This window comes from Pteropus medius, unplaced genomic scaffold, assembly GCF_902729225.1.
Source record: "Pteropus medius unplaced genomic scaffold, Ma_sr-lr_union100, whole genome shotgun sequence".
Taxonomy (NCBI): Eukaryota; Metazoa; Chordata; class Mammalia; order Chiroptera; family Pteropodidae; genus Pteropus; species Pteropus medius.
This window is the reverse complement of record NW_024349519.1, coordinates 1677339-1749427: the sequence shown is the minus strand read 5'-3', so window position 1 is coordinate 1749427 and position 72089 is coordinate 1677339. Positions and strand designations below refer to the sequence as shown.

General features: G+C 36.9%; 2 protein-coding genes and 1 pseudogene across 2 annotated transcripts; 1 reads left to right on the top strand and 2 right to left on the bottom strand.

The window, feature by feature from the left end:
* Positions 1-4606: 4606 nt before the first annotated feature.
* On the bottom strand, positions 4607-5614 carry LOC120618587 (olfactory receptor 8S1-like). The gene has a single exon (XM_039882855.1). The coding sequence runs from the start codon at positions 5534-5536 to the stop codon at positions 4607-4609; it is 930 nt and encodes a 309-aa protein (XP_039738789.1). The 5' UTR covers positions 5537-5614.
* A 14755-nt stretch (positions 5615-20369) lies between these two features.
* On the bottom strand, positions 20370-21287 carry LOC120618563 (olfactory receptor 8S1-like). Its single transcript, XM_039882841.1, has one exon. The coding sequence runs from the start codon at positions 21285-21287 to the stop codon at positions 20370-20372; it is 918 nt and encodes a 305-aa protein (XP_039738775.1).
* Positions 21288-63767: 42480 nt separating this feature from the next.
* Positions 63768-65687, top strand: LOC120618586 (glutamate dehydrogenase 1, mitochondrial-like; annotated as a pseudogene).
* The last annotated feature ends 6402 nt before the right edge of the window (positions 65688-72089 follow it).

The window sequence follows — 72089 nt, the reverse complement described above, 5'->3', positions numbered from 1 at the left end:
TCTAATCCTCATAGGCCTCCAAGGGTCCTTGGGTTAAGGTCGCAGTTTTCTAGACCTCATCTCTGTTTAGCAAAAACTTAGAATATGAGGCAATAGTTTGTGGAGGAATAGATTGCAATCATAATCACCCAAACTTGGTTTTCCATTTTTGCAACATCGAAAAATGGTATTTGCATTTTTGGCAAAATATAAAAGAACTTCAGCATGTTACAGGTACAAGGAGATATAGGAGTTCTAATTTGAACGCATGCCTTGGAGATGCAGGATATTGGAGAAAATAAAAAGGTCAGAGGTGAAGCAAAAAAATCACTTCAGGCTGCAGTAGAGTTCATCACATTTGGTCACATCCAGGGTTGAGAAGGCTAATTCTGTGTCATCGGACCATGCTCTTTAGAGGCACATGAGTCTCAAGATAAAGAAGGGATCTTGTCTCTGAAAAAGTGCAAGGCTACAAAGCTTAGCTCATTGACTACCATTGTGCCAAGGTGCATTCAAAGACAGCTGAGCCTTCAGAAGCAGTAGGACCTTCACTAGCGCAACAAATGTACCAGTAGGAAATAAGGAAAGTGGCCTGCTAAGGAGGCCTAATCCTGGTTAGAAGGGAGAAGGAAAAGGACAACTTCAAAATGATTCACAGCTAAACGTCAGGATGCCTTTTAGGTGTGAAAGGTGAAGGAGACCTGTCCTGGCCACTCAAGGAGGCTTCCAGCAGGATCACTTCAAGAAGCTGGTCAGCCAAGCGGACTGGGAAAAATAGATCAATAAAATTGGTAACAAGAATCAAAGCAATGATGCAGATACAAGCTTTAAAGCTGGGGAAAAGTACTTAAAGGTGACAAGGCTGTGTGCTTTGATAACTTATGGACAAGACTGTCTGACCCCAAGACTCATGTACCAAACCAAGGCTTATACACTTAGCCAGCCACACACTCACTAAAGCAGCAATGCTGTCCTCTTTTTTGTGATTGCTGAATTATATATAGGTCCTTTTAAAGCGCAGGTTGAAAAGTAGAGTTAGATAGAGAAAATGACATTACAGAGAAACTTTAGATGTTCTTTCCTAGGCAAGAGCTGACTTAATCTAGGCCAGTTGGACCCTTTTACCCAGGAATTTAAATCAGCAAAGGCTATGGTTGTGTAACAGGGGTGATTTGAAGAGATTATCTGTTCGTTTCCATGGCTTAGATCTCCACAGGCACTATGGTCCTGACCTTCCCATACCCTGGGTCTTTAGCTTTCTCTGATTTTGTGAGACTCTCAAAATCCTTCAAACAGATTCTATTATTATTATTTTTTTTACTTAGGTCGGCCACATGGTATGTCTTTCCATTTATTCAGATCTCGTTTTATCTATTCAATATAGTTTTATTCATATAAATTTGGTACTTTTTTGTTAAATTTATTATTTTATGATTTTCTTGGTAATGTGAATGGAATTTTCTCCCATTTCCAGGTCAAATTGGTTATTGATAGGATAGTGAAACTCTACTTTTGTGTATTATTTTGTATTTTGCCAACTTAATCTTTCATTAATTTTCATAGTTGCCCCTAGCCTATTGAGTTATCTAAGAATATAATCATATTATCTGCACAGAAAATAAGCAATTTATTTTTTATAATTATTCTAAGTATTTCATCCTCATGTCTTATTATCTTAGCTATAATCTTCAAAGTAATATAATGAAACAGTGGAGAAAACAGGCATCTCTCCCCAATTTCTGGTTTTAATAGAAATTACTTCAGTATTTCACTATTTAGTTTGATGTTTACAGTTTTTTAAATTTTTGAAATATGCCATATATACAAAAAAGTACATGCGACATTTATGTACCATTTAATAAAAAATTATAAAGCAAAGATCTATGTGACCACTATAAAAGAAAAAAATTTAAAGATTAAGAAATAGTACATTTTGAGCCCTGGGAATGAACACCACTCTTCTCCCTCCTCTCTTAATTACCATCCAGGCTGCTCTGACATTCTTATTGATTTCCTTCCTTTCTTTACAGTTTTACCATTGATATATGCATCCCTCAGTAATATAGTACTGTTTACCTTTATTTGAACTTTATATAAATGAAATAATGTTTTACATATCATTTTGTTCAATATTGTATCTGAGATTCATCCATACTATTTCATGTGACTATGGTTTCTTCATTTTCATTGATTGTATTGACTTCACAGTATGAATATATCAAAATTTATCTTTCTATTTTTATTGTAGATGGCCATTGAGTTATTTCCTGGATTTGGTTGTTACAAACCATGCTACTATAAACATTCTTAGACACTTATTTTGGTGCAGTGGGTAAAATTTTCTCTAGGATAAATACCTAGTAGTGGAATTCTGAGTTGAATTAACTTTACCACATAGTGGGTAACCAAAACTCTTTCCAAAATGAGAATTCTCATTGTGCTACTTTATTGCCAATACTTCATTATATTTGGCTTCTTAATTTTTTCTATTATGATATATATTTAATGGTAATTTTTGTTGTGGTTTTACTTTTAAAGCTGAAAACTGTAAGGATTTGGATTTCATCTTTTGTCAGGCTCCTGTTCTAGTCTTTTGCCCATTTTCCTATCGGAATAATTTTTTTTTCTTTTGACAATGCAAGGCACTAGGATTTTGATGTTTGTATATGTGGCAAATATTTTTTCCCACTTCGTGGCTTGTCTTTTCATTTTTATGAAAATCAAAGTTCTTAATTTTGATAAATCAAAGTTCTTAATTTTAATATAATTTTATTTATCAACTTTTTTGCAGTTTGTGCTTTTCACCTTGTTTTATAAAATCTTTCTCTAGCATGAATACATTGTCTATACTGTTTTATAAAAGATTTATAGTTTTGCCTTTCACACTTAGTACTTCAGTCTAATGGGAATTGATTTTTGCATATGATGGCTGAGGATAAAATTTCATTAATTTTCTACATGGATAGCTAATCATCCCTGTATTAAGTATTATTGATTGAAAAGTTCACCCTAAACAAATTGATCTGCCTTGCCATCTCAGTGCCTAATTCTGTATTTGCAGTCCACCTCTGAGTTCTCGCTCCTTTTCCATTGGTGCATTTGTCTCTCTCTGTGTCAGTAATAGAAAATCTTAATTACATAGTTTTATAATAAGTCTTGATATCTGGTAGAGCAAGAGAGTCTACCTTGTTCTTAGCTTCAAGAGTAGGTTGGCATTTGTTGGACCATTTACTTCTATATGAATTTTAGAATCAACTTTTTTAAATTTATAAAGTATTCTGGAATTTTGATTGAAATCACACTGAACATATACATTGATTTGGGAAAAACTGACATCTTTACAATGGTTTGTCTACCAACCCAAATAAGCATAATATATTTTTCTCTGTTTACTTAGGTCTTCTTTAAAGTTTCTCAATAGGCTGCTATTATACATTTATGTTTATTAATTAAGTAAATGCAAAGGGATACTTTATTGATCTTTTAATTTTGCATCTATAATTATTCCTGTCTATCCCCCACTCCATATTCTGGTATGCAAAATATACATGGATCAAATGCACATGCTATATTTTCAAATGTAAGGCCTTAGGTAGGAGAGTTTAGGAAAAATGAAATAGGCACAATATACTGATTTCCAATCTGACGATCTATTTTTTTTCTTTCCTGCCATATTGGTCATGGTTCTCCAAAAAAAAAAAAAAGAACCAACAGACTATCTCTAGATAGTTAGACAGATAGATGATGATAGATAGATAATTTATTATGAGGAATTGGTTCACACAATTATCGAGGCAAAGAAATCCCATGATCTGCTGTCTGCAAGCTGGAGGCCCAGGAAAATCATGGTGTAAGTCTCAATTTGAGTCTGAAGGCCTGAGAACCAGGAGCACCAATATCTGAGGGCAGGAGAAAATGGATGTTCCAGCTCAAGCAGAGAAAGTAAATTCACCCTACCTTCACCATTTTGTTATATTTGGGCCTGCAACAAACTGGATGGTACCCATTCCATTGGTGAGGGCAATCTTCTTACTCCGTCTACTGATGCACATGCTAATCTCTTCTGGAAACAACCTCATAGACACACCTAGAAATAATCATTTTACTAACTGCCTGGGCATCCCTCAGCCCAGTCAAGTTGACACATAAAATTAACCATCACACCAACCTATATGCAGTCGCACTGGCCACTTAATGCCAGTGGATACCATTGGGTCATGTGAATGAATGACTCCAACTGTCTGCATTCTGGAGCACTGTCTATAACATTCCTTCCATTATTGTAGGCCCCTTTCTTTATTGTGTACCTTTGTGAAAATCACAAGAAAAAGTCAGCAGTTTGACCAAAGAGCCTGTTCTGCTCCAACATATTTCATCTGTGTCAGCCCTGTTGTCTCCTCTGATGGAGCCAAGATGTTGCTATCAGATTATTTTGCAAAGGGCTCCTGTACATCAAACTCCTTTTCCCTAGCCTCTGTTTTTGTGGAACTTTATTTACTTCGAAGTCCAAACAAATACTTGAATTTAATTGAAATGCAATTTCCCCCAAGTGCTCTGTGCCTATAAAAATCTTTCTCCTTTTTAGAGATAATTTTATATTTCCTGAACAGAAACACACAGCTTCTTCTTACCCTAAGGCACACTTTTGTTGCCTCAGCATCCTCTGCAGAGCTGCTTTCACCTCCTGGTTCTTGAGGCTGTAGATAAGGGGGTTCAGCAAGGACGTGATCACACTGTACTGAACGGAGACCACTCGCTCCAACACTGAGCCGGAAGCGGGGCTGATGTACCTGAATAGAGCCGTCCCATAGAACAAGAGCACCACGGTGAGGTGGGAGGAGCAGGTAGAGAAGGCTTTGCCTTGGCCCTCCGAATTGCGGATGCTCAGAATGGCAGAAATGATTCTGGAGTAGGAGAAGAGGATCAGGGGAAGCGTCAGCAGCCCCAGAAACGCACTGGACCCTGACAGAAGGAACTCATTGGCTGTGGGATCAGTACAGGACAGAGGGAATAGTGAAGGCAGCTCACAGCAGAAATGGGCGATGATGTTGGACCCACAGAAATGTAATTTGTGGATGAAAAGATTATTCACTAGTGAGTTCAGAAACCCCATCACCCAAGCTGCACCAACCATTGCAGTGCAGAGAGGCCTGTTCATGACCACAGTGTAAAGTAGAGGGTGGCAGACAGCAGCATAGCGGTCATAGGCCATGGCAGAGAGAAGACTGGCTTCAGCACACCCAGAGAGAAGGAAAAAGAAACTCTGGGTGATGCAGCCCGACACTGAGATGCTTTTCTTCTGAGACAGGAAGTTCTGTAGCATTTTGGGCATGGTAACTGAGGAGAAGCAGATATCCAGGAAGGATAGATGTCCGAGGAAGAAATACATGGGGATGTGTAGGTGAGAATCCCCTCTGATCACCAGGATCATCACCAGATTCCCCATCAGAGTCAGGAGGTAAACCCCCAGGAACAGCACAAAGAGCAGAGTCTGGGCATGGCGGTCTTCAGACAGCCCGAGGAGGATAAACTCAGTGAAGAAAGTGAGGTTGTTCATGGTTGTTTATAAATTCCATTCCTAGAAAGAAATCAACTGTACTACAGAATCTGAGTAATTTCTAGTGATCAGAATATCATCCCCACATCCTAAAACTTTTCAGGTAATACTTATATCAGCTTAAGAATAGAAAAGGAAAGCAATTGAGTAATTCCCATTGTGACTGCTATGGGTTGAATTGTTGAAAATATATTGAAGTCCTAACCCCCAGTACCTCATGATGTGACTTTATTTGGAAATAGGGTCATCACAGATGTAACAAGTTAAGATGAGATTATACTGGAGTAGGGCGGGTTCTTAATCCAACATGACTGGTGTTATTATAAGAGAGACGAGATCATGTGAAGACAGACACACAGAGTGAAGACAGCTGTGTGACAACAGAGGCAGAGACTGGAGTGATGTTCTCGCAAGCCAAAAAATGCTAAGGATTGACAGTCATCACCAGGAGCTAGAAAGAGGCAAGGAAGGATTCTTCCCTACAGGTTTCAGGGGTATCGTGGCTATGCTAACATCTTGATTTCAGACTTATAGCCTATAGAACTGTAAGACAATAAACTTCTATTGTTTTAAGTGCCCCAGTTGCTGGTACTTTGTTACATTAGCCCTAGGCAACTAATACAGTGATTTTCGGGTTTCTGCCCCTTGGTCCTTCCCAGCAGGTCTTACTAATTTTGTCAGTGAATATAGAAAACATTTTTGGAATTTAAATTGGATTATATGCTTTGACCATTAAGAGTATACTTATTAGAACAAAGGATGCTTCAAATGAAACTATTTTTGAAAACAGACATTCATTTGCAATTCTTTTTTTATATTTAGGTTTGGATCTTAAAGCCAAAAGCTGTACAACTTACCATCTTATCGCAGACGTTTTGAGATTTGGATGACAATATAGAAAAGAGATTTGAATGATGCTACCAGAGGTTGCAAGAAGCTTTCCAAACATTTCAAGATCCCTTCGAGGGTACGCTATTCTCCAAACTCATACTAGCAAAGCTGGAAAAGTATTTGTATGAATGGGTGGGAATGCCTCAGGAAGGTCTGCTCTGTCCTCAGATCAATGAGGTCAGGCTCTCAAAGTGGGGAGATGGAGGCCCATAGAGACAAGGTGACTTGCACTCAGCTATCAGTGGGACAGCCAGGAATTAAACAATGCTTTACTCTCAGTCCAGTGCTCTTTCTACCACAGCACACCCAGCAGATGAACGACATATTTTTGAGTCATTTAAATTATGTTTAGAGGACTATATAGCTGTGTCTTAAACATAGCACTGTGCTTAAAATAGAAAAGCTGGATCTGAGAACTGAAAGCTATGTAAACTTGAGCAAGTCACTTAACCGTTTTATAGATGTGAAGGTCAATTTTCACATCTATAAAATGGAGCAGTTATATCTTCTCACATGATTGACATGGACTTACTTAAAAAATGCTTTTTAGTGGTTGAGGACCAATTTCTGGAACTAACTCTGACACTAACTTGCTTATTTGGAGAATGTGATCAAATCACTTTAATCTTACTCTACCTTAGTTTTAGCTCATGACCTGATAATCAAATGCTCATTAAATATTTTATTTCCTTCCCTTCACTTTGCTACTGTTGTTATTGTCTTTACTGACTCAGATATGTCTAGGCCATGACTTTTAACTATGTTTATATTTTTCATCAGGATTTGAACTGGATTATTGTAACTACTTTTCCAACAGTCTTCTCAGAACTCGTCTCCACACCCATATCATCTCTCCCTTGTCAGTCCATTTATCCTTGCTATTTTATAAAGCCTGGTAGTGATGACAAGAATAGAAAAGTTACACTAGAAATCCAAGAGAAAAGCATTTGGGAAAATGTCCAACCTCTCTATTTAAAAAAAGTAAAATAAAATAAGAATACGGACCCAATTTTGTGATTTTTCAAAAAAGCTTACAATAATAATTCTAGGAAGATTATGATGAGGGTGATACTATACACTAGTGCTGGCTTTGTAAACTGCACACGTTGAGTCAGCAATCTATCGTTTCTCAGGTTTTGCTAATACTATAACTCAAAAGACCTAAAATGTGACATGTACGGTGATGCACACTCCATTGCTATATGTAAAAAAAAAACAACAACAACAAACAACCTGCCATATCCTATAATGTCTAAGCACCAACTGGATAGAATATATAGCCAATAAAATAATAATCATAAAGACTATAGGGCAACATGAAAACATAGTAATAATAGCTGCTAAACCTAAATATGAAATTTCTGCTTGGTATAATTAGAACTAGTCTTCAAGACTCTTTATCCTGTGGTCTCCCTCAAACTTCCAGCTTCCTTTGCCCTTCAGAGCACTCCTATAAAATTCTTGCTTTAAACTGCACCTCGTTAACAACAGACCTCTTCTGTTTCTCCTTTCATGAGGCACCCAAACAATGTCTTGCTCCTAAAAAAATTTGCTGGTTTAAGAAGATCCATTTCTTAAAGAAGGAGGTAAAGAAGCTACGCCAATAATGAGGTCTCCTAGATTGGAGTCGGCTTTCTGTCTCTCATGATCACTCTTCCCTGGGAGGTTTAGAAAACTTGGTAGGAGGGAACAGATTGAGCTGACCAGTCATTGGGAGGAATTCCAGGGTAAGGAAAAATGGAGAACCTGTTCTGAGGAAGGAGAGGAGCTTTGATGGAAAGGAACTAACTACCTAAAAGAGAGGATAAGAAGAGAGTAAGAAAGTGTGAGCTGTGCGCCTCTAGCCCTAAGCACGGGGAGATTCTCAGTACTCTTTGGGAATATTTGTGGACATGGCACTGGCTTGTCAGATAAAGAAAACTTCCTGTCTCATTCCCAGTTCTGACAATCAACATGTTAACTAGGGGGCATCTCCGCCTCTGAAACTTTCTAGGAGACTGAACTGCCAGTCTGTCTTCTGCAGATTTACTCTTGCCTGGAGGCAGGGAATATGACTTAATGATCTCTTGCTATCCCTAAAGCCCTAAGTTCTTAGGACTTTTAGTCAAAGTCAGGCAAGAGGAAATGAGGACTCCTTCCATTTCCTCCACTCCCACCACCACAGACATTTGAGGAAGTGAACCTCCAGTCCTCCACTGGATGCCTCCTGGCAGCTCCTCTATGCCAAAAGAAGGCCTGCTCTTTTGTCAGGGACCAGGGACATGAAGGGAGGAGACAGAGAGATCCCAGATGGACAGAAGTGCACATAAATCAATATCCCATGAGATTCTACTCCCAGGAAAAAAAAAAAAAACTTCATCTGCTTGTTTACTTTGGGCAAGATACTTTCCCTATGCCTATTTCTATTTCTTTTTTGATGCTATGGGGAATTTGGGTCAGAATAATATTTCTACTAATTGTGCAAACTTATGAAAGTTTCTTTTTTTACCCCTATTGCTGAGCTTGACTGTTCTAAATCTGGCTCCTGTTCGGGGTTCTGAACCAGGATGCCTACTGCCCTCGCTGTTGAGGAAGTGGGATCAGAGAGGGCTCTACCTAACTCTTAGAAAAAGTTAATTTTATTTCTTGACAGTTTTGGGACCCTATGTGGTTGGTTCTGGCTAAACCTAAAGGGCCAGCATTCTCTGCACTGTGAGTTTCCGGGCCCTGCTAGAAGCCATTGGTTCTTGTCAGTCTTCCTCTGGTAACCTACCTCAGTCCTGAGAAGAGCTCCTGACCAGTTTGTAGGAGTCTTATATTTCTTCTAATATTTCACTCCTATTCTCTTTGGCCATCTCTTTGTCAAGATAGCCCTGGGAGGGGAGACTGAGTAAGGACTCCAGGGAACCTGGGACTACTCATCGCTCGCAGGGGAGGCTGCAATAGTCAGAGTCACCTGGGATCTGGTGCTGACTTTAGAGGACTGGCTGTGATATGCAAGTGAGGATGTGGAAAAATTTCCAGGAAGAGCACAAGAAACGGTGCAAAATCTAATAAATAAAGCTCAGTCTAGGGCTTTTCAACCTCAGACACACAAACATATGCACAGAGAGGCCTGAGTGTTTATGTGTGTGCACATGCGCATGCGTGCGCGCGCGCGCGCGCGCACACACACACACACACACACACACAACCATCCACATACTTATATAAAGTCTAACATTCCTTTTTCTCTTTTGGATATATTCCAAATTCTATGAACTTCAGGTATGCTATATTTTTTCCTCACACTCTCATCACATGGTCCTGTAAGAGAAATTAGAACTACGAGGCAAAAACCCTTTAATTTTCTTGATTCCCTACTTATACATGTATTCTCCTGTCCTTTCTTTAGTTTTAGTGGTAGAGGTACTTATCTACCTTTAATCCAAGACTAACACCTGTACCTGGACTTTAACTCCCATTCCTTCCTGAGCCTCTGGGTTCTCCTTCAACTATTCTAATTATCTGTTTTAGCATCCATTTCTTTCTAACACTCATTTGTACCAAGAATACAAACATGTTAAAATATCTCTCTTATTTAAAATTATCCAACTGAAGCATGTTTCACTGGAGCTACTGATTTTCCATTGCATTACTCTGCTCCTTTCACAGCAACTTTTATTGACAGTCTAACTTAACTATATATTACCTGCCCAGGTTTTCTTACACCTCATGCCACAACATTCTGGGTTCTGCATCCAGTATTCCTTTCCTTCTTGTTGCTAGTGACTTCCACAACCAGTATGAATTTTTCTCCAGTACTGGGATGTAAGAAACATCACATTTCAGTCTTCATCTCCTGGATGCCTGAACATCTATCTAATCTCTGGACTCTACATAGTTAAGAAAAAGTTGGGAAGAGTGAGTCATTATTCATCCTGAGCCATCATGAAAATAGCCCTTATCCAGGCCTAACTTTGGAAGGAGTCTGGAGTTCTTCCCTAAGAGGATAAGGTCAGAAAGAGTAGTGGTTTCCCTTAGCAATGGATGCCTGGGCTTTGTTGCCTCATAGACTGTAGGACACCAACTGGGAATGGATGACTAGAAGTACTTACATTTCACACAGGTAGCATAAAGGTGTATATAATCAATTCACTTTATTTAGAGATCAGGCTTAGGAGTAATACATATAGCATTGCTATTTATTTGTGTATTTATTAATACATACACTATATTTTCACAAAAATAAATTTGATATGGCTATATTAAATTTAGCATTGCTGGATTCAAAAATATAAGTGTTCGAAGGGGAATAACTGGAATTCTAGTTTTGAGCAGGTTTAAGAAGGATCTTTTACACAAGAGGCTGACAAACTATGGTTCATAGGCCAAATCCAGCTTACTTGCCTGTTTTTAGTAAAGTTTTATTGGAACACAGCTATACTAATTCATTCACTTATAGTCTATGGCAGAGTAAGTAGTTTCAACAGAGACTGTACATATGAACCACAAGATCTAAAACATTTACTATCTGGCCCTTTAATAAAAAGTCTGCTTACCCCTGCTATTTGCCGCACTAAGAAGCTCATAGTTTATCCTGAGTCATTACAGAACTAGTAGTTAGACGGGGGAAAACTGAGTCTGTAAGCAGACAAAGCACTAAAATGACTCCTGCAGAGTCTAAGAGATAGAGAAAGATCCTGCTCCTGAGTAAGAGAAAGATGGTTCCATTGTGTTTTCAATATTCACCTAATAATCCAACCCTATCTGCTTTGTTATTGTTTTCTAAAATTTAATATATTAAACACTGGAAATAGCTATTTTAATGATTAATAATTAAATTACAAATTTCTTACCTATTTTTATTACCAATTTTTTCCTTACATTCCACTCCTTCCCTCTGGTACCATTTTATTTCTTGTGGAAGTATATCTTTTAGTAAATTATTTAAGTGAGAGATCATAGGTAATAAATTCCCTTAGTCTTTGATCATTCAAAAATATCTTTAGTTTTTCCACATTCAAAAATATCTTTCAATACGTGTCCATGGTGCAAAGAGTAAGTTGTTCTCCAGTCCTTGTTCTCCAAGAGTTTAATTCCTTTCTCTGATGCAAGGACCATTTACCATTTTACATGTATAAACTTTCAGAGATAGTCTATGAGTATAGCTATATGTATGTTGTTGATAATATTTCCACAAAAATGATAGCATAGTCTATACCCTGTTTTGTAACTTTCTTTTTTTCAATTATCAATTTATTTTGAGGATCATTTCATATTGATATATACAGAGCTGCCTTATTTTTAAATAGCTGTCTAGTAGTCCATTGTAGGAAAGTACTGTAATTTATTTAACATGCCAACTTTATAGATGGTGATAGCCAACATTTCATCATTCATTCATTCATTCATTGAGCATCTCTATGGCCAAGGAACTCTCCTAGGTACTAGAGAAGACATTAGTGAAAAAAAAATTGAGCTCTTGCCTGCATAAAGAAATGTTGCAGTGATGATCTTTGTATGCATCTTCCTTTGCATACTTGTGAAAATATTTGTAAGATCAATTCTCAAGAATGAATACACTTGATCAAACCATTTTTTATGGAGATTGCCAGATTCCATGGAAACTGTACCAGTTTTAAACTTTCATCAGCAATGTACGATAGAGGCTGTTTCCCACACTTTTGCCATCAGTGTCTTACCTTTTAACCTTGTCAAGCCAATAGTTTTTAAAAAATCTCATTGTAGTTTTATTTTTCATTGATCTCTATTTTAAGTTAGTTTAAACATATTTTCATATGTTTAAGAGCATATATTGTGTATATGTATATATATATATAATCTTAAAAGTCTATAGATGTAAGATAGTCTTAATAAAAATAGCAACCAGTTTCTTTTAGAATTAGTTGATTTATTTCTAGAATTAAATTCAATTTAGATAGAAGATAGATAGATAGATAGATAGATAGATAGATAGATAGATAGATAGATAGAGTAAACTTTCTGTTCATGTAATTTGCCCAGTTTTCTTCAGTGTTGGCTTTTTTCTCATTAATTCATAACCAATCACTATATTTTAGAGAACTGAGTAATACAAGTTGCAATTTTTCCCTAGTTTTTGTTGTCTTTTTGTTTAAAGTGTTTCTTCCTTGAATAACTTTTTAAATTTTGATATAATTGAAGCTTCGACTGTTTTATCATACTTAGAAAGGCATATTACTTACAACATATTTTGAAATTCTTCCTTATTTTTATAGTTTCATTATTTATCTGTAATCCATTTGGAATTAATTTGGTGTAAGATAGGAATCCAGTTTCATTTTTAACAAAGAGCTATTAGTTATCCCGTGCCATGTAGTGAATAATTCATCTTTAACCTATTGATCTGAATTAGCATCTCTCCCATATTCTAAATTGCCTGCATACATTTGAATTTATTTATAGGCTGTCTATTCTGTATATTTACGCACAAGTGCTACACTGTTTGAATTATTGAATCCTTACCATATGTTTTCATATTTTGAAGGACCTATCAACCGATTACACTTTTTTTCTGGAAATTTGCTGAGTATTCTTGTTTTGGTATTTTTCCCATTGAGTTCTAGAAACAAATCATCTAATTCTAAAACAACTTTGTTTCTTTTTTCATTGAGACCATGTTAAATCCACAGGATTTTTAGATAGATATGAGATCTTCACTATTTGAGTTCTACCATTCAATAACAAGATCTGCTCGTACATTCGTTTAAATCTTTTAGGTCCCTTGATAGAATCTTAAAGTTTTCTACAAATAGCTCTTATACATTTTTAATTGCTTGTTCCTAAGTATTTTATCTTTTCTATTGCAAGTGTAATGTTAATTTCTTCTATTATGTCTTTTAATTGGTTGTTGTTTGAAGATATGAAGATATTAATTTTATATCCAGTGACTTTACAACATCTCTTATCATTTGTAATGGTTTCCAGGATAAATCTCCCAGATTTTCCAGATAAACAATAACATCTTTTGCAAAAATCCTAATGTTACCTTCTTCTTTCCAGTTTTTGGTCTCATTTCTTTTCTTGTCTAATTACATTCACTAACACCTCCGGAGGTATTCCATGCATATTTAATATTATATTCATTTACATAATAGAAGTTATAAAAGACTCCTTTTCTGGTTCAAGGGAATGTTCTTAGCATTATCCCATTAAGCATGATGTTGGCTTTGGAAATAAACAATACATAAACATATGCATATTATTTATATATATACATATATTCACATATTTATATATAACATATTAAGGAACTTTATATTTATCATATCAATAAGTATAAACAAGGTAAACTCGCTTATTAAAATAAAATGCCTCATTTTAAGTTACAAGCCAAACCTAAATACACATAATTAAAACGAAATTACAAGGATAAGATGAAATTATCCCAGATAAACAAAAACGAACAGAAGGCATGTGATTAAGATCTTAGTAACAGATAAAGTTGGATTGTTGGTAAAAAAATATTACATCAAAGAAGAACATTTTATAATAATAGTAACTTCCTTTATGATAAAGAACTAATCATTGTTAAGTAGCTCTGTTTCAAAATCAGGAAAAAGTAACCTCCAAAATAATCAGAAATACCAGGAATACACTGAAACAAATTAATAAAAGAAGACTTTAATTCGACTATTCAGTTTATCCTAGACCCAGAGACAAAAAAAAAAAAAATAGGATGTAGATGATCTTAGTAATAAAATTTAATCGTATATTTATAATTCTATAATTCATCAAATAGTTTTTAAATGGACTATATATTTTATTTGGCTAGAAAGAAAACCTTACTAAATTTTCCCAAATAGAAAAAATATAGATGACATTTTGTCAAATGTAGTTAAACTAGAAAATCATTCTTTCCATCTGGAACAACTCATAAAAACTTGTGTCAAAGAGGAAATCAAACCCAAAATTTGAGAATATCTAGCAAATGTTTTGAAAAGTACTACATATCAACTGCAATTGAATATTAATAAGCAGATATAGAAAGAAAATTTTATAACCTTAATTACTTAATGATGAAACAAAAATAAGTGTATGAAGTATTTACCTTAAAAGCTACTTAAAAAGCCAACAAAATAAATCAAAGAAAGTAAAAGGAGAGTCAATACAGAGATAAGCTGTAATGAATTGATTAGAAGAAACATCTGAAATTTGTCTTATGAAAAAATTCTGATTGAAATAAACCAATAACTAAGTCAATAAAAAAGAGGGGAAAGTCACTGAAATGAAAAATAATGTGTAAATAACCATAGAAATAGAAAAGACAAATCACAACCAACTAATTACCATATAAATATTAGAAAAAAATTGTTAAATGTTCCTATCCTCAGTGCTCTTTCCTCCTCTCCCGCCACCAATAGCAGCACAGCAAGCCCAGGATATTTCATCGTGATTTCTACTAAATCTTTAAGGAAATTATAATCTTAATTCTATGTGAATTATTCCATGGAGTAGAAAAAGAAGAAAATTTCCAAGTTCTTCTTAAAAAGCAAGAATAACATTGATATTAAAGCTCTATGAAATAGCCCAAAGGGAAAAAAGACTTACTAACATTGATGTAAAAATCCTAAATAAAATATTAGCAAAGAAAATATATCACGGTATTAAAAAATAATAAACCATGATCTAATGTTATCTTTTCAGAGAATGCAAAGATAGTTCAATATGAGGAAATTTATTAATATCCCACATTAACAAAGAAACTGAAAAATGACACATTTCTGCAGATTCATTAAGCATACATTTATTGAATGCTTACCATCTGCAATACACTGTTCTCATTACTGGGGGCGTATTAGTGAACCGAATGGATAAAAATCCCTGCATTTCTGTTTGTTAGGAGTAATAGAGAGGTTTAAAGCTTGAGCTTGAAATGGCATTAGGCCTAATGTAATGCCTATACCACTACCTTGTAGTTTTTCAAAATAAAAACTATAAACTCCATCTTAAGCAGTGACATTGATCTTCTGTGCTTTCTCTTGTACTTTACCACTACACATCCAAGTAATATTTATAACACTCTCTCACATTAATAATGAGTTATTTTATTAATGAAACTGCCAATTTTGAGGTGGCCAAAATTTAGTTCCTGTCATCGCTCTCCTCACCCACATCCCCAACTCCACTCCCAGTTGACCACTACAGAACTATTTCATCAAACATATTGAGAATATCAGTCTTTTAAGAAACCAAATTTAGGATTTTAAAAAAATTGGCAAAGAAACCCAAAAGGCATTTCTCCAAAGAAGATACACAAATGGCCAACAGGTATATGAAAAAAATGCTCAACATCACTAATTATCAGGGAAATGCAAATTAAAACCATGATGAGATATCATCCCACCCTTGTTACATGGCTACTATTAAAAAAAAAAAGATAACAAGTATTAGTGAAGATGTGGAGAAAAGGAAACCCTTGTGCAGTGTTTGTGGGAATGTAAATTGGTGCAGCCACTATAGAAACAGTATGAAGGTTCCTCCAAAAATTAAAATTAAAACTAGAATATGATCCAGCAATTCTACCTCTGGGTATTTATCCAAAGAAAACAAAAACACTAACTCAAAAAGATATATGCACTCCCATGTTCATTGCAGCATTATTTACAATAGCCAACATATGGAAAAACCTGTTTTCATTGATGGATAAATAAAAAAAATGTGATATTTATGTGTGGTGTGTGTGTATGTGTAGTAGAATATTATTCAGCTATAAAAAACTAATGAAATCTTGCCATTTGAGACAAAATGGATAGAACTTATGGGCATTATGGTAAATAAAATAAGTCAGGGAAGACAAACACTGTATGAGCTCACTTATATATGGAATCTTAAAAAAAAAAAATTCACTGATACAGAGAACAGATTGGTGTTTGCCAGAGATGGAGAATGGGACATTACTGGGAAAAATGGGTGAAGGAGGTCAAAAAGTACAAACTTCCAGTGATAAAATAAATAAGCCATAGAACGAAATGCATGGCATGACAGCTATAGTTAATAATACTGTATTGCATATTTGAAAGTTGCCAAGAGAATAGATCTTTTAAGTTCTCATCTCAAGAAAAAAATTGGAACTGTGTGGTGACAGATGTTAATTAGATTTATTGTGATGATTATTATGCAAAATATAAAAATATTGAATTGTTGTGTTGTATACCTGAAACTAATACAATGTTAGATGTCAATTAAATCTCAATTTAAAAAAAAATCTTCTAGAAACAAACATAGGAGAAAATCTCTGTGACCTTGTTTTGAGCAAAGATTTCTTAGGATAGAAAAAGCAGGAAATGTAATAGAAAAAAATAAATTAGACTTCATCAAAATCTTTAAATTTGCACTTAAAAGACACTGTTAATAATGTAAAAAGAGAAATGATGAACTGGAAAAAAAATATCTACAAAACATATTTGACAAGGTCTGGTGCCCAAGATATATATGAACTCCTACTACTTGATTTAAAAAAAATTTTTTTTTTAAATGAGCAAAAGTCTTGAATAAACACTTCATAAAATAAAATATGTGAATGATTAATAAGTATAGAAAATGGCGTTCAATATCATTAGTCATCAGGAAATGCCAACTACATGGATATGTCAGTAGACAGCCATAAAAATGAAAGAAAAATTTAAGATTGACCATACCAAATGTTGGTGAGATGTAGATGAACCAGAATTTGCAAACACTGTTGGTGGAACTATAGAATGATATAATCCTTTTGGAAAAATATCTAGCAGTTTCTTATAAAACTTATATCTACTTATGACCCAATAACTTCAATACTAGATAGTCTCCAAAAGAAATGAAAATAATTATGCACAAAAAGGCTTTTACAAGAATGTTCATAGCAGCTTTATTCATAATAGCCCCAAACTGGAAGCAGGCCAATGGAATGGATAAACAAATAGATAGGCATTTATACAATGGCATATTACTCATCAATAAAAAGAAACAAATTACTGATACATAGAACGACATGGATGAATTTCAAAAACATGACTAATGAAAGAATTTTAACAAAATTATGCATACTGTAAATTCTGTTTATGTTTTGCAACAGGCAAGACTAGTCTATAGTACAGAAAGCAGAACAGTGGTTAACAAGTAGAGAAGTGGGGACAAAACTGACTGGAAAGAGATATGATGTAGTTTGCTTGGGCGGTGGTAATGCTCTATATCTGAATAGGGATTTGAATTACACAGCGGTTTGCATTTCTCAAAATTCACTGACTGACACTTTTAATATTTCGGCACGTATATTTTACCTCAAAAGAAAATGAGAAGGTATGGTAAAACTTTGAACTCTAGTTAGTGATGTATATGCTGAAGTACTTAGGGTGAAGTGTACTGATGACTATAACTTTTTTGAAACGCATTAAAAAAGATGGATTGGTGAACAGGATAGATGATAGGTAGTAGATAAGACATATATACTAAAATGTTAATAAAATTTAGATGTTGCTATATGGATGTTCACTATAGAATTCTTCCAGCTTTGCTGTATATTTGAAGTTTTTTTATTTTAAAATTAAATGAATGTTGAAAAACATGGGAAAAATATTAGAATATTACAAGTAACAAAATATCAATGAAGCTTAAGACATTAAATGAATAACAGGCAAAAATTATGTTACTAAAACTGATTCATGAACAAATATAAAACCTGAATTAAATCACTAATCATAAAAGGAATAAATAGACAATCAAAATTTTTCCTCCATGACTACAAAAAGACAAAAAGTCCTCAAAATTTTATAGATGAGTCTTATAAAACCTTCAAGGAAATGATAACCCCTTTTTTTATGCAAGTATTTTAAGAAAATACAAGGATGAAAGAAAGCATGCTATTGATGCCAAGATCAGATGTGTAGAATAGGCAAATCTATATGGGCAAAAGGTAAATTAGTGATTGCCTAGGAGGAGGGTTTGGACTTAAATGTTTTAAGATTGGGTTGTGGTGATGATTATACAACTCTGTGAATGTGCTAGAGACCATTGCATTATATGCTTTGAATAGGTGAACTTCGTGATGTGTAAAACATAATCTCAATAAAGCTTTTAAAAAGACCAGAGGAATGCAAGAAAAAAATTGTATACTATCTCACTTATGAACATAAACAGGAAATTTTTAAGTTAAATACTAATGAAAGTTAATTCTGTTTTTACTACTCTACCTAAGTAGGGTGATTCCAGGAATGCAACAATTCTTCCACACAAGAGCACCTACTGATACAACTTAATATTTAAAAATAAAATAATAAAAACCATATGACTGTTTCAATAAATTTATTTTTTATGTAACAGATATTTATTGCATGCCTATTATGTGAAAGACACTATACATTAGTAAACAAAAGGGAAAAATTCCTAGTCTTCGATAGAAATAGAAAATGCATTTCATGAAATTTTATACCAATTCTTAGCAAAATATGATTAGAAGAGAACTCTTATAGTAAATCAAAAGTGTTGATCAAGGAGACAATGACAGCTGACAGTTTGTAAATAAGCAAAAACTAATTTCAGAAAGAAATAATAATTAATTTTTGACCATGATCATTTTAATCCACACACCTCTCCCAAATCTCCTCCTCACTAATTCTCCAGTTGTGTTTCATGATCTGAGAGACTTGCTGAAATTCTCTGTTTCATTTTGGAGTTGCCACAGGCCCTGTGCAGCACTTGCTCTGCCACTGACAGTCTCCTGTTCTGCCATTTCTGTAGCACCATTAGGGCTGAGTGGCAGAGCTCTTGTCTAGCAGTGTGCTGGGGAGTCTTCTCTTGTCATGAAGCCCCCTCATGGCTGGGGATAGTTGGCCATTAGGTAAATGGTTTGATGCAGGATATACAAATGTATTATTTGTAGTGGACATGCATTCATCCAATAAATGATTTCAACTATCCCCATTGTCCTTGGATGTCTACACCTGCAATTCCATGGTGGTACCAATATATATCTTTTAGGTCTTTGCCTTGCAAATGACAGAATCTAATCAATACTTAATAATTAATACTTATGCAAAATAAAGTAAGACAACAAGAATAATAAAGCATTTAAAAGGAAATTAGTAAGCTGAGACTGGGGTAGATCCCAGCATCAAGGGGAGAGTCAGTGGGTCAAGGTGGTAAAGAACATAGGCTTTGGGGTAAGTCTATTTGGTTTCAAATTCCATCCCACCACTTAGCACTCTGAGTCAGTTTCCTCTTCTTAAAACAAGGACAACCAAAGCATTTCCCTAAAGCAACTGTTGTGATATTTAAATGCGATAATGTGTGTAAAGTGTTTAGCACAGTGCCTGACATGATGTACATATCTAATCATGTGCTCTTACTATATAACTCATGTTTATAAATTTGCCTTGAAAAGAATCTAGGGTAACACTAGTGATCTTATTAGCAGGGACACTGGAATAGGTTGTCAGAGTGCTGCAGATGGAATGGCTGACCTCTGCCTCTCTGGATCTCTCAAGATTAAAATTCCTTATAGAGTGAATGAATAGTCTGACACTGTCCATGTGTTCATTCCTGTACAAGCCAGTGTGCCAGGAAGAATAGTGAATAATGAGCAAGGGAGGGGAGAGGATTTGGGGGCACCATGATTGACAGTCTCTCTGGAACTCCGCTGAACAAGCGGAGTTTAGCTACTAGAAGGATGGTAAAGATAAACTGAGCAGGCAATAACAGTGTCTTCCATAGTGTGTGTAATAAGTTAAATATTTTTGTAAGAAAAATTGCTAGGTTTATCCACCCACCTTCCTCTGACTAGGACTGAACTGGTATCATTCTAAGAAAATCAACGCCACCTTTTCTTAAGTATTTTTAAGAAAAGCTATAGGGTATGTTGCAGATCCTGACATCAAGAGAATTCTCCTTAATATCTAGGTACTACTTGTTGCCGTTCTACCCAGTTTCCTCATCATTCTGATGTAGTAGTCTATTACTAGGAGCACTAGAAATATTTTCTCAGCAACCTCCTCAAACCTGCCTTCACTTCCTTGTTCTTCAGGCTGTAGATGAGAGGATTCGACATGGGGGTGACCACGCTGTACTGTAAGGAGAAGATTAACTCTTGAGTGGATCCTGAGTTGGGCATGAGATAGCGGAGAAATCCTGAGCCATAAAAGAAGGTCACTGCAGTGAGGTGGGAGGAGCAGGTGGAAAAGGCCTTGCTTCTGCCTGTGGTGGAGCTGATGCTCAGGATGGTGGACAAAATGCAAACATAGGAAAAAAAAATCGCGAGGAAATTTCCAAAGAAATGCAGGAAGCTAGAGCAGAGCAGGGCAGTAAAACTTGCAGTCACATCAGAGCAGGACAAAGGGTAGAGAGAGGGCAGCTCACAGCTGTAGTGGTGGATATTTTGAGCCTCACAAAAGTCTAAATCAAGAGCTACAAGGATATTGATGAGAGCATCCAGAAAAGCCAAACCCCATGAGCCCCACACCAGCCCCATACACAGTCGTCTGTTCATCACCTGGCCATAGAGCAGAGGAGAGCTGATGGCAACATAGCGGTTGTAGGCCATCGCAGCCAGTAGGCAGGATTCAGCGCCTCCTGTGGTAAACACAAAGAAGACCTGAGCCATGCAGCCCTCTAAGGAGATGGTTTTCTTCTCAGACAGGAGGTTCTCCAAAAGCTTGGGCACAGTGACGGAGGAGTGGCAGAGATCCAAGAAGGACAGTTGTCCCAGGAAAAAGTACATGGGGATGTGGAGATGGGAATCCAGCCTGATCACCAGCAGCAGCATCAGGTTCCCCATCAGGGTCAGGAGGTAAATGACAAGGAACAGCACAAAGAGCAGAGCCTGGGTCAGGGGGTCAGCAGACAGCCCGATGAGCATGAACTCGGAGACAACACTGTGGTTTCTCATTGCCTTCAGGGTTTTCTTTGGAATGTCACAATTAATTGGGGGAAGCCTTTTCTTATGCCTAACAGATAGCTCAGTGTTTTAACCCTCTTCTCCATCTACAAAGTTTCATGTCTATTCGAAAATGTATGTTCTGAAATGATAAACTTCCCTAAGTCTCTAGATTTCCTAAAACCTGTAATAATCTTTTCTTCAGGATACTAACCCTAGATCAACTCTTTGTTCACCTTTATTGTTCTTCTTTTAATGTCTTAGATTTGTTACTATTGTTTTATTATTAAATCTACCGAAAGATGTTTGTAAACTGTTGATGTAATCCAGTAGAGAGAGAGAAGTTACAGGACAAATAAGATAAAATGATGTCTCTGAGAGCAGTTAGGTTTCAGAGAAGAAGCAGAGCATGGCCTGAGGTGAGAGTGAGTTTACTTCATCCAACAAACATGCATGGAGTAGTTAGATTTGGTGTTAGGAAAGAAGCAGTTCTCAGCTAATGGCTTTTATTTTTCAAAAAATATTTAACTGAGATTATTAATGGAAGGTGAAAAAGGGTAGTGGCTGGACATTTGCAGATTGAGGAGAAAGGGAGTTAATTAGAGAGAAAGCAGCACAGAGCTATTCCAGATGCTATGCAGTTTATCAAGAAACTGTTGACAGATATGGAAACTTACTCTGGTCATAATCTCCATGGCCAGTTTGTGTGATCTATTCAGATTCAGTTCTGGTCTGTGCCCTCATGCCATTTGTAAATATAGACTACTTACCAACTTTCTGAAGCTTGGCTTTCTTTTTTTCTGATGCTGAACTGATAACCTAGATTACAACCATCGACTCGGGATAACTCTTCAACACTATTAACTACACCATCTCGACCTTCATGTCTTGCTCTCTCTCTTGTGTTCATACTGCAAGATCAGCACATTCAATTTCTCCAATGACTTATGATTTCTCTTCCACTGTTTATCCAAACAACACAGAGCATTAAAGATATTCTTAGGAATCAAATCCACATTATCTGTATTTCTCACCTAGTTGAACAATAACTAGCACAGAATTAAAGAAAAATCTTTTCAAGTCCAGTGGTCCAGAAGATAAATAAGTTTGAATGTCAGTGTGAGAATCTGGTATGAAGGTGGAGTTTGAAAATTCCTTTTGAATATAGGTCTCTTCTTTGATTTCTAAAAGAGGAAAATAAATTGGTAAATTGTGATGTCATTTCTAAAAACTTCCAGTCATGTGGAATTTTCCATTATTATTACTTTCTTTTCTTTTAATTTTACTCATCACTCTAGCTCTAGCTACAGTGACCTGGATCCATCCTGAGAATAGTACATCATTGGCAGAAGATACTGGAAAAGCAAGGAATCAAGCCATGAAATATAGACTGAGAGCCGCCCATTACAATTTTGGAGGGCAGCAAAAAGAAGGTCCCTCCATTCTACTCATCTCCAAATGGAGCCCCACTTACTAGCACTAGAAATTCCTTAAACTTTAGGGAAACTTTCTTTCTTGGACATACAGGCCAAAGTGTGAAAATCTTGCATAGGGCATTTTCATGAAGGACAAACCTAGAAATTGTATCCTGTCAGGGGCCAGACTTTCTCACAGGTAGAGGTATACTGTGTTAATTATCTGAGGGGTCACAGAAATAAATAAAATCTTCACTTTTACCTGGTGCTGCAATTTCACTATTCTTGATATTTCATTTATTCAGACTAGTGAGTCCAAATTCAAGAATGGAAACATTTCTGAGAATGTTACCACTATATGTTTTCAGTTATTATTATCACAGTTAGGTGGAGTTAGCTGATTCCATCATTTCCAAAGAAAAGCTGTCTGAGAGAAGCTCATTTTAGAATGAGACATACAAAAATACCTAGCATTGTAAATCGGCCCAAAGCAGTTGCTCAAAAAAGTGTTGTTTAAAAATAAAAATGAATGCATGAATGAGTGAATGAGTAGATGAATGAATGAGACTCAGGAAGAGAATAGTCTATGGTTTTACACTCACAGAGAAGAGACCTGATTAGGAACCAGTAAAGGATCTGGACACCCTGGGCTCCCATGAAACCAGATGTATAGCAAGGACCCTAGAGAAAAATCTCACCAACTGGAGAAGTTTGCCCCAGTGTAGTGTCTCCTGCACTGTTCTGAACTTCCACATACCTTGAAATACATAATGATGGGGGATACTTATAATTAAAGATATAATTTATTTCTGGGCTCTGTATGTGTTGCGTGCTCAGAGAGTGTTATTTTTGAGTCATGAAATGCCCAAAGTCTATCACCGATATCCTGCTCTCCTCCTACCTATTACAGACAGCTATGAGCCTCCCCAAACTTCCAGGTTTCTGGTAAAATGTGGGCTTTCAGCACCAGAAACAAGGAATATAGCAAAATAGAAGAAAGAAACTTGTCTCGATTGTCCCATATGTAAAATGAAAGGTAAAAATAATTACCTTGGAAAGTTGCGAGGACTTAACTTACTAAGTATAGTGCTGAGGACAATTGAGGTGCTGAAGTCAATTGAGGTGCTGAAGAATCGCTAGATTCTTTTTTCTTCACCCCCAATCCAAATGTTTAATTTTCCCAAAAGGAGGAAGAGAAGTGATTTTGAGAAGCAGACCAGAACATTTCAGGTAACAGAAATGGATACTACATCAGAGAGAAATATTCTCCTACCTCCGGTATGGGAGAACAAAGAAAAAATGAGAGGCCTGAAAGGGAACAGAAGTGCCTGCTGAGAGAATGACAAGAAATGGTGGAAATTGAGGGTAAAAGGATCCTACACGGAGAACACAGGAGCAGAGAAAACCATCAGAGAACAGAGGAAAATCATTACCGTGTTTCTCTTTTCTTTTCGGAATACATACTGTTTTTCTGAGTTGGTGGGCTTGCCTCAGAGCTCAGGAGAACTTTACAAGAGAGAAAACGTACCAAAATGGTTCAATCATGTGAACTGATATTGCTTTTTCTATTTAAGACTTTCTGTGCATAAAGAGAAATATGCACAAAAGTCTCTGCAAATAGTCTTCAGAAAGCCCTTCTGAACTTTGACAGCATTTTTGCTCTTATCTCTTAATAATGCCATAAAATGACAAAGAAAAGAAAAGCACGAAAATTACAAATTTCTAACAAGTAATAAAGCAACTTTTTTCATACTTCCTCTACAATAATTATACAATCATTTCTTCACAAAGCTCTCTCTACAACTATTAATATATTTCTAAGAGTACCTTCCTAACAAAAGAGGCTCTGGTCCAGCCATTCGGAAAAGCTCGTGGGTTAAGGTGGCCAATAGGATGGCAAGGTATGCCCTGAAAGCCCAGAGGATGTCTCGACCACCCTGATTGCCAGAAAGCTCAGCCTGAAGCACACTTTGAACTCATTAGCTAAAAATGGTAAAATCCCTCTGAGATTTCCTGCTGAAGCGAAGTGACTCACAGCTTATCTTTAGATTATCTTGCTAATGATCTCATGTATTTATTATATATAATAAAAACAATTATTCTTATATATAACTTACTGTTATTAGGTCAATGGTAATTTAAATTTACCTACATATTTGACCTCTTTTTGCTCAACTTTTTCTACTATAGTGGATGAATTTAACACAAATTAGACAAAGCTAAAAGGTATTAATGAATCAACAAATAAATCAGAAGAAAATAAGAACTTCCATCTGTGAGCATTTTCTTTCTCCTTGAAAAACTTATTTTAATTTTTTTTTAGTGAAAGTCTTCTAATAATGTATTTATTTCACCTTCATTCTTAAAGGACTTTTACTGGACATAGAATCCTAATGGAGGAGTTATTTTTTTATTCAGTACTTCGAAGATAATACCTCATTGTCTTCTGTCTCCTTGTTAGTCTAATGTTTCTCTTGAGAAGTCAGTTGTTAGTCTAATTGTACTTCTCTGTAGTTAACTTGTATTTTTTCTTGCTGTTTTAAATATTTTCTCTTTTGATTTTTAGTAATTTTTATTATGATGTGACAAAGTATGACTTTCTTTTTATTTATCATACTTGGGATTTACTTATAGGACTTCTAGCATTTGTAGTCGATGTATTTTTTCAGTTTGGAAAACGTTCATCCATTATCTTACATATTGCCTTATTGTTTCATCATTACCTCATTCTTTCTCTCTTTGTGTATGTTGTCCTCATTCTACACATTATATATCTCACACTGTCTTTTTTTTCTTCATTCTTTCTGTGCCTTACTGTGCATATTTTCTTCTTACATATCTTACAAGTAACTAGTACACTCTCAAAACTTTCTAACCTCCTTTACGTATATCCACTAAGATCTTAATTTCAGCCATTGAGTCTTTCATTTCTAGAATTTTCACTTACATTTTTTATAGTTTCTAGAAAATGATGCCAAAATTCTCAATCTTATCTTAAATTTCCATAATAGTTTAAACTTATTTTAAAGTAGTGCATCTGGATCTGTTTCCATTGTCTTTAGTTTTTGTTTCTCCATATTCTTGTTTAATTTTTTCTATTGAGAACAAGATATTATTACGAAAAATTATAGAAATAACTTGAGGCTCTGCATTATATTCTCTTCCTCCAGAGAAAATTTCACTTGCTTTTATCAGACAGCCATGAGCATCGACAATTCTGTATCACTCTGTGTTTCCAGGGCCTAGATAAGGCTGGCCTTCAATCCGTACAAAGCCAGCTTGTTTCCAACCTAACTTTACTTTAGGATGTTACCCTTTGAGGTTCCAACTCACTCCCTTGGTGGTCCTTGAATTCCACTTTTCCCATTAACTTTAAGAAACTCAAAATAATTTTTAACATTCTTAATTTCTTCTTAAAAATGCCCCAGTGAGAAAAAGGGACCCCCAAATGCTGAGCTTGCTTCTCTGGATTTTCTTCTTTGGGAAGATGGCTCCATAATTCTTCAGTGCTTTCTTAGCTCTCAGATATCTTCAGAGCAGATCTTTATAATATGCTGTTCAGGATGTGGTTCCATAGTGTAGTGGTTAGCATGTCTACTTTACAACTTTACACGCAGAAGGTCGTGGGTTCATGCCCCAGTGGAGCCATAGTCCATGGTCTGTGGCCATGCTTCCCTGAACAAGCCTGATGTCTGATCTCGGAAGCTAAGCAGGGTTAGGTCTGGTTAATACTTAGATGGGAGACCGCCTAGGTGCCGTAGGCATAAAAAAATAAAAAAATGCTGTTCAGATTTTTTTGATTTTGAATGTGTTGGTCCAAATTACCTAGTTAGTAGTTACCAGAAGTAATAATTTTATTTTAGTCCATGCCTAATCTATTAGTATAATTAGGTATTGTTAATTTATTATTCGATGATGCTGATTTTGTTAGCCCTGACTTGATTTACTTTATTCTTTTGTCTACATTTTTCTCTAATCCCAATTTTTATCATTTGCTCTTTGCTCTCAACCCCTTTTAAAGAAATGTTCATATTACATATTTCTATCAAAAGATGCATAAGCAATAATTTAGTTTATTTTTCTCATAGATTGGTTCCTTCCATTGCATTGCATGTCAATTAAGATGAATTTGGATGAAAATGAGAGAAAATCTAAATAGCCATAGTTTAACTCATAAGAATATTTCTTTTTACTTAAGTCTGGGGGTATGAGATATTGATTTTGGTTCAGCATTTCCATGATAAGTTATTAGTTCAATATGACTATAATCTTTTGCCCTTTCCCTTTTAGTCTCATTAAGACTTCTGAAGCTCCTAGCATCACATTCTCATAAATTGTGTCCAAATTAGAGGGAAAGGAAAAGCATATTCCACCAAAAGATTCTCTTTAGACCCATTGGCAAATACTGTATCACATGGCTATCCTTAGCTACAAGGAAGACTGGGACACTGAGTGTCTGGAAAAGGAGAGAATGAATGGTTCAGACAATAATGAATTATTCCCTGGTGCTGAGTATCTAAATAAAATTAGAGTTGTTAGTAAGTAAAAAGGTAAAATAACAATAATATAGGCAAGCAACAGTGTCCACCAATGTGGCATGTTTCTTTCCTTCCTAATTTTGAATGTCTTTGCCATAGTATGCCAGAATTCTCATTGTTACTATTACCTTGCTATTTGTCTTTTCTTTTTGCTATAGATTAAGAGCTTGAATATTTTGTTGTATGCATTTTTTTGTATTTAATATATAAGAACATTTATACCCATCTGCAACTAGCTACCCCTATTTCAACTATTTGTACTCCTCCTTTAGTTAGGTAGATACTATAGACTAAATTGTATCCCTCACAAAATTCATATGCTGTAGTCTTAACCTAATGTGATAATATTAACTTTTACCATGTGGCATTTGGGAGATAATTAGCCTTAGATGAGGTCATGAAGCAAGGCCCTCATGATGGGTGGGATTAGTACCCTTTTAAGAAGAGATCAGAGAAGTTGCTCTCTCTGAATATCCACTACACAAGTCTATGATATTTTATTATGGCAGACAGAGCTAACACAGTACACAAGATGTCCCTTCCTAATCCAAGACAAATACTCCACCTATGCTTCAGACATTATTCCATTCTGCTTTCTCTGGGATCTAGCTCCTTCAAACTTGCTATTTCTCTGTTGCTATTCCATTTTTTATCTCCATTTGTCTTTTGCATTTAGCACTTAGCACATTCAAACTATTTCTGTGTGTATGTGTGTGTTTCATAACATGTATTTTTTTCTAAAAATACTTTCCCAGTCCCATATACCCCTACAGCTTCTGACTTAATTCTGTCATATCCTAATACTCAAATGTATTAAAGTAATCATTGTATTACCTGGCATCATTTTGGTATCAACCACTCTTCTGAAGCTTCTCTATGGTTTACTAGTGACCTCTGAAACCAGTATGAATTTGCTCTAAAACATTGAAATGCATAAAATGCCATTTTCTGTATTTTTCAATGTTTTCTGTTTTTTATTTATTTTAGAAAATTTTTATTACATAATTTTTCAAACATATGTAAAGACTTGAAAAATATAAAGTACCTCCACTACACACCATGAATATTTAACAAATCTTAACTTTTACCATATTTGCTTCAAATTATTTTTTGAAGTGGGACATTATAGATTTGAAGTCTTCTTTATACCCTTCCCCCATCCCTTACTCTACCCCATAGATAACCACTATCTTAAGGTCAGAATGTAGCCTCTTATTATAGGTAGAATGGCCCCCCAAAGATATCCACTCCCTAATCTTTTGAATCTGTGAATATGTTACCTTACATGGCAAAAGGGACTTTGTAAATGTCATTAAGGTTACAGACTTCAAAATAAGATTGTCCTGGATTATCCAGGTTGGCCCAATCTAATCACATGAGCCCTTAAAAGCAGAGAACTTTCTCCCTTTGGTGCGAGAGATGTGGTAGAAATGGAAGTCAAAGAGATTCAAAACAAACGAAGACTAGACCCATCATTGCTTGAGGAAGAACATATAGAAAGCATGAGTAGTAATGTAGCCAGCTTCTAGGAGCAAAGCCCAGCCCCTAGCTGATAGCCAACAACAATAACAACAACAACAGCAAAAAACAAAAACAAAAAAACAGAAACCTTAGTGCTACAATTTCAAGAAACTAAATTCTGCCATCATTCTGAGCTCAAAAGTGGATTCATGCCTAGAACTCCCAGGAAGGAAAGCAGTCCTGCCAACACCTCAACTTCTGCCTGCTGAGACACTAAGCAGAGGACCCAGCTGTGCCTGGACTTTGACCTAGAACCTTGAGATAACAAATAGGTATGGTTTATTGTTTTAATTTGCTAAATTCATGGTAATTCATTATAACTTCATAGAAAACTAGAACACTTCCTCATGCATGCTTTTATATTTTTATTACATATATATCTATGTTTTTAAACTTGAAATAAATATATCTCACTATATGAAACATTCTGAAATTAGCTTTATTTCCACATTGTGTGTATGTATATATGTATATGTATGTATGTGTGTGTGTGTATATTCCTATTCTAAGGTTCAAATAAATTAAGCAATTTTCCCAAAGCCTTGCAGGCTAGAAGTTTAAAGGTAGCTAAGAGCCAGGATCTAGCCTCAAGTTTATTTAAATCTAAAATATTTTGTATGTTGCCTGTTTCAAACACACACATATTATATATACGAAACATAAGTGAAATGTCGTATATCTATATCTATTTATCTATCTAACTATCTATCTTTGGATCTATCTATCTATACACACACACACACACACATCATTTGCAGCTCATTTATTCTGGCCTTGAGAAAGCAAGATAAGTGATATTTTACTTCTTAACTGAACTGGAAAGAGAAATGCCTTCTCTGATTTAGATAAGCTGGAATCAGAGGCTTCTTTAACCCTGGAGCATCATGGCGCTATGAGGTCAGGCGCCTCCTGTGATTGTTAAGAAAGAAAGCCGAGGCTCTAAGTTATAGAAAACAAAATTAAGATAGTTTCTTTAATGAGATTAATCAGATATGGCAGGCTGTATTGCCATTTTTACCTGAGGTAGAAACAAAACAGAAATGATCACAAACTGTAAGGCAGATTAGGAAGGCCTAGGAGATGTGGAGTTTGACTGACTAGTATAATGGCTTGTTCATAATGGCTGAGAATAAAGCCTGTGAGCTACATTTTCACTTCCTACTCTTACTTCTTTTCCTCTTTTATTCTTCTTCTTTTAACATAACCTAAAATTAAAGGTAATTAGAATAAGAGAAAAATACAAAATTAAACCTTGACTCCCTTCTTAACATTTAAATTATACCTTTTTAAAACAGATTCTTAATATCATATTTTAAAAATAGTGCTTGAGTAACCATTGTATCAGAGATTTTTTTTTTTTTTAAGAAGCATATGAAGCTCAAGTTTATGAAATCTATGGACGCATGAGAATAAATATTCCCGCTAGTTCAGACCTAATGGCTAGGACATCACTGCCCCCTGTGGCACAATTTCAGAATGACAAGTTCTAATTTTTGAAAGTTTATTTTTCAAATTCGAGTTTTGATAGCCAATGTCAAAGAAGCCATTGCTTGGGGTAGAGAGAGTTGTCACAGATCCCAGAGAGACATGAGAAGGATAGCAATTTTGGACAGAGACACAACCAGAGAGAGTTATCCCGGTTTTTCTTTTCTTTCAGGTCTCCGAGGTATAGTGGCAGAGAGGTTGAAGAAGAATTGCGTAATAAGAAAACCTGGAGTTGAACTATATCAGAACAGTGTGCAGCCACAGCATTAGTACACAGAAAAACTAGCAGACACTAAAATCAAGTTTAGACTACAAGCATTGCTCTTTCATGTACTATGTAAATATGTACGTAATATATATTTTATATATATATATATTACCTAGGTCTCTCTTTCTTTTTATATACACATTTATGAAGTATAAAAGACCCAGCTTCAAAATATGTCATTTATGGTCTATTTGATTGTGAATAAGTTACTTAACCTTCTAATATTCGGTTTCCTTACCTACAGAATAGTGATAATCATGGTAATTCAGTGAATTTTTACAACTCAGTTTAGTGAGTTTTGCAGTTAAATAATGATAATAATAAGAAATAATAACTTATATGATGGAGTCTTTACCATGTACTACATACTATTTTAAGTGTTTTCCTTTGATTTTCTTGTTTCTTCTCAAGACATTTATAAAGCATGTAAAGGTCTTAGCTAATACTATGTCAGCAATTTGTGCTCAATAAATTATATTTTAAAAGTCTGTAGAGCTTTCTCTATATTTCATTCAAGTAGGAGGAAGACAATTGTTTAAACAGTTCAGCCAACAAGAATTCTTACCAAAGCACTGGGCTCTTGGAATATAAAGTTGAGTAAGAGAGAGTCTCTACTTTTAAGACACTCACATTGTAATGAGGAAGAAATTTATATTAACGGCTATAAGGTAATATCGTAATTTATATTCTAACAGTGTGACAAGATTGCTGTGGCAGTTCCAAGGAAGAAAACATCATTCTGTATCAGATGGTCAGGGAAACTTTATAGGAAAGATACGATTTGACTCTGTCCTGTCTAGGTAAGCAAGTCTTAGAATAAGAAGCAAGAGAAAACATTTTCCAGGTAGAAGAAACTGTTTAGTAAAGGGAGAGAGATGCGAAAGTGTAATGTATGGGTTTAAGATCATGGCCTTGGATGTTAAACACAATAGAATCCCAGCTTTTCTCCTCATCTGCTTTATGACCTTGGCCAGGCTTCTTCTCTTTCTCCTGTTTCCTTGCCTAGAAAATGGATTTGATCATATGACCCCATCATAGCTTGGTCATGAGGATTCAATGAGATGTAAATATAACATTTAGCGCATTGTCAGGCTCATTAGTGTTTAGTTATTATTAATATATTTCCCTCTAAGCTGTCATTCAGTGAAAAGAGTAAGCCATCTAATTAATTGCTAGATTTGTTAAGCAGAATAGACCACATCAAACAGACATATCAATTGTAAGATGCATCTGAATTTCAGAATCACTAGAATATGAAAAATGTGCATCTTAGAATCAAAGAAAGTATATTATCATCATTATGATAACCAGTCTGCAAAGAATCTGTGATATCATGCTGAATATTTAAATTTGATCCTATTGTTAAAATCCTTTCCTTCTTGGCGGTTTCTAGACACTCTGTTTGTAATTCTTAAATCACACATTAAGGTTAATGTTCAGTTTTCTGTCTCACGTGGTTGCTAATATATCCTCAGCAAATACCAGACATTCCACAGATTATGGAATTAGGTGGAATCTGACCAACCTGGGGTTGCATTAGGGTGAGAGATGCTCATCAGGGTCTTATCCTAAAACTCAAAGAATAAGCCATAACCTCAGTACCAAATGAATGCAAAAATAAATTTTAAAAAAGTAGTTTTTTCTTGAGCCTTATAGCTGATAGATAGCTCACTTCCTCTCAAGGTGTGTTTGGTAATCCTACAAAACAAACAACTACATAGGCGGTTACCAAACTTTAGCATGCATCTGAATCACGTGTTAAACACTGGTTGCTGGACCCCACCCCAAGAATTTCCAGCAGTTTCAGTAGGTCCAAGGGTGGAGCGAGAAAACTTGACTTTCTAAAAGTTTCCTAAGCAGGACTGACACATCTTGTCTGAGGACTACACTTTGAGAACAACTGCAGTAGGAGAAGTTGAGCCTCCAGAACCCAACCCACAGCCAACTATTCTGATGGGCACTTGGCTCATCTGACCCTCTCTCTAATGGGATGGCTAAGTCGGCATTAGTGCCCAGGAGGCTGTGAGCCTCTCCAGTCCACTGCCTTCTCTGGCATTGGCTCTTCTTCTTGTTTGGTATTTTCTAAATCCACAAAGATATTAAAATATTGTCCTGGGAGAAGCAACTATGAACCTTTTGAGCATCACTAGCCAGAGGGAGAGATGACTAGGGAGTGGGATTCTTCCAAGTGTCTTGGGGTCTTGTTACTGCAAACTACACTGTTGTCTCTTCAGTCTCCAGCAGCTTCTGCCTCTTTCAACAGATCACAGGAAGCTTAGTTGAGGGAAATTTGTGGAAGCAGCTCCCTAGTGTCTGAAACCTCTTGAGGGCAAGGTCGTTTGCCTCTGTCGTCTAGAGACTTCTAAAGAAATTGGCCAGATGCCCACTTTGTCTTCAGCCTTCTCTCGGCAAAAACATAAGAAATGCAAAAAAGAGGAGATGCCCTTGAGGCTTTCCTAGTGAGATCCAGCCTGGTCTGCCAGAACCAATTACCTATACAAATTGCCCTCAGCCTCGCTCTCTCCAGTTGTTCAGAAGCTAGCTGGGAGAATATTCTGGATTTAGAAAATATTTGTTGACTGATATAAGAGATGGAGTAGACCATCAAGACCCTGAACTATAAACATTTAAAACACATCAATAAGCATATCCAGCATTTTATTGCTGGAGCTTTTGAACAGAATAGACCCCTCCTTTCCAGCACTGTTTACATATCCTTTCTACTGCTTTGTGGTTGTTACAACCACCACTCTGTTGAACTCCATCCCTGAAAAACATTGTCATTTGCTGCAAGGCATCACTGCTGAACTACAAAACAACTACCCAAGGACTTGGACCATTCTCCTCCGGTTATTTTACTCCCAGTTTCCATCCCAGTGCTCAAGACACAGCAGGTGCTTAATGAACATGTACAAAATAAATCAGTGTTAACATCAACTTCCTGATCTTTCCGATCAGTACTGTTTTATCCCTGCTACCCTCTCCGCGAGGATACCTCAGGTGTTCTTTTTTCTTACAAACCCTCGCCCTCGTGATACCTCTCTTCTCATTGTAGAAAGAGGATTGAGATGGTTCACATGGATGAGCAGAACTCGTACACCTGTAGTCTTCACTATGAAAATCTTTTACTTAGGTTTTTGAACAGAGATTTTAAACAGTTTAATAAAACTTATCAAATCCTTTCTCTTATTTCTGCTACTGTGCTTTCCAAAAGCATGTCCAGGTACACTGATATTCTCTTCTTAAACCTTCATTTCCCCTGTAAGCTGGCTTCCACACATTCTCCTATTCAGGGACTGCACACTATTTGGGCACCAAAATCTTATTCTTGGCAAATTTTAACTACATCTTTCTTCTTTGATTTCTTTACTTGCTTGAATACTGTGAAATTGTACTTTCCTAGTTTCCTCATACTTCTTGGAATTCTTTTTCTCTGCTTAATAGGTCCTTTCATCTAAATGATGGGAGTCTCCAGCCAGAACTTTTAGAGTTCGCACATGCTGTGGTAACTAGCAATGCTACTCACCGCTATTCCAGTTCTCTGAGCACATGGCGGGACAAGACTTCTCTGCCACCTCAAAGCTCAGAGTGCCTATGTTTTGTCTGGGCTAATTAAATATGAGTGAAAATTACGTGTCATTTTAAGGAAGAAGTTTTTAAAACAGGCATGATTCAACATGCTTCCGTTTTCCTACTTTGGTAATTGCTGAAGCATGAAGAAGAAACTCCCTCAGGCTGATTATCTGAGTAAGGATGACATAAAGCAGAGCCTTTCCCCAAGCCCACCCACAAAAGGACATGTAATGTGAACAAAATATAAACCTTCCTAGTTTTAAGTCACTGAGATTTGGGAAGGAGGAGGTGGGCTACCATCAGGCTCAATGATTCACCAGAAAGACTCACAGGACTCAAAAGCTGTATCTTATCACAAGGATAAGATACAAATCAAGATCATCAAAAGGAAAAGGCACATGTGGCCAAGTCCAGGAGAAACCAGGCACAAGCTTCCAGGTATGCCCTCCCAGTGGAGTTACATGGGGGCACACTTAATTCTCCCAGTAGTGAAGTATGACAACATGTGTAACGTATTGCCAACCAGGGGAGCTCACCTGAACCATGAGGTCTATGATTTTTATTGGGGGTCAGTCATGCGCAGTGCACATGTAATAGACCTCAGCCCCTCAGACAGGAGTCCCCTCCAGATCAAAAACAAGCATTCACCATAAATATAAATTTATTTGGTTATAATGGTACAACATGGCTCAAAGCCTCAGGCTATGAAAACACTCTTCTTGGGCAGAATATTCCAAGAGTTAAGAGATTATCTCCCAGGAACCAGTCCTGAATACAGGTTTTTCTTCAGAATATGTAGGGTTTGAAGAACCCGGGTCTGCTGAGTTAACTCTTTCCTGCACAGAGACTTGATTTTGAAGATGAGTCACACAGCCTCTCCTGATTGTTACAGAAACCCAAATCATTTCTGCTTTTGAATCACTTGTTATACTAAAAAATGAAGAAATGTCAAAACAGAGCTACAAAGAAAGGTAGAATAACTTACATATTTACAGTTAATAAAATAACACTTTGGAAGTAAGACTTTTTGAAACATAGAGCCTAATTTTTGGTACACTGTTTTAAAATTCAAAGTAAAAAATGCACTATTTTTCTGGGCTCATTCCCACTGTGTCTCAGAAGCACTGGATGTCTAACACAATGGGTGGAAGTCATTGAAGCAGTAAAAATTCTCAGAAATTAAAATTTCACATTATCTCATTATTTTATTATTATCTTTTGGATGGAATGGAGCCTGGGCTGAGGGTGGGAGGGGAGAGTCAGTTATCTCAGATCTATGAGGTCACAGCTGAAGTCACAGAAGAGTTGAAAAGGTCAAGGTTGATAAGGGAGCAAATGAGAGGAGCAATTGTGGGGGGAAGGGGTGGTGTGAAGTGGGATTTGGGAAACCCAGTTGGGTAAATTTCTGGGCATAATTGGCCTGGTTCCTGACTGGGATTTGAAGGTGGGGAAGGATGGGAGGGGGAAACTGGGAGGCAACTTCTCAAAGGAGGATTTAACTCTTGTCTGGTCACTACTTCGGCCTCTCAGCCTCATGTGTTTTTGACAGTATCAACTATGAGGTTTCCCTTCTCCCCTTCGAAGCACTTGAAGGCTTGAGATGACAGACCAGCCTGTAGTGCTACAGTTAATTGACCATGAGGATTCTGTGAGGTGAAACGGGATGGGGAATTTGCCAATCTTGAATTCATTATATGCTACTTCCTATCATTGCCTTAGAGCCCACCTTCACCTCAAGGAGGCTCTTGGCCAACTCCCTCGCCCAATCTCAGCCAGCTATTATTTTTTACTTAAGATTATTTCTTTTTTTCACCTACCTTCTCGCTGTAATTTCTGTTCTTACTGAAAAAGAGGAAAGACTTCCTCTCGACCTTATCTTTCTTTACACACATGTACACACATATACACCATACATACACACATTCAAAACAAAGATGCTTCCTGAACTACCGAGACATCTGTCATGGTAGTTCTCCAGCGGGTAAATGCTTTTCTTTTCACTATACACCTGCCCTCTCTCACTATCAATTTATGCCTCCCCAGGCCTGGAGCTTCTCCATCTTCAGCTACAGAGTCTCTAGTTTCTATTCAAAAACAAATGGCACAACATTCCTTCCAGGATCAAGAGCAAAAGGCTAGAAGGACATCCAGCCAGCAGATAAGGTAATTGGGGCTAATATGACCTTCAAAAGTCATTAGATTTAGATATGCTCTATGGAAGAAGAACTAGGGTCGCCTGTCTCTCATCCCTCTGCCAGCTGCACATATTTCCTGGTTGGGGAAGGTGGGGACTTTCATGTGTCCTCTCTCTTCTCTATCTCCTCAATGGAAGGGATAATAGCAAATCTTTGCCATTCTAATTTAGAGGGTGGGCATCAATATGAAATTCCTCTAGGAGTTAGTTAGGTATACAACCTAGGGACATTTATTTATCCTAGGGTCAACTTTCTCTCAGAAGTCCTTGTGTCCTCTATAGTGTAAATCAAGGCCAGCCATCCAAAACCATGTTTCTCTTAGACTAGATGGAGAGGGGGCCAGAATCTGCTACTTGAGACTGTATACAAGACCCAGGTGACGTCATCCATAAAGTCAGAAAAAAAGGCTCACTGTGAGCTTATGAGACAGAAAAGCTTCAAAAAGGAATCAGGACTTGGATTGAGCTTTCAAAGTATGCAGTATGTTTTGAATTAAGAGTTTATAGGAACTCAGGAAGAGCGTTAAAAGTGTCTTCTAGTTTTCTAGGCTGCCTGCAGTCTTATTAAAGTGTTCAGAATGGTTGACTGGGTCTCAAGTCTGAGAGCCAGTGAGGAATTGAGAAGCCTGACACTTGGAGGAAAATGGAAACCTATTCTAAAAGTATGAGTTCTCTTCCAGACAGCTGCAGGACTATAAAGAGAAATAGTGAGTAGGTACCGGAGTTTCTTAGTGTTCTCTATGGGAAAGCACACAAACCACACCAGAGACCTGACTCCTCTGCTGATTAACAGATTTTTTTAGCAGCAGAAGTTGACAAGACACTGTAAAAACAGTAATATTTGAAATGAACTTTACAGTTACAAAGGCTTTCATATAATCCACCTGCCAAACCCTGTGAGGTAACAATCATTCCTCCTGTGTTTTAGATTGGGAAACAAATTCATAATAGGCAAAGAAACTTGCCAGAAGTCCTGGAACTGGAAGACAGTGAAACTGGAATTCAAACAAACTTTTCTCCCTCCTGATTCCAAATTCTTCCCACTGCAATGTAATTAGGCTTCCAATAACTCAGCTATAAAACAGAGGATGCCATAACTTATGCACCTTTAGAGAACACATAGCGAAAAGTGGAATCACACAGACCCAACCCGAGCTGGAATCTCAGCTTTTTCACTATTGTTAGTTAGCATATCAGAGCCTACATAGTAAAACAGTCTGCTCTCACCTACCTCACAGGACTTTTTGGGGATAAGATACATAGATCAAACCACCCACCTCAGTGCCTGGTTCGTGGAGGCTCAATCTTCTGCCCTAGAAATAAATCACTAGAAATCTACTTTCTCTCTTTTCTTCTCTCCTCTCCTCCTTTCCCCTCCCCCTTCTTCTCTCCTCTCTCACCCTCTCTCTTCATAATGTTGTATATATATACATATATATGTCATTCTCTTCACACCACACCACACACTCACCACACGCTTCCTAACCCTTCTTCCCAATGTCCTTTACACAGTATGTCAATTATTCACCATCCATTTACAAGGATTTGGATTAAAACTCAGACTTCAGGAGAAAACTCTGGGTGAACCTGGTTCTGTTTTATTTTCTCTCCCCTCCCCATTCCCTAGAATAGGCAGATGGAATCCTAAGGCAAACAATCTTAAAAGCAAGGAGAGTTTCAGGGTAAGGGATATAGCTTAGATTTGGAGTGAGGAAGAGCTGTCCCCAGGTTCCATAGAGAAATAGCACTTTCACTGGCAGAATTCTGTGCGTGAGCCATCTGATATGATGGCTCCAATATTTTCACCCCGTTCTTTGCTATCCTGAATCCATGTTCATCAAGAGTCCCCTCTTAACTGGAGACAGTTAGGCTTGATGTCTTCTCGGATTCAGTATTGACTCTCTTCTTTGTCCCCCAGATTCCCTACCCTTGTTTGAAAAGACTTATTGCTTCTTTTTATGGAAGGGGTTGTACAAACAGGAACCCCAGGCCAGAAATAGGACCCTTGAGTTCTGAACCATCCTCTCTCCTCCATCACCTCTCCCTTTTTTTCCCAATCCCTTCTAAGGGTTCCACCCTAGGGCTCTTGAAACAATTCTAGGAGGTAATGATCAACCCTTTCTCCCTCCAGTTTGTTGCCAATCTCCTGACTTCCTTTGACCTATCGCCTCTACACAGGTCTACCCCGGGCCAGAAGGTTGTTTGCACTCAGGATCCACTAGCATGGCAAATGAGGCTGGTTGTACAACTTTCACTCCTCTCTTCCTGCCAGTTACTCCCTAACCTTATTTACAGCCATGCCTTCTCCCAGGTGATTGTGGCACTGGTTCTAATGGTCTTTAGCAACAAGAGTTTCAGTTGTGCTGCCACGAATAAGCAAAATCTTTCAACTTCTTCCTTAGCTTTAAATCTCCACTCCATCAGAAGTCATGAAGAAAAGGAGAACATATTTGGGGGAGATAAAATAAAGGAAGCAGTTTGATAATTGAGTGTACTTTCTCAAGACGAACTTGTGCCGTTGGACAAGTTAGGTAGGGCGAAGGGAGTGGAGCAGACCCAATTAGGCAGGACAATACTAAAGGTTATTGACAGTGACTATCACTCTCCCGCTCACCCCTCTATGCTTTAGAGTTCTCAAAGTGCTGTCACAATAGCCAAGATACTGGGAAGATAAGGTTGCAAGTCTCAGAGGAGACATGAGAGGTGGGGGGTGGGACCCTGGCTATCATTCTGCATTTTTAGTACAGAAACATCAAGAATTCTTCTAGGGGTTGTACACAGAGTTTAGGAGAAGCCTTTGCTGACTCTTATGATACCAGCACCTCAATAGGGTTCAACACCTTACTTTACAGACAGCATATACATATTTTAAGACACAGTTTGAGGAGATCTTCATATACATATGATATATATATACATACATATACATATATACATATATGGTGGGGAAAAGTGTGTGTGTGTGTGTGTGTATATACACACATACATACACACACACACACACACACACACATACATATATATAGTGAAATAATCACAATCATGAAAACATAACCATCACCTCACTTAGTTATTTTTGGGGGGTGAGAAATACACTTATGATCTACCCTCTTAGCACAGTACCGCATTGTTACCTATAGTCAACACGTTATACATTAGATCTCTGGAACTTATTCATCTTGCATAACTGAAACTTTGTACCCCTTGACCAACATCTCCTCATTTTCCTCTCACCCAAGCCCCTGTTAACCACCATCTACCCTTTGTTTCTGTGAGTTTGACAATTTTAAATTCCACATGTATAGATCATATAGTACTTGCCTTTCTGTGTATGGCTTATTTCACTTAGCATAATGTCCTCCAGGTCTATCCATAGTGTCATAAATGACAGGATTTCCTTGTTTTTTAGGGCTGAACAATATTCCATGGTATGTATATTCCACATTTTCTTTAATCATTCATCCATCATGACCATTATGTTGTTTCCATATCTTGGCTACCGTGAATAATGTAATCAACATAGGAGTGCAGGTATCTGTTAAAAACAATTTCAATTCCTTTAAAAATATATCCAGAAGTAGTATTTCTGGATCACATAGTAATTCTATTTTTAAATGCTTTGAGAAACCTCCACTGTTATCCATAATGGCTGTACGAATTTACATTCCCACCAACGGTGTACCAGGGTTTTTTTTCTCTACATCCTTGCCACACTTGATACCTTTTTTTTTAAAAAAAAAAAGAGGTATAATTGACATAATAACATTATATTAGTTTCAGGAGTACAATATAATGATTCTATATTTGTATATACTGCGAAATGACCACTACGATAAGTCTAGTTAACATATATCATGATACATAGTTACAAAATATTTTTTTCTTGTGATAAGAACTTTTAAGATCTACTCTCTTAACAATTTTCAAATATGCAATACAGCATTATTAACTATAGCCACTATGCTGTACATTACGTCTCATGACTTATTTATTTTATAACTGGAAGTTTGTACCTTTTGACCCCTTCAGCTACTTCACCCACACCCTACTCTACCTTACCTCTGACAACCATCAATCTACTGTCTGTATCTGTGAGCTCTGTTAATTTTTTTAGATTCCACAGATAAGTGAGATAATAGGGTATTTGTCTTTCTCTGACTTATTTCACTTAGCATAATACCTTCTAGTTCCATCCATGTTGCTGCAAATGGTAAAATTTCATTCTTTTCAATGGCAGAGTAATATTCCATTGTATATAGATACCCCCATTTTTTTTATCCATTCATCTGTTGATTGGAGCCTTTAATTCATTTACATTTAAAGTAATTATTGATAGCTATGTAGTTATTGCCATTTTATTAATTATTTTATTGTTTTTTGTGATTTTTCTCTGTTCCTTTCTTATGCTCTTGCTCTCTTTTCTCGTATATTGATGACCTTCTGTAGCATTGTGTTTGGATTCCTTTCTTTTTATTTCTTGTATATCCCATGAAGTTCATTGTTAGGCCTCTTTGTGGAGTCTGCAAACCAGCTAGTAGGATCTGCAGCTGGTTTTTGAGATCCACGTGGTGGTTACTATGAATGCCCACTCCTTTTCTCTGCTCCCAGCTCCCCCCACACTTCAGTGATCTGGGTAGGGTGAGGCAAAAATGGGCCCCTTTGGCAATGCCTCAATAGGCTGGAGAAGTAGAGTCTTTGTTCCACCTTCACTTTCCCTCATGAGAGAATCACAGACTGAGAGGCTCTCTCTTGGCACTGAGCTATGCTGCCTTTGGGGAGGGGTGACATGGATAAAGTTAAATTGTTTTTTCTTACTATCTTCAATGCAACTATTCATGGATTTTTTGCTTAAATGAGGTGCTGGAATCTCTCCACTGGACTCCTGGTTTCCCACAAAGGTATTCCCATCCATAGATGGTTGTCAAAATTGATGTTTCCATGGGGAAAATGAAGGCTGGAATCTCCTATTCCACCACCTTGCTGATGTCACCCACCCAGTGCCTCAGCAGAATTATATCATTCTTTCTTTCCAGAAAGTCCACTGAAGAAACAATAAAACCAAAGGTAAGTAAAACTTTCAAAACCATTGGTTCTTCTAGGGCTCCTGGTTCCTAGGGAAAGTAGAGAAGAAGAGGCTATTGCTAGTAGGCAGGAAAGCTGACTGACAAGGATTATATCTTTGAGGACGTGGGCACTGTAGTTTGGGGTACTTTTGACCAGTTGGTGGATCTTTGGCTACCAAGACACATAATACCTTCGATGCTCCTACTACACCAGATGACTACAGGAGCAGGCAGGCTACATGGGTAAACATGAGTCTGCTTATACCTGTCACCCACCAGCTAGATCAAGTAATATTTCATTGTATATAGATGACAGTAGATATGGGCTGAAAATGATGCCATTGTTTTTTTGGTTTGTTTTTGTTGTTGTTGTTGTTGTTGTTGTTGTTGTTTTGATGGTGACATTGGTTAATGAAATCCAATAAGTTTCAGCTTTACACTTTAACAATAAGGCATATATATATATATATATATATATATATATATATATATCCATTGGGTTTGAAGGAGACTTTGGGCTGCCTGACAAATGGGGTGACTTCAAGTGTCCATCTAAATTCCAAAAATATTTTGTATTCTATCAGTTTCATATATGTCAATTTGGATCCTGGAAGAGTTAGGATAATGTTCCCAAAATTTGTCTCTTATTTCAATAGGAAGAACAGATAACGCTCACTGAAGCTCTGTGGGACCAGGTGAGTACAGCTGTCACCAGTCTGACAGCATGGTGAGAAGTGGAAGAAGGGAGAGAGGGCTTAAGAAAGGAGCAAATTTCTTTCTTTCTTCTCCTTGAGTAATTCACTGATTGATGGTGAAGAATTACCATACTCTCTCCCATCTTATTCTATTACTCATCTAGTCCCAAACCCTCAGAGACTCCTGTTGTCTGTGCATCTCAGTGCCCCTTTACATCCACCAGATCATTAGATAAGCCCTCTCATATATGTTTTCTCTGACAGTCTTTTAATAAGAACTGTATAATAAATAATTTAAATCCAAGCCACTAGCAAGTACCTTGGGGTAAGTACTGAGAAAGCCATATACTCTCAAAAAATAAATAGATCAACTTGACCAGTAGAGTGTTTAGTTGTATCCATTTGAATGCCAAATTAAATCCATAAAAATGTAATTTTTGTATAATTGCCAGTGAGTTGTTGTTTCTGAAGAGTAGTATGCCAAGTAGTCCCACTGTTTCTGAAGGTCTTACCTGAAACCATGATTAGGATCTTGTCACCAGCACAGAGGAGAATTATTTTCTTCCATTGGCTATGGTTGGAGGGTCTATATCAAGACATTAAAAGACACAAAAATTGGATTAAGTCATTCAGATATAATTTCAATAGTTGGAACACCATTCTGCTTTGCATTATCTGTAATGGGAAATTGCTTTGTTACTAAGGCATTTCTACCTGTTCTGAATTTCTTTAGAGTATTTTAATAAAGATTCTGAATGAGCACAAATGCCAGATTCACTCTGTGGCATCGAAGTTTGCCAACAAAAATTTTTAAGTGCTTCAAAACGTCCTACATATTGCCAAATTTATTGACAATAGTTTAGATGAGAAAAATGGCTAACAGTAAGAAAGTATGCCTAGAACTTTTCTGTTCTTTAATTTATTAGATTTGAGAGACTCAGACCTGTTATTTGTTGGAGAGACCTAAACATTGAAAAGAAAGTAAAAGAATAAGAATCTGTACTTTGAGTGTGAAGAATTGTGGTTAAAAAACACATAGTATTTTAACTTCACTTCAAAGAGATTGGATTAAATCATTTAAATTGGTTTAAAGAAATCCAGTAGGAAAAAATGTCTTCCTTTGTAGTAGGTAGTTAAATTAGATGTTTGATAATGAATGAAATTGTTGAATCCTATTGAGAGGGTATTTTGAGATCTGTAAAACTATGAGTTAAAAATGAAAAATAGACTCATTAGGTCACCAGTGGGAATTTGTTACCTTCAGTCTTCTAACTGAAGCAATGCTATGAGCAGTAAGTCTCAGAATCTACATGCTTAAGCCGTGCTTTTTGAAATTGTCTTAAATACACTTAAGTTTAACAAATTCGAGAGCAGAATTTTTTAATTTTATTAAAACTGATATCTTTTTCATTGTGACAAAATGTCCTTGGTTTCCCAGCTATATGAAGATGACAAGGTTTCACAAACATGAAAACTCCATTAATTTAGAAGATTATCTCCTTCTGTAAAACTTATAGAAAGCCTTCCCAAAAATATTAGCTACTTCAGCTTCTCAATCTTGACATTCTAGTTGCATGTACATTTAAACTCTTTGATAGACATAAGAATTAGAGGACAATTGATCACTTTTGAACCTATAATATCAATATCCCATATGGAACCAAGTAGGAAAAGATTGCTTATTAAATCAATGACCATAGATTTTTTATTAAAAATGAGTGAAAGTCTCCATAGCCTCTCCTGCAGCCTCCATTGAACAATATTTTATGAAATGAGTAATCAATTCATTTTTATTCTCTATGATTTTCAATGATTCTTCCTATAAGTTTTACAGAAGGAAATAATCTCAATTAAAATGTTGTATTTGAATAACTATTTAATGTTCTTACAATTATTATTACTTGCTAAAGAGTGAGTTATTTATGTAAGGGTCAGAAAATCATCCTTTTAGGAACCAATACATAATTAGAGACCTGCAACATAATAAAAGGTGAATCTAATATAACAAAAAGTGAATAAAGGGTTGCTGAGAGGCAAAAATTAATAACTGGCACAGTTCATTCCACTGACTATTCAGCTTCCATATGTATCTTATATACATGTTAAACTCCCGAATATCAACAAAAACATCTCTATTTCCACCAAACAGGATACAGTTATCTGTATTAAAATACTTATCCTTTCCCCAAAATGAGACAAATGAGATTTCTAAGTCATCGTATTCATCTACGGTTGGATGAGAGTATAGGTACACATTTAGTTTTACACAAAACTGCCAGAGTTTTTTCCAAAGTGATCATACAGTTCTACACTCCTTCCAACAATGTATGACAGTTTCAGCTGCCCTATATCCTCACCAACATTTGGTGTTGTCCTCCTGTGTATTATCTAAATGCAAATATGTGTTTAACAGTTATGCTTAGCTTCAGAACAAGAGCCAATTAAAAAGAAATGAAACATGATAGTGGGTTATTTTTACATTTCATTCACAACTCAGCCCTCTTTAAATAACTTCCTGTATTTCATCCATTTACCATAGGGAGAAATGGTGGCCCAGAAATATATAGAGTAGAAGTCAATGGAATTTATTGCTAGAGCTAGAAAGTCACAGTCTCTCGGCAGTCATACTCTACAGCCTAATGACTGGGATATTCTATATATAAAATCTCTTTACAATAAAGTCTATAATATTAATTTTCCTTTTTTTTTTTTTTTTTTTTTTTTTTGCTTCTGTCAGGTGCTAATGGCTTTTAGGGATATACAAAAGGAGGTAAGATTAAATTTTGATTCTCTAAATTCCCTGGCCACGTCAATTTTCCTTGCTCCTGTTTTTTCCATACCTTACTGTGATGTTGACTCTGACAAGGTTTTAGTTTTATTATCTAATGATTTCTCCCTTTAAAGAGTAGCACTAACTTGTCAGTCCAGGAAGCTAAGGCAAGAAGATGCCTAACAATTCCCTTGTGGAAATATGATCATATATAGAGAAAATTATGTCTACCAGAGCTTCTGTCAGCAAGAATACTCTATGTGGTTATATGAAATGCTGATGAGTGATTAAGTTGGGAGGAGTCCCCAAGTGACATGGTAAATTTATTAGGCGAGTATATTTCTATTAACTGCAGGAAAGTGCAAATTAGAGGCCAGAGCTAAACTTCTTTGCTAAATAAAAACAGCCCTCTTCCTCTGCTCTTCTTCTACGCAGACTTCAGTCTTTCTTCTATACAAATACTGATCAAATATTTAAAAATATAGTCAATCATGCATTTTTATTATTGGCCTGCCTCAAACACTGAATTATTATACATTAGCTTGCTCAAGGTGTTGATATGTCTCGGTCCTACCAACCTACTCTCCCACCTTTTTTGTGTTTGTGTGATTTGTTACAGAGGAGAGCAACAGGCACTATCTACACAATTACTTGTCCGACAGATCACTTACATAGGGAAACACACACACACAACTTAGGACAAGTACTAATATTATAAAACCAGGGCAAATGGGAAACTTCTGCACAGTTTTCTTAATTTTTGTTCCTCTGAATATAGTTTCATTAAAATTAGAATCTAAACATAATATGAGCTTCCAGTGGTCTTAAAAACAGTAGCTCTCTCTTCCTAATTGGGGATAAGTGATGGGTAAAGAGATTGAGAAGTCACTGAAAATAAACTTTCTCTATTTCACTATCTGATTAACTCTTGGCCTTATAACTACGCTCCTTTCTGTAGTCTCAGAAGCCATGTCATTGTATCCTGCTGCTGTGTCTAGGACTTACTTTAGGGAAAATTATAGCAGTCTTTGCCTACATCTAGCTGCAGGTAAAAGAGGGCAATGGGTAGATATGAGAAGCTTCATATTTTCACCCAAGTTTTGCGTTGGGGTCCACCCCACCCAGAATTTTAGTCCCCCAAAGTGTACATCTCCTCCAGGAAGGACTTGAACTAGTGAGAGGAAGAGGCTTGTGCCTAAATGGGACTTATATGTATTGATTTCTACCCTCTCAGGGCCTATGTAGAAGTGAAAAGTCCCATTTTACATCTTCTGTGCTATATCTCTCTTCTAGGGTTTCTTCATGGATTCCATAAGACACAATTTCCATCTTGATAAATCCCCCCAGGCTAGTGCAGACAAATCTGACACCCTAGTCCAGACTTATAAGGGCAATTTTTGTACTTAAATACTAAGAGAAAAAAAGTCAAACAGAAGATAGTAAGGAAAGGTAGAATTAGAATGCACTTTCTTTCTGATTAGGCAAACATTAAGACTCAGCCCTAGAGCACTGTTCTGTAGAAAGACCATTTAGCTGGCTCCTGTGAGCTCATGGGCCCAAAGTGTATCGGCAGCAGCTATTTACTTTGCGATGAGTAAGAAAGGTTTCTTTTTAAGGTCCTTCACAGATACTTAAATGTTCACCCCAGAGAACCACCAAAGACTCAGTGCAGTAGGTCAGAAAAGGCACAGCAGAAAGGCCAGAAAAAAAAAAAAGAGGAGAGGTCACTATATAAGTAACTATGATTGTAAGTAATGAATTGTGTGTCTCCAACCCCTAAAGAGTGCACAGTTTGTCCTATTTATTCATCATTCAACAAACATTTATAGAGCATATGCTATATACAGGGCATTGTGTTAAATGTGTGAGAGATACAAAAACAACTAAATTCTGCTTTCAGGAAACAGAATTTAATTCCATTCCCAAGAAGCCCATATTTTCCACACAGACATCCCTACATTTGACCAAGTCTATAGCTGGTATACTAAAGGTCTGGAGGAGACTGGCCCCTGAATCTCTGACTCCTTCTGAATTCTCATTATTTTTCAGCTGCAGGAAGATGCCCGGATTCGAGGTAAAAGAGCAGTATTCCACGAGATTTGGATAAGCCAAGAGTGGTGGGGAGAAATGAGGAGGAGTTCATCTCAAAGTCTCATCATGGGATCTTCCATTTGGCTAAGAGCTAGAGTTCAGATCCACTTTTCTTTTTCCCCTTCAGCCAGGCTAGGCTTTGGCTCTCTTGAACTTCCCTGAGCACTCCTAGTCTCTCTTCCATTCAGCCCAGTTATCTGCACAGGAACAGCAGAATCCCTTTCTCCCTTGGGATGACTGCTGAGAGCCTAAGGACACTCTTAGCCCTCAGTGAAACATGGCCCTTTCAGTAGAGGAGAGACAGCAAACACATATGAGCAGTTTCTCAGCTCTGCTGTAAGTGCTTAGCAGAGCTGGCGTAGGGATTGAATAGTAGAGAGGTCAGAATGATTATTCAAAGTGGTCAAGTTATAGTTCTCAAATTCCCAGATGCAAATTCTAGTGTTTTGGGAAAATATTCAAAACACCCAGGAGCCTAGAATTATAGCATATTTGTAGCACCTTCCTTCACCAATCCAAGAAAGAACTTATACATCAGGGATTTTCAAACTTTTGCATGTATACAAATCACCTGGATAATTTGTGAAAAAGCAGATTCTGAGTCAGTAAGTCTAGGGTGGGCTTGAGATTCTGATAGTCTATATTTCTAAAAGGTTCCTATGTAATGCCGAAGCTGCTAGATCAGACTTTGAGTATCAAGGATATAAATGATTGAGCTCGATGAAATATCTTCTAATGTCAGAATGAAATAAGATTTAATTCAGGGACTTCTAAGTCCCATAGAAAGATTGTGGAGATTTCGGATGTGGGTGCAGGAATCAGAGGGAGGAGAAAATCAAAAGGAGATTCTGACTAGTCAAGGGTCCCTCTGGAAATTAGAACTACTCTATGCTTTTCTAGCCCCTCCACAAAACAGAGCTCATAAGAGTCTGAACTTTCTTGGGAATCTTTAAATACAGCCAATCCAGAGAGAATCCCCTCTGATCTTTCTCTAAGCCTGGTCAGTCACCTCCAGTCCACTCCAAAATGATAAGGAAATATGGCCAAACTGAATCCATCATGAAATGCAGAGGAAAATTTTTTTGGCTGCTGACCCCTAAGGATCAACAAGTCATAATAGGCAATAATCCTCAGCTTGAAGGATGCTCTCCATTATCCAAGAAAGGCTTATTTCCAAAGGGATCATTGTAGGGCCCTGGGAACACTCGCCTGATGACCAAGGATGTAAAAATGTGGATTTCGGATCCTAACTGCTGCTGTTGCTCTTCTGCTTCCTAAAGGAGTAGGTGAGGGGTGAAATTCAGGATAAGATGAGGAAAATTCAAGTTTTCCTTGTATCTATTTTCCATACCCCTCCCCTCCAAAAAAGGAGAGACAGAGAGAGATATGAGAGACCAAGGCCCAACCCCAGTGTCAACACCCTGTGACTGAGGCATTTGGCAAACTCCTAACACCCAGCACTGGTTAAACAGTGGTCTGGTGGCCATGATTTGCTGTTCTTTGCAAGTGACCAGATGTCTGGTGCCACATTCTGCAACTGCCTCTCTGAAAGGCCTGTAGGTCTTCAGCTTACCCATAAGTTCTGGCCTCTCTCACTCTGGCTGGCTATACTCCAAAGTAAAGATGTGAGCAAGGCCCAGCACCCTTAGGGAGACATCTCCGGACCCCTGTAACAGAATGAATCCTTCCTATGTCCACCTCAGGAATGAGCAACTGCTCCCATTTCATGATGACACCCATTTCATCTGCATCCAGGACTAGGTAAGTAGCCTTCTTTTGATAGTCTCCGAGGGAGATGGCATACACTCAGTTATGGGTGTAGTGGCTAGGAATATAGCTGGCTTTGAGCCTTGAGCCTTCAGAAGCCTATACGTCCAATATATGTCTCTTCTAAAGGGGGAGAGTTTGGTTTCATACCACTATCTATTAATGGTGAACTACAGAGCCAGTGCTTCCTCCTCCACTCTCATCCCCATCAGAAATCCCTGGAATCTCAGGCTCAATCTTGGACCTCACTATAATAGATTTGGGGAGATTCTCTTCACTCAGTTAAGAGAATAAGGGAACATAGAATGATGCATAAGAAAGGAAAGCCACGAACAAGGAATTAATAATCAGGGACTTTAGAAGGAAAAGGACTTAGAAGAAAATTGATAAAAATTTGAGAGTTCAGTGCCCCAACATTGGAAGATGTCAGTTTCTTTACCATAAGAAAAAGATGAGGAGAAAAAATAATCAGGCTACAATGCCAGAGATTTAATTTAGCCACTAGGAATGACTTTCCAATTAGTAACATCTGAGAAACAGAGGCCTGGGTAGGCAGTAGCACCAGGTTCTGCAGAGGACTTCCAAAATATTTTTTTAAAAATCAGTTTGACATGCTTCAGGTATGGTCCTGCCTAAATCAGGAGATGGAGAAAATGAACTCCCTAGATCCCTGTTTGTACCAAATTTGATCCTATCTTAAAGAGTTGGCCCTATTGAATAAAAATCATTCCTCTTAAAGAGATAAATCTCTATACTTTAAATTGATCAGTGCTGAAACCATTAAAGAAATAACTGACTGGCGATGTCGTATTCACATTTAAATGCAATTATTGTAAATCTTTACATATGAGGAGCACTTTAGATTGGTTAAGACCATATTGGATCTAGGCTTTCACTTAATCCTAATATTCCTCTGAGGTAAACATGAGGGATTTTCCTGACTTTCCTAATGAAAATAGGCTCTGATAAATTATGACGCTATGTTTCCTAATGCCCAATAAGGGCTCTTAACTTTGAGCCACATGATCATCAGGGAATTGCAACTCCCAGAGCCAGTGAAGCCCAATGCTGGTGGAGCATGATAACAAGATCCCTAAGGACAGCGGAGGCCAGGGAGAGAAGCTCCTGGATAGGATCTCTCTCCCTCATGCATTCACCTCATCTTTTTTGGTACAGAAGCATTGGGCCTCCAGATCCCAGGATAACCCTAAATTTGAGAAGTCTGCCATCAAGTACTGGAGAACAGCCATCGGGCCCAGGCCCACAACCTGAGAAGCCAGCACTCTGATCAATCAGCTTCTACCCAAGACCCTAACCATTCAGTCAGGGAAGAAGGCCTCCTCTGCTTCTGCCTGGTGTTTTACCCAGATGACCTTTCCCCTGAGCTCCACCCTGCCCATTCTGCTATATTCAGGAAACCAAGCCCCACGGGTCCTCACTCCAACATGGCAGAGCAGCACCCACCAAGCAGGTATAGTCCAATACAAAGGACAATGCGGGGGTGAGAGGGTAGAAGGTGGAGAGCAGGGCCAAGCCAGGATCTTTTGGCCTGTGTGATCAAGACTAAGAGCCAAACAGAGTGTGTCAGGTCATAGTTCTGTATAGGAAGGAGTGTTCAGGAATCACAGAGAGGCAATTATGGGATAGAAAGATGGAAAGGTAGAAAGTTTAAAAACACTAAGAAACATGAAGCCCATTGTTCCCTTCTGGACAGTGCTTCTGGAAACTCACATTATTTCTAGGGCTTAATTCAGAATCAAAAGTCAAACATAGTATGTCCATGATAGACTCCACTGTCAGAATTTTCATTAATAAAGGTCTGCCCTTGAAGGCACTGCTTAAGTGACAGGCCATTTCCTCAACCTTTACAACTCCCGTACTCCCTTATTTCATCTGACATCTAATCCCATATGGAGAGACCTGTAGCATAGACCACACCCTCTATCTGGCCCTAACGACAGCTTATTGGGAATTCCTTTTAAGACAGAATCTGAGTGATGAGTGATGGAGAAAATTGGGCTCATCTGCATTTGCCTAAATATAGTGACTCTGTATTTTCTTAAATAGTCCTTTTTCAAATAGTTTATCCCATTTTACCCATCTATCAGCAATATGCACGAAATGTTCCAATATTTTTGCAACAAGTTTACATCTTTCTGAAAGAACACATATAGCCACAAAACCTCGTCATCATTTGAAATCCAGTTGTGGTTCAGACATTAAGGCAGAAATCTTCTTTTCTCTTTAGTACAACCTAAACAGCAAGTATAAGATAACAAAGAATGGACACTGCATAGAAAAATACAGAAAGATCACATACAACCAGTGGATCTCCTCCTTTAGTTCATGCGGGATATCTTGGGATAGGATCATGAGGATAGAAACATCACCGGGACTGCTCTTACTTTCAGTGCCATCTGCCTAATAAACTAAATTTCTTTCATTCCCATCTGTGTGTCCATGACATCTACGGCATAGTTTTGGTACCTGAAAAACAGAAATTATTAGTCAGACATCATCACTGACCTAGAAGAGGGACTGGTACTTGTAGACAGAGATGTCAGGGTCTGTGGCTGCAACTGGGAACTTGGAAATTGAGTCCGAAGCACATCACAATTGCCAAGCAAAAACAAAACAAAACAAACAAACAAACAAAACAGAAAACAACTAATAAATGTGATATGAAAGATATTTACCCTATCAGTTCCTACTGGGTAGTGGAATACAGTGATCGAATGTTCAAGTATGGTATTGCATTTGGTTCGGTGAACAGCACTGTAGATTAAGAGATGTGAATCACAGGTTACAAACCCATTTGATTTGCCCAAGTTATTCTGCTTTGTGGGCCTTAGTTTCCTCCCCTGTAAAGAAGGAGGCATAACCAGAAAATGCTGAAGGCTCCTTTCAGTTCTAATATCCTGTGACCTAGATGATCTCACAGTCTATGATTCCAATACAGCTATCCCCCTGGACTGTGTAAAAGTCCAAAAATATTTCCTACAAGAAAAGACTATTTAGAATATTTATCAAAGAAGGTGACTTTTGCACATATAAATGAACATATTACATGACAAGGAAGGTAGTTTTTAACTCTTTCCTGTCTAAACAATATCTAAAAATGTGATATATTTTAACATATTAAAAATTATATAACATAGAATTTTACCCAACAGTGAAAATTTGTCACAATACCAGTAAAATAATAAGTAGAATGCATTACAGCAACAAAATAAGTTTTAAAAAATCATCACTTTGTTAGATGTTAACTTGGCATTTGTTAAAATACAAATGTTTATTTTTTAAAATAAGACTTCACAGAAGTTATGAAGTTTTTTTCACATGATAAAGAGACCCTATAATTTGGGGTTTTATTAAAAACAGAAACTACACAAAGATGCCTTCTAACTTCACACTAATTCAATAGTATTAAAAATGCTTCCAGTTCCAAAACCAGTTGAATATAATATGAAATCCTAGTAAGACATTTTATAAAAGTTGACAAATGAATAGCAAAATTCATCCAGAAGAACAGACAAAACTTTAAAAAAAAAAAAGAATGTTGTTGAAGTTACCTTCAAAATTTTACTTCTCGAAGTCAATAAAATGAAAAGCCCGGTCATAGATTGGGAGAAAATATTTGCAAAATATACATAAAATAAACTAAAAAATACAAAAAACTCTTAAAACTCAACAATAAAAAAATTAACAACCCAATTTAAAAATGGGCAGAAGAACAGATTCCTCACAAGATGTGCTGATAGCAAATAAACATATAAAAAGACACTTGTTATTAGGGAAGTGCAAATTAAAATAACAATGAGATACCACTACGCACCCATTAGAATGGCCAAAATCCAAAACACTGACAATGCCAAGTGCTGGTGAGGATATGGAGCTTCCATTTATCGGAGAGCTCATTCATTACTGGTGAGAATGCAAAATGATATGGCTACGCTGGAAGACAATTTGGCGGTTTCTTACAAAACTAAACATATTCTTTCATACAATCCAGGAATCATGCTTCTTGGTATTTCCCCAAGTGAGTTGAAAATATATCCAAACAAAAATCTGCACATAAATATTTACAGCAGCTTTATTCATAATTCCCCAAACCTGGAAGCAAATACGTTGTCCTTCAGTAGGTTAATGGAAAAATAAACTATGCTACATAAAGACAATGGAATATTATGGAGCACTAAAAAGCCATGAGCTACCAACCCATGGAAAGACATGGAGGAACTCTAAATGCATATCACTAAGTGAAAGAAGCCAATCTGAAAAGGCGGTATGACTCAAAGAACATGATAGTCTGGCAAAGAGACAGTGAAAAGTTCACAGTGAGATAACAGCAGGGGAGGCTCTGCATGTGTGGGAGCAGGAGTGTATGGACCTGTATTTCTGCTCAGTTTTGCTTTGAACATAAAACTGGTCTAAAAAATATTTAAATATACATATTTATATTATGTATATAACATTTTTATATATTTATTTATATATATAAATGAGATGTCTTTAAAAAGAAATATAAAACAAGGTTATGTATTGATCAGTTGATAAAAATGTTATGACCAGAGGATCATAGGGAACTAATCTTATATTTCCCCTAGGAGCAAAGGATCTATATTCACTAATTCAATATTCACAGTTACATTATAGAGCATAACTACCATGGGTGATTAGAATTGACTGTATTTATAATTGTCCAAAACTGGAAGTAATCATGATGTTCTTTGGCAGATGAATGGATAAACAAGCTGTAGTATATTCATACAATGGAATGTTATTCAGTGATTAAAAAAAATGAAAAAAATATAGATAAATCTTAAATGCATATTGGTAAATTAAAGAAGCCAGGATGAAAAGGCTACAACCTGTATTTATTCCACTTAGGTGATTTTCTGGAAAAGGCAAAACTATACAGAGAGTAAAATATTAGCAGTTGCCAGTTCAGGGGGAAGGGAAGGAGGAATGAATAAATGAAACACAGGATTTTTAGGGCAGCAAAACTATTTTGTATGATACTATAATTGTAGGTACATGACACTATGCACCTATCAAGTCTCATTGAACTTTACAGCAAAAAAAGAGTGAACCTTACTATGTGCAAATCAAAAATATATCATTTTGGAGATTGGAGGAACCCCAGGTTGAAATGCAGAATGTGAAAAAGCAATCTAACTGTATTACAAACGTGTGAAACAACCTCACTGAAGTGGTTAGGAAAGTGATGATCTAAATTACTTTGGAAATTAGTGGAATCTGTAAGACTGAAGGCAAAAGCAATTGTACATAAGCACTCTATTCTAGCTGATAAATTTGTTTCCTACAAAGGGCAGGAGTTAACAATTTAGATACTTAAATAAGTAAATCAATGGCAGATGGTAGGAGCCATGATTCTCACTGTTGAAATGGGTGTGTGCAGATAAATAAGAGAAGACCAGAGTGATTCATGTGACAATAGATAAGAGTTGGAAACATCAATATAAACTCATGTTTAGCTTACTATAACTACATATCGGAATATTTGTAGGTATGTGTATATACATGCACACCTGTATTTCTTTGCTATCAATTGAGAGGGCCTGAGACAACAACACGTCAGTAGCAACAGTCACATCTACCAACCAGATTTTGGCTTCTAATACTATTCTCCAGTAAAAGCAACAGGACTCCTTGAAGAACGACTGATTGTAGGGCTAGAGCAGAAAATATAACAGATATGCTTCAAGCATTTATAGTAACACACACACATACACGATGATGAGTGTATGTCAAAGGAACACAGGAGCCAACTGAAAGAGGTCTCAATGACCAAAGATAGAACAATTTGAGCAATAAGTAGTATTAGATTATAACACAAAATATAAAATATTCATGAGACCACAGTGATTTAAAGGATTAAGCAGATAAATGAATGGAGAAGAAATCTACTGTGCAAAATAATTCCAAATTATGTAGATAATCCACCCTTGAGGAGGAGGAGAATAACTCCTTATTCCATAATTGTGAGCTGCACATAGTGGCTTCCTTCCAAAGAATACAGTATAAAAAACAAACAAACAAACAAAGAGAAAAGAGTAGCTTTACAGTTGAGAAATCTGACAAATACTACCTCAGACACGCGACCAAAGTAAACTCCAACAGTGATGTTATGTTGATAGAATGTACTGTTGCTATGATATGATATGATGAAAATAGTACTTTACTTCTGTAGTCTTCCTCCAAAAAAACCTACATAACTCCAGTCTAATCATGAAGAAAACATCAGACAAGCTCAAATTTATGGACATTCCTCAAAATATCTGATCAGTATTCCTCAAAACTGTCAAGGTTATCACAAACAAGAAAAGTCCGAGAAACTGTCTGAATCAACTGAATCTGATAGCAACATGACAAACTCAATATAATGTGGTATCCTAGATAGGATCCTGGAACAGCAACAACAAAAATACATTAGATAAAAGCTAAAGAAATCTGAATTTAAAAGTATGGATATTAGTTAATAATATATTAATATTGGTTCATTAATTCTAACAAATATATTAATGTAAGATGTTAATAAGTGAAACTAGATGCAAGGTATATGGAAACTCTCCTTACTATCTTTTCAATTTTTCTGTAAATAATTATTTTAAATAGCTATTTCTAAAATAACTGTTCTAAAAAATAAAGTTTATTTAAATCCTAAAAGGATAATAATAATGGTAAACACATATTGATAACTAATTAACAGATTTCTCACTCTAGTATGGGTCAAAAATTCTGAAATGCTTTTCTATGTATTCTAGAATTTTACAGAGAATATGAAAACAAATAGGAACCAGGTTTCTTACTGTTAGAAAAGCAAATATCAAATATGGAAAGGTAGATGACGCATCTGCATATTTATGTAAATGTGTTTATAATTATACACGCAAACACATTTTTATCTTGCTCTGTCTGGTAAGAGGGTCTAGAGACAATGACAACTGTACCATTAAGCTCAGCTAGTACCCAGATCTTATTTTCTAAATACTATTTTCCATTTAAAGGAACCAGGATATCTTGGAATGAAGATTGACTCAGGGCTAGGGCAAGAAAAGGACAAGATGAGTCTTTTTGTGCTATAAAGGGAAGTGATCAAAGAATGATAAGACATAGCAAAAGGAAACAGGAGCCAACTTGGAGGGCATCCCACTGGGCATATCTGAGAAAATTTGAATGTAACAATAAATAATAATAGTAATTTATTGTAACCTGTTAAATAAAATAAGAATTCATGAGTCCATACTGAGAAAGAGAGACAGGAAACAGAGAGACAGAGAAGGAAGGAAGGAAGGAGGGAAGAAGGGAGGGAGAGAGGAAGAGAGCCCTTACTTAGAAGAATGTGAACTGATAAAGAAGGAATGGAGGAGTTAGGAAATTATCAAAGGATGCTAAAGCTATAGAGTAAAAGTTTAACAAGGCATAAGAGATTTGCATAGTCTCAAACTACCTCTTCACAAATTATTAATTGCAATGGGAATAATAACTTATACAATGAAGAAACTTAATAAACACCATGTTAAACATTTTTTCAGTTGTATATGTAATACGTATAATATGTATAATATATAATATGTATGTAATACTTACATATAGTTTATGCTTACATAAAATTTATATTTTTATATAATATATTTTTTAATTTACAATAAAAATATTTTTTAAAAAAACAAGCAAGGATACCTTGAAGGAAAAAGAGTAAATACATTTAGGTGCCTGAAATGAATTAACAATCAAGATTGATTTCAAGTTCTGAAAACTAAGGGAAAAAAAGAACTAGTACATAGATTATCTTTTGTACCTTATCTTTATAGTAATCAAATATACAAATATTTTTCTCCCATAATTATATTAATTCTATCATAATATTTAAATTATATATATTTGACAGATGTATCAAGTTACAAATAACATAGTTTACATTCTATGGTAATTAGAGAGAGTAGAAATAAGACAAATGTGGAGGGAAAATGATGGTATAGATGATAGAGGCTCTGTTCATTCCTCTGGCGACCAAATCAAAGTTGTGATGGAAACAAGGAGCAGCAGCAAGGAAAAATCACCTGGGATCTAGATGAACAAATCATACAACTAGAGAGAAATCTAAGAAATCACCCTGCAATGGCAGAAGGTAGGATGGGGTTAGGACGTGGGGCTGCTTAGTCTCAAGCAGCTGAGTGAGATGAAGGCTGTGGCAGTGGCAGCAGCAGCAGCAGAAGCCTCTTAAAGAGGCCTCATTTGCAAGCGGATTTTCACGGTGACAGACCTGCTCGCTCTGAGCACCAGGCTGATTCGGCCACGTGCAGGGGGTATCAGGGACTTACAGGAAGACATTGTCAGAGCAAGATTCGTGCTGCACAGAAGTGCCGGCGGTATCCATTGTTCCCTGTTGAGCCCTACCTCATACTAGTGTGCCAGACACAGCGCCACCATAGCCGTGATGTCATCAAACTGGATAACAGAGGTCACTCCGCCAGGAGGATTCCCTGAAACGCTGCCTCCCCCGACTCATGGCCCACCCAAGCCACAACCAGGTATATCCTCAGCGAGTCAGGTGCTCCTTGCTGAGCAGTGCCTAGACTCACACTGGAAGCAGCTGGCCTCGATTTCTGGTGTGACCTTTTGAGGCACAGCATCTGTGGGTTGCTTGCTGAATCTTAACAGGTGGCCTTGGAGGGGCAGAGGCTTGGGCTAAGTTTGGCCTGCAGCTGAAACCCTCTCAGGACTGTGCCACTGGACACCTACTTCACAAATCCACACTAATAAGACCAGGAGACTTAGGAGCTTTGCTTAGTACATTGAAACAGACACAGAAAGGCAGCCAAAATGGGAAGACAAAGAAGCAGAAACCATATGAGAGAACAGAACAGAGATCCAGATATAATGGAGTCAAGTAATATATCAAATGCAGAGTTCAAAACACTGGTTATAAAGATGCTTAATAAACTTTTGGTTAAATTCAATGAGAACTTAAACAAAGAGATAAACATAAATGCAAATGGAAATTATAAAAGGGAACCAGTCTGAAATGAAGAACACATTATCTGAATGGAATAAACAAAGTGAATAAATTAAAGGATCAAATGCCCTATCTAGAGGATGAGAAAGCCAAGGACATGTAATCAGAATGGCAAGAGATAAGACGCCAGGACAGAAGGGATTGGTAAAAAATATTCAACAGGATGAAGACTCAGGATCTACGACCAAGAATACTTTACCCAGCAAAGCTATCATTTAGAGTTGAAGGACAGATAAAGAGCTTCCCAGACAAAAAATAAGCTAGAGGAATTTATCACCACCAACCCAGTATTACAGGAAATGTTGGAGGGACTTCTTTAAGAGGAAAAAATACAAGACTTGCTTCTGATTAAAAGACACACAGAGACTAAAAGGAAGGGGATGAAAAAAGAATATTGCTTTGATGGACCTAGAAGGTATTTAAGTCAGACAGAGAAAGATAAACACTATATGATTTCACTTATATGCGGAATCTAAGGAATAAAAAGAACGACTAATCAAAAACAGACTCACAAATATAGTGGACAATTTGGTGACTGACAGAGGGGAGGGGGGTTTGAGTGGCTGGAAGAATAAGGTGAAGGGTTAAAGAAGCACAAATTAGTAGCTGATGGATGGTCACAGGGATAGGGAGCATGGCATAGGGAATGCAGTTAGCATGAATACGTTGGCTAGGTGGAGGGTCAGGGGAGGGAGGGAGCAATTGGGGGGATCGTTTTGATGAACTATATAGATATCTAAACAATGTACTGTATACTTGAAACTAATTAAAAATTGTTTTAAAAAAAGACAAATGTGGAAAGCTTGAGGGATCCAATTTGGGTTCAATATTAGAATTTCCCAAAAATAAAATACTGTGCCTTACCTAGAAAGCCAAAAACAAAACAACGCAAAAAAAATAAAATAAAATAACTCTACAGAGTGATCTTTCCAAAATTAAATACATTTAAATGTATTTAAATAACTTCACAGCTTAAAGCACTTCAGTGACGTTCCATCACCTACATATGGAATAAATAACACTTGATTACTTTCTGGTCCATTCTAACTTTCCACCTTCATTATTTTCTACACTACTCTGTCACAAATTAGTTCCACCTCAGGCACACTAGGCTACTTTCTATTCCTGGAGTAAGTCACATTTTTAATCTTGAGACATTGGCTAGATAGTACTATTACTTTGCCATCACTTGGAACTAATCTCAGCTCAATCTGTCAAAGCTTTGCATATCTCTTACTCATCTTTCTAGTCCATCTCACATATTACTTTCTCAGGGAAGTACTTCCTTATCTGCCAAATTGGAATACAATTCCCAAAACATGCCATACTTACACTGATGTATTTTTTATGAAGTCATGTTTTATATCGATTAACTCTATGGGTTCTGGATTACGTTGCTTTGATTCAAAATTTAGCTTTGTTCTTCAATTGCTTTGTAATTTTTTGTAAGGTGGCCTGGCATTTCTGGGCTTAAGCTTGCTCATTTGGAAAACAGGAATAATAATTATTATACTCCCCACAGTTTTAGAGAAAATTGAATATAATAATATACGTAAATGTAATATATGATAAATATGGTTCATAAAGTGATGCTATCTATTTTAATGTCCAGAAAAATAGAAATAAATAACTTCTGGGACCTTGAGACTGCTATAATAAAACAGCATAGTCATTTCAATGCATTCAATAGCACCTATAATTTCTTTGAATTCGATGTTTTTAATAGATTTTGTTTAGATATTTTTTGTTATTAAAATAATGCACTAGTACAAAAGGAGTGTATTGGGTAGAATTACTCTCAAAGGCATTTAAATAGCAGTTCTTGTTTGCAAGACTGGGTTGAGTGGGACAATAATTTTCTTTTTCTATTCAATACTTTAAAATTGGATTCAATTAAACTCAGCATTCTTTGGCTAAACAGTAATAGTAAACCTAGATGTTCAGTATAGAAAAATAAAAATACTTTTGCTTTAATTTTTTATTAGTAAAAGAAAAGGAGAGATTGGTAGAGATTTCTTTTCCTTTCCCCCACCATTTTTTTTCTTTTGCGTTAGTGAACTGTAGAAAATCTTTTTATATTTATAATCTGTAGTAAATTTCTAAATATATGATGCTTTAAAAAATGTTTTGAATACCCATATATAGAAGTCTATTATTACCAGAACATGGATTTTATAATACAGTGCTGTTTCCTAGGATACATCTTGCATAAAAATCTTGGCAATCCTTAGGCCAGTTTTTCAAGCCAGAAGTTGGAAAAGTTGAGAACATGTTGTCAGTCTCAACAGAAAATATGTAAAATATCCTAATTTGCAACAACAACAACAACAACAAAAGATACAGGATCCAAATAGCCACTGTCCAGAAAATGTATTTTGACGGCAATTGTGTGGTACTTGGCCACAGCTGTAACAAATGCCTTAAGACACTGTCTGTCTTCTGCTGAACAAGCCTTAGCTATGTATGCTCAAAGAGTTGATTATTTATGAGAGAAATTAATAGAAGCAATCGCTCAAATATCATCTCTGAATAGGGAATGGTACAGATCCTGATATTGCTAAAGGACTTTGTTGAAAGAAGATTGAGAAACCTGGGGTTGGAATAGTGGGAGCGCTGTCAATGCATGCAGTTTTTCTGGGCATATGAGAAAGGTGCAGAGTTATACAGGGAGTGGTTTGCCAGTTCTTATCAAATCAGATTCCCTGCTTTTCTCTCTCCCTCCCCTACAAGCATCTGAAAGATGAAAGGATTTAGAGTTTCTCTTTAAGTCACCTCATACTGCCTAATTATTACAGAGATGAAGGTGGAGCATCGAAAAGCAATCAAGAGTCAAATGATAGAGAAATGTTTCAGACAGCCCAAACTAAGAGTTTTTGGAAAGTCAAAGCTTTGCCTACAAAGTTGCTCCATCATTCTGGAAATTTCATGTTATAAAGAATGTATATACCTCACTTCTGATCATGTAGGACCAGCTTGTTTCTGATCAACATTTCTTTTAAGAACTAGAAAAAGATAAATAAAATGCAAAAAGCATTTGTTTGAAAGTATTGGAAAGTCTAAAAGGCTGCCAAGAGTCAGAGACCAAGACCTCAGAGGGAAGAGAAGTACATTGAGATGAGCTTGATATTCTGTATTGTCTTGGCAAGGCCTTTGTAAGTGGGGCTTGGTCAAGAGAAGCCTAGCAGAAACTGATAGTTAAGAGGCTAAGAACCTTAGGTGAGCTTTCAGCAGTTTGTGGGTATATGAACACAAAACTTGAAGTTCAGAGCTACCAAGGCAGTTGGGATTTGTTGGGCTAAGATTCCCAAAAGAAGCAAAATGTTTTCAGGTGAGCCCAACATTCTGCATCAATTTTTCCCAAAAGATATCGGTCATTTCCTAAGTAGCACATGGCAAGAAGATAAGAAGCTGAACAGGAAGTACTGCCTCTGAGGCTGAAAAGCCAAGCAGATCTAACTGTAATTCAAAATTGGAGTTCAGGGTCAGCCAAGAAGAGGTGAGTAGCAATGACTCCTCTAGTTACAGCCATGGAAGGTCACGGAAGCACTACACTGTAGGAGGAATACTAAACAAGAAATTCACCAGTCCTTACAACAGTAGAAACAATTTTGAAAAAGCCCAATGCCAAATATATTAAGATCATTTCCCTCTAACTGCCTGCTCAAAGCAAAAGTCATTCTTTTCTGGAGTAAGATAACAACAATTTTATTTCTAAAAATGTCAGGTATTCCTTAAAATGGGACTAAATAAAAAAAAAAAAACAGAACAGAACCACAGGTGCTCTAGATATTGGATGTATTAGACATCCATTTTATTTTTTTATATTCATTCATTTCTTTATTCAACAAACATTTGCTTTTTCTAGCTCTATTAAGATATAATTGACAAATAACATTGTGTGAGTTTAAAGTGTAAACAGAATGATTTGATATATGAATATATTGTGAAATAATTACCATAATAAGGCTAGTTAACACATCTATCACCTCACATAGTTACCATATTTTTGTGTGTACGGTGATAACATTTAAGATCCACTCTCTTAGAAAATTTAAAGTGCGCAATACTATAATCACCATGCTGTACATTAGATCCCCAGAACTTATTCATCCTGAAATTGGAAGTTTGTACCCTTTGACCAACATCTTTTCAACTCCCCCACCCCCTAGCAACCGCCAATCTATTCTCTGTTTCCATGAATTTGGCTTTTTTAGATTCCATATATAAGTGAGATCATATAGTATTTATCTTTCTCTGCCTTATTTCACTTAGCATAATGCCCTCAAGTTTCATCCATGTTATCACAAATAGCAAGATTTCCTTCTTTATATGGCTATTTATTCCATCGTGATATATATACACATATATCACATTTTCTTTATCTATTTATTCATTGACAGACATTTAGGTTGTTTCAATATCTTGGCTATTGTGAATAATGCTGCAGTGAACATAGGTGCAGCTGTCTCATTTCCTTTGAATATATATATCCAGAAGTAGGGTTGCTGGATCATATGTTGGTTTTATTTTTAATTTTTTTGAGGACTCTCCCTACCATTTTCTGTAATGTCTGTACTAATTTACATTCACACCAACAGTGCACAAGGGTTCCCTTTCTCCACATCCTTGGCAACGCTTGTTATCTCTTTAGACATGCATTTTAAAATGACTTTGATAAATGTGTTTGAGAAAATAGATGGTAAAATGGAGAATTTCTCCAGAGAACTGGAATCTATAAAATAGAATCAAGAGTAAATTTTAGAATTGAAAAATATAATGACCAAAATTAGATTAGAAACAGAAGAGATTAATAAACTAGAATGTGGGTCAATAGAAAATATCCTGACTGAAATACAAAAACAAAAACAAAATGGAAAATACAGCATAAAATCACTAAAATCTGTGTGAAATGGTAAGGTCTAACATATATGTATTTAGAGTTGCAGAAAGAAAACAATGGGACAGAAGGATATAATTTAATATGAAAACATAGTTAAATAGAAATTGAAAATTGGAAAAGTAAAAAGGGAGCATTATGGTGATATAGAGAGGATAATTACAGCAAATGGCTTAGGGCTAGGGGAACAAAGAGAAGAGATTGGATCATCAGCAACTAGAAGCCTGTACGAAATTCTCCAAGAGCTGAAACTCAGATCTCTGCAAAGGGGTGCTGCCCATCTGTGATGCTATCTCAGGAGCTCAGAGGGTGGGTGGGTGGGGGGTCTTGTGGAGCTAGGAAGGGGAGCTTTCTTGCTACTGCTATGCCTGAGAGGGCAGGAGAAGACTAGTTCTAGGAATGCTGAGAAAAAGCTGAAAAGCACAACTCCAGCTATTGCTTGAGCGATGCTAACAGAAACAGCAAGCGGTCTCCCTTTCAGTGCCACCTAAATGAAATGAGTTGTTAAAGAAGAAATACACTGTCCAAATTCTGTACATCATAAAACATAAAGGTGGGTTGGAGATGAGAGAAAGGAGCTTAACCACTATGAAGCTCCAGCAGGACAAATACAAAAGTAACCACACCTAGGCATTTCATAATAAACTACTGAAAACCAAAGATAAATGTTTAAAAACAGACTGAGCAAAAGACAAATTACCTTTAAACAGTACCACTGAGACACAGGCAACCATGCTCCAGGCCTGGACTTGTATTTCAGGGCTTCCTAGGTGGCTTCCTTCCAGCCTGCCACTCTTCACAGTGTCAGGGTCCTGCAGAGTCTGGCTGATAGACCCACCCACGGCTCCAAATACCTGAGACCCCAGAATTCCCTGCCCCAACAGTCTCAGGTCCACTTCAGGTCTCAGAGGAGTGTGCACACCAGGCCTGAGGAGCATGCATGGAGCTTGATTGTGTGAGCTGAATTCTTTAAGCATGCAAAGACCCTCTGACTTCATGAAGGAGTCAAGGGTGGGACACGAAAGGGCCTGGAGTCAAGGGCCTCCATTTGTACTTTTTACCTGGGAAATAAGAAGGAGTGTGCCTGCCTTCGAAGGAGCAACCATTAAACTGCAAACTGATTTCCCAACAGAAGTGATGGAAGCCTTAAGATAGGGGATTGACATTTGAAAATGATGAAAGAAAATACACGGAAAGGAAGTTCAATACTTCAAAGGTACCTCAGAAATAAAGGGAGAGGTTCTTCTCTCTGCAGCCACATACCGGGCGGGCTGGGCAGAGGGAGGCCCAGGCCCAGCTCGTTAGTTACACACGCACCAGGGGCCCGTCCCCGCCCTGCCTTCTCGGGCGTCGCTGTGCCGCAGCCGGCTCCTCCAGGTCAGGTGGCCAGCGGCCAGAGGGGAGAGGGCAGCCACGAAGGCAGGAAGCTTAACGGACAGCCGTCTCCGGGGCCTCTCCCGCCGCGCCCCCGCCTGGCCGCCACGTGCTGCTGCCTGGGCGAAACGCCACTGCCGCCCTGCCCCGCCGCGCTGGCGTCTGCAGCTGCAGTCCAGACTGTCCAGGCCTGCGCCGCCTGCCCGGTGACACTACAGCAGGACTGCAGACCTCGAGGACGACCCCAACTTCTTCAAGATGGTGGAGGGCTTTTTCGACCGTGGCGCCACCACAGTGGAGGACAAACTGATGGAAGACGGCAAGACCCCGGAGAGCGAGGAGCAGAAGCAGAAGCAGAACCTAACGCACGGCATCCTGCGAACCATAAAGCCCTGTAAGCATGTGCTGAACCTGTCCTTCCCCATCCAGCGCGGCAACAGCTCCGGGAAGTCATCCAGGGCTAATAAACCCAACACAACCAGCACTGAGAGCCCTGTAAAGGAGGTAAACGTGATAGTAAAAATGTGAGTGTAGATAAAGTAAAAGCTTTGGCTTCTCTGATAATGTATAAATGTGCTGTGATTGATGTGTCAACTGAGGGTACTAAAGCTGATGTTAAGATCGATCCTAAGAACTACAATAATGAATTGGAAAAGATCTCAAGGAGGTTCTCCACGGAACTACCGGAAAAAGGGCTTAATTGGTCCTAGTGCTGATGTGCCTTTCCCAGACACCCGCACAGGAGAGCTGGAGCTGTCCTGGATTGTTGGCACCTATGCCAGCACCATAGAGCACACTGATATCAATGCACATGCCTGCATTACTGGTAAACCCATCAGTCAAAGTGGTATCCACGGTAGTATCTTTGCTACTGCCCATGGTGTTTTCCATGTGATTGAAAACTTCTTCATTGGAGCTTTTCACATGAGCATTTTAGGAATGACTCCAGGATTTGGAGAGAAAAATTTGTTATTCAGGGATTTGACAATGTAGGCCTGCATTCTATGAGATATTTGCATCTTATTGGTGCTAAATGTGTTCCTGTTGGTGAGTCTAGTGGGAGCATATGGAATTCATATGGCATTGATCCAAAGGAACTAGAAAACTTCAAATTGCAACACTGGTGGATTCTAGGCTTCCCCAAGGCAAAGCCCTAGAAAGGAAACATCTTGGAAGCAGACTGATCCCTGCTGCCAATAAGAAGCAGTGGACCAAATCCAATGCACCCAGAGTCAGAGCCAAGATCATTGCCAAAGCTGCCAATGGACCAACAACTCCAGAAGCTGATAAGATTTTTCTGGAGAGAAACATCATGATTATTCCTGACCTCTGCTTAAATGCTGGAGGAGTGACAATATCTTACTTTTAGTGGCTGAAGAATATAAATCACATCAGCTATGGCCATTTGACCTTCAAAGAGGAAAGAGATTCTAACTCTTACCTGCTCATGTCTGTTTCAGAGAGTTTAGAAAGAAAATTTGGAAAGCGCCTCTTTTACCCACAGCAGGGTTCCAAAGCATTACCAAGTGCATCCAAGAAAAACATTGTGCATTCTGCCTTAGCTTACACTATGGAGTTTTCTGCCAGGCAAATCATTTATATAGCCATAAAGTATAACCTAAGATTGAACCTGAGAGCAGCCGTCTGTGTCAACGCCATTGAGAAAGTCTTTAGGGTGTACAGTGAAGCTGGTTTGAACTTCAAATAGATGGATCATTGCTGATTTCTTAACTACCATCTTTACCTGTAACTTCTGCAAACCTATCACAGGTTTACATGTAACCACAGAAATCTCTTTCTCTTATGGACATCATTCTCAACAACTCAACCTAAATCAGCCCTTTAAGAAGAAAGAAGTCAAGGTTAAGAGATCATATACAGATTGGTAAGTGTGAAAGTAGAACTTGCCTGTGAAGGACATATGAGATATTTTGCCTTTAAATAAAAAGTCTCCTTTCATCTGGTTATGCTTCCTTGCTCCATAGCTTGTTCCGACATGTTAATTACCTTTCATTGGAGCCAAGCAATTAGTTGCTTGCATTATTTTGCTCTGGCCAAGTCTGGGATGGTATGACACATTTAAGAAGTGGCATTTTTCAGAAGATGATAGGGTCCTAAAATGAGTTATTATTATTTCATATCAGCGAAATTTAAGTCAATTTCACAGGATGCTATTCTCTTTATGTATTTTATTCTTTTAGAATAAAATAAGTACATGTCGCTAAAATAAAATTGCCTTTATTAAATTAACAAGCTTAACCTTGATTCAAGCAGTGAATGCTTGCTTATAAACATAAATGAAAAAAGCTAGTATTTTTATGACATAAAACAATATCATTTACAGCTCATCAGTTCTGTTTAGTTCAGCCAAAAAAAAAAAAATCCAAATGGATAATTATCTTCATAACTGCAAATGAGGGAGGCTTTCTTTGTTAAAACTATCTGAATTTGCTAAATATAAGTATGACATGTAGTCCAAATAATGCATTAATCTTCTTATCATGCTAATTAATGTTTCATTTCTTTTGAAGATCTATTGTGTTGAGTAATCGAACAATAATTCAGTTAGATTAATAAAAAAAAAAAAAGTACTTGGTATCCCTGTCTGCAGTTTACCTGACAACTCTAAGCATTGACAGCCTCCCCAGCTCTGCCTGATTTTGTGTTCCTTTTCTTTTAGAGGCATCACATGCTGCATACAGGCTTAATTAACAAAGTGAGGCTTAAAACATTGGATTGAGTGTTTTGTTTGGGATGTTTTTGGCCAGAGCCTTTGACCCAGTGGTATACCAACAAAATACTAGATATTACTTAAGTAATGAATATGCCTTTTTTAAAACAATAATACCCTTTCAGAAAATTGTAATTATGTTATAACTGCATGACTTAACCTATTAATTAAAACAGGTATTAAAATTCTGCCTTTTCAAAAAAAAAAAAATATTTTCAGACAAACAACAACTGAAAACATTTGGCACTAGCATACTTGCATAACAGAAATACTGAAAAGATTTCTTTCTATAGCAGGAAAACGTTCCTAAATGGAAACATCAAAATAGAGGAATGAATTAAGAGCACCTAAAAGTTTGAACCTGTGGGTAAATTCAAATGAATATTGACCTGTATAGTAACATAATAATGTCTTGAGACATTGTACACACACATGCATATGTATACATATATACACATGTATATGCATGCACACACATATAATCAAAATGCACCACAATAACAACACAAAAGGTTAGGGAGGGGTAGAAAGCATTTAAACTACCTTTTCATTGCCCAGGAAGTGAGAAAAGTACAATTTATAGAATACATGTGATAATATCCAGGGTAACAACTAAAACAAGAGTAAAAGACTGCCTCCTAATAGAAAGGAAAGAATGGAGTGATTTTTTTAAAAAAAAACAGTTTTCCCAAAATAAGGCAAGAAAGAGAAAAAGAAATACAGGGCAGGTGTGACAAACAAAGAACAAATGGGAACAAAGATGGGAAATTAAATCCAACTACATCAGTAATTATATTAAATATAAAAGGACTAAATACTCCAACCAAAAAATAGAAATTATCAATTAATTGCTGCTTAAGAGTTTTATCTTAAATACCATGTACAGAAAGGTTAACAATAAAAGGATGAAAAATGTTATATCTTATAAATATAAAAAAAGAAATTTGTAAGGTGGCAATAGGAAACTTGTCAGAGCCTCTTCTTTGTCCATTCCCAGGGAGAGATGTTAGAGTTAGAGAGGAAAATCATCGGAAGGTTATTGTAGTGGAGTGGCACTTCTGTTGTAGTGGGGTACAGTCTAATTCAAAAGAAAAGAGATAGTTTTTTAAGGAGCAATATTCCCTTTAGCTCAAACATACAGATGTAATCCTGGGCCTAGAACCACTGGAGCCAATAACAAGCAAAGAAACAAACAAAATACCACTCCAATTTCCAGAAATCTCTTTAGAAGGGCTTTACATTTACCACTCATTTTCAGGTGAGGCACACATTCACTCAACTGATCTTGGAAGCCCTTCATAATCTTATCATGTCTTTAATAAAAATATTTAAATTTTTCATTCCAAATGTGTAATTAAGTAATTGTTCAATAGGTTTTTTTAAAGTCACTTGATGTAATTTACATAACTTGTAATTTACATATTTGACCCTTTTTACCTCACCTACCTCCCCCCTCTCTCCTCCCTCCCACCCTCTGGTAACCACTAGTCTATTGTCCATGTCTATGAGTCTCTGCTTGTTTATCTTGCTCATTTGTTGCTTTTAGGTTTATATCCTACATATAAGTGATATCATGTGATTTTCAACTTTTTCTGTCTGGCTTATTTCGGGCTTATGATTATCTCGAAGTCTATCCATGTTGTCACAAATGGGAGTATTTCATCCCTTCTTGTGGCTGAGTAATATCACATTGTATATATGTACCACAACTTCTTTAGCCAATCATCTATTGTAGGACACTTTGATTGCTTCCATGTCCTGCTCACCATGGATAATGCTGCTATGAACACTGGTGTGCAAATATCTTTTCAGATATGGGTTTTCAAGTCTTGGGATAAATACACAGTAGAAGGATTGCTGGATCATATGGTAGATCAATTCTTAGTTTTTTGAGGAAACTCCATACTGTTTTCCATAGTGGCTCTACCAATTTGCAGTCCCACCAGCAGTGTATGAGGGTTCCTTTTTCTCTGCATCCTCTCCAGCACTTGTTATTACTTGCCTTGTTGATTATAGCTATTCTAACAGGTATGATATGGTATCTCATTGTGGTTTTGATTTACATTTCCCTAGTAGCTAGCAATGTTGAGCATCTTTTCATATATTTGTTGGCCATTTGTATGTCCTCTAGGGAGAAGTGTCTGCCCATTTTTTGATTGGATCATTTGTTCTTTTTGTTGTTATTGAGTTGTATGAGTTCTTTGTATATTTTGGATATGAGGCTCTTATCAGAGACGTTGCTTGCAAATATATTTTCCCATTAGGATGGTTGTCTCTTTACCTTGTTGATGGTTTCTTTTGCTGAGCAGAAGCTTTTTAGTTTGATATAGTCCCATTCATTTACTTTTGCTTTTACTTCCATTGCCTTTGAAGCCAAATTCATAAAATCCTCTTTAAGACCAAGGTCCTTGAGTTTGGTTCCTATTTTTTCTTCTATGTATTTCATTGTTTCAGGTCTTATATTCAGGTTCTTAATCCATTTTGAGTTAATTCTGGTGTGTGGTGATGGATAACAGTCTAGTTTCATTCTTTTGCAGGTGGCTTTCCAGTTTTCACAGCATCATTTTTTGAAGAGGCTTTCTTTTCTCCACCATAGGTTTTTTGCTCTTTTGTCAAAATTACTTGCCCAAATAAACATGGGTTTATTTCTGGACTCTCAGTTCTGTTCCACTGGTCTTTGTGTCTGTCTTGCTGCCAATACCATGCTGTTTTGATTAATGTTGCTTTGTAGTATAATTTGAAGTCAGGCAGAGTGATGCCTCCGGCCTCATTCTTTTTTCTCAGGATGGCTTTGGCAATTCGGGATCTTTTGTGCTTCCATACAAATCTGATGATTTTGTTTTATTTCTTTAAAAAATGCTGATGGGATTTTGATGGGGATTGCATTAAATCTGTATAATGTTTTAGGTAATAAAGTCATTTTAACTATGTCGATTCTTCCAATCCAAGGACATGGAATATCTTTCCATTTCTTTGTATCTTCTTTGACTTCTTTTAATAGGGTCTTATAGTTTTCATTATATAGGTCCTTCACATGTTTTGTTAGATTTATTCCTAGGTATTTTATTCTTTTTGTTGCAATTGCAAAAGAAATTATTTTTTCCACTTCTTTTTCTGACAATTCATTATTAGAGTATAGGAACACTATGAATTTTTGAGCATTGATTTTGTATACAGAAACTTTATTTGCTTATTGTTTCTAGTAGGGTTCTTGTGGCGTCTTTAAAGTTTTTTATATAGAGAATCATGTTATCCGCAAATAGTGACAGTTTGACTTCTTCACTTCCTATTTGGATGCCTTTTATATCTTTCTCTTGTCTGATTGCACTTGCTAGGACCTCCAATGTTATATTGAATAACAGTAACAGCCTTGCCTTGTTCCTGAGCTTAGAGGGAAGGTTTTTAGTTTTTCAGTATTAAGTATAATGTTGGCTGAGGGTTTGTCACAGATGGCCTTTATTATGTTAAGGTACTTTCCTTCTAAACCGATTTTGTGAAGTGTTTTGATCATAAATGGATGCTATATCTTGTTCAATAGGTTTTAAAGGATACTTTTGACCCATTTTTGTACATTAGTCATGTTGAAATGTGTTCCTTGATCCAATGAGATGTAAGTTATGGCTCCAAATTGATGTAAATTCCTTATTTCCAGGACCTTGATGGTGTTTCAGCTGCTGCTTCAGTTAAAAAGTAAACAAAGACCAAGGAGAAATAAGTGTCTATTTTTGTTAAGATCCTTTTGAATCCTTCAGAAACATTGGTAATGGCCCTATGTCAACCACCTGTTAGCTTTGGATCAGTCTTTGTTCTTGATTCTCCCCATGGCCAGTTTCAGGCAGTTTTTCTCTTGTTAACACTCAGGAATGACACTAGTAACTTCCACATTAGTGAATTTAGTGGGTGACAGTATCATCTGTTTTTGTAACACTCATTGTTGCATGGCTTGGGCACTACCATGCCTGCTCATCTCGTGTATCTAGGTGGCTACCTGCAGACAGTGGACCAGGACATCTATCTTGGCATTCCAGTTAATGGGTTCTTTCGGTGAGCATCCATAGGATCTACTTTAGCTTTCATTCTGAAGTTCCACAGGCCTTCCACAATCATATTCTTCACACACAGTATTCTTTAATTGTTCATCCACAGAACATTTACTAGCTAGACCATCGGTCCATTGGCTGTGGCCTAAAACTCTTTGATATCCAGACTTTTTTATATATCATTTTATATCAATTAGGACTTTGTTCTAGAGCAAAATTAAGTTATTTTTGTACTACTATACACACTTCTTTCAGTTCAGCCCACTGTGCACATTTACCTTTGCCTTTTTCAACTAAGGGTTTACTCCTTACTGAGAAGTAGCGGCAGACTTTCATATAAAGTGTCTTTTTTCAATACAGAAAATTCCATTGGTGGAGCAAGCAGCCTATTACATATCAGTGGGAAAGAAGTCATAAAATTCATATCATTAACAAACAGGAGTGAGTGTTTATTTTATCATTGATCGTAGAGGTAGAGAGAGGCTACCTGCTCATGGATATGATACACTCACTCACCTTAGCATATTCCAGAATGTAACATTTACATTTTATAAAGGAACTTTGTTGTTTAGCTCTTTCCTTACTTGAATATCTTTCTGACATCACTCATATCAAAATATATGACTTGGTAATTGGTTGTCCTTCAGCCATGAACTTTTTCCACCAGAGTTTAAGAGCATGCTAGTAATTGTGTCTCAGTGGGTCGTACTTAAGTCACAAGTTTTCTAATTCAAAATACCAGTAACTGCCACTGGGTGGCAGAATTAGACTTTTGCCAATAACTCCGTCTGCCTGGGTTTTAATAGTAAATACTTAAAACATTGGTCCATTAGAATTATAGAGTCCCAGAGGTGCAGCTTGTACCATTACCCTTTGCATGTCTTCAAAGACTTCCTTTGTTCGGACTCATTTAAATTTAGTCTTTTTTTTCTAGTCACTCTATATTGGGAATGACAGGATACCCAAATGTGGTATGTGTGTCTTCCAGAATCTGTGTAGCTCCACAACACCTTGTACCTTTTTCTTATTAGTAGAACCCATGGTGACCGGGCATAGCAGAGGGAGTTGTTCTTTACTGTTTGTAAAATGTCTCTAGAGGCCTCAACCCAAGATATTTCCAGATATTTGACTGGTTGGCCTCGGCCGTGTCAGCCATCCTTGACTACTCCTGCAACTACCATTTCCAAATAATCTTGGCTTCCTCTTCCAAAGAGGAAATTATCCTGAGATTAACAAGGTAATGAGTCAACTTACTTTTGAAAGTGGCCAGATCTAAATCTTATCCTATCAGGTTGCAACAGTGTGCAGGAGAATCTAGGTGCCATTTTAGGTGAACAGTAATTGCATGA

Bases quoted from the DNA above. Each gene is read 5' to 3' on its own strand.
- LOC120618587 (XM_039882855.1), bottom strand. From the start codon at position 5,536: ATGAACAACCTCACTTTCTTCACTGAGTTTATCCTCCTCGGGCTGTCT.
- LOC120618563 (XM_039882841.1), bottom strand. From the start codon at position 21,287: ATGAGAAACCACAGTGTTGTCTCCGAGTTCATGCTCATCGGGCTGTCT.